We start from the raw sequence: 72,089 nt of genomic DNA on the forward strand, positions 1-72,089 counted from the left end.
AACACTCACCTCATGAGCCCTCTGTTTGGCATCTGCTTGTGGTTTTGAGCCCCAGTCTTCCTACATAGCCTAGGCTGGCTTGATTTCTTGACCTGCTTGCCTCTGCCTCCTAGAGATTATAGGTTTGTGATACCATGACTATTTCTAATGTACTTTTGAATTCTTAGTCCCATTGTGAACACTTTCCCACCCCTTTAAGATTTTTTTAAAAAGGGAATATTTTCCTTTTCTACAAATATTCATACTGCTGAATACAAAAAATACAAATCATTGCATAACTACACTCTTATAGCTACCACCTGACTCAGGAGGTTGAATTGCAATGATCACCCCAGAAACACCTAAAATTAAAAAAAAAATTGTGTGTGTGTGTGTGTGTGTGTGTGTGTGTGTGTGTGTGTGTATGTGAGGATATGCAATGTGAGAGCATGTGCCCCTGGAAGCCAGAAGAGAGTCGGGACCCTTGAAGCTCCAGTTACAGGTAGTGGTGAGCCGCCTGACTTAGGTACTAGGAACTGAATTTGGATGCTCTTCACTGCTGAGCTATCTCTCCAGCCTCCAGAAACCTTCTTTTAAAAATATAACCACCCACCTGCTGCTGAAATTGGCTGCCCTCATCACCAGGTTGCCCTGAGTCATTTCTGGGATTTTTCTTTGTGTTTTTGTCATCTATTGTTCGTTTAAAGACATTAGCCTGTGTTGCCTAAGAATGCTGCTAATTGATTTTATTATTTTAGCATATAAAGACGTAAACATACAAGTAAAGCTGATTGGGTTATTTACCGTCCTGCTCGGTAGTTCTTTTTAAATGCGGTCCTTTCAGTAGATGTCTGTGGATAACATTTTAGAGGTTGAAGAAAGAGTTAAGTGACATTGTTCCCACTCGTGTCCTGCAGTCACCCACCTGCCCATCTATGTGACCAGTCCCTAGGTCACAGGGACTTTTCTGAAAAGCAGCATATGAGTTACATGGAGTTTTTATAGCTTTAATGCCCTTGTCTCTTAAAATACAATTTTTTTAGAAAAGTATTAAGAGAGGTGATTTTGCTTTTATTTTAGGCTGGCATGATTTGTAGGGTAAGGTATATAGATTCAACCATAGAGTAATCGTCTGTAGCTTTGAACAGTTGTGTGAGCTGACAGTAGCTTCTCATAGGAGGGAGATTAGAATCCAGTTCACTATAAACCGTACTGCTGTGTCTTGCTCTGCTTTACTCTGGAGCAGAAACCTGAGTGGCCTTGTCTCTCATCTCATAGTCACAATGAAAAGCTCAAGAAATTTCTTGTTTTGCCCTCATATTAGTAAATAATCTCCTGACAGTGTCATATATTATGGGAAAACGCACAGGTCAGTTTTAACGAATGGAGGAATTAGTGATCCTCTAACCTGCTTGAGTAATGTATCATTAATGTGAATTATGTGGTTGTAAGAAACCAAAGTGTATTCTGCTTGACCTTAAAAGTAATGAGAAAGAGAGATGGCACAAGGGCTTAGGGAGTAGAGGCTCTTGCCCAGGAACCTGAAGCTCAGAAGGTATGAGTTTGAACCTCAGATTTCACAAAGTAGCATGTGAGAACTGACTCATGAGTGTTGGCCTCTGTCCTCTATCCTTGGACTGTGGCACTTGCCTGCCTGCCTGTGTGCATACACACACACACACACACACACACACACACACACACACACCCCACGTACAATTTTGAAAAATGTTGAAGAAGTCGGGGACATATTGTTGGGCAGAAAGCCTGGATATCCTGGCTTTGAAGTGAAAAGAGCTACCACATCTTAGGGAGACCAGGAACCAGGGGGAAATAGAAACATCTCATTCCCTAATCAGCTTTGGGTATTACTAGATTCTAATGTTTCTGATCATGGAACAGGAGACTATACAACTAGAGCCCTCCCCCCCCATCATGATGTCATCGGGTACCAAGAGCAGTAGTACATTGACTGGTGCTTCAGTGGACCAAGCCTGAACAAGCTCAGAAGGCAAAAATGAATTGCACGCCCTCCGGTCTCAAACCTATCTATCTGTTGCACCAATGTCTTCCCCCGACTCACAGTAGGGCCTCAGAAGGGGACAGAAGTGGGTGGTTTCCTACAATCAAGCGATAGAAGAAGAGATAATGATGTGCAGTTTGCACATGGATTCTCACAATGTACTACTTAAAATGAATTGTGACCACCTGATGGCCCCACCTAGAGCTGCAGGGACGGTCTTGGAAAGACCCCACTACCATCGGCAGTGTTATGAATAGTAGAAATAGTCATTCGCTTATTATGGAGTTCTCTGACTTGTGCTGTGGGCTGTACAGGAACAATGTTGGAAGATTATCTTTGCAGGGCGCTTTTACATCAACTGCTCCGTTTCCTTCTCGCTAGCTTCTTTTGTATTCCAGAGAAACTTATAAGGTAGAACAAGTGAATTGGTGCCTTGGGCTCTGCTTTGAGGAGATGCAACCACTCTGAGAAGTTCATTGAAATATTTCTGGGCAAACACGACTCCTAGATCAAATATGCATGCTGTGCCCAAGCCATGGCATATATCCAGCATTAGTTCAAACTATTTACCTGACTGTTTCCCTTATTTGAGAAAAAAATGAAGTGGGGCTTATCCAGATTATTTCTGATAACTTTCAATTATATCACTTCTCTGAAAATTCCTCTCCTAGTTTAGCCATCTGTAACATGACTGGGTTATCGATCAAAGACAGAAAACAGTCTGAATAGGCTGGATGAAAAAAAATTGTTTTATCAGCAAAGCCGGGAGAAGGAAGCTCATTTTCTTTGCTCCAAGAAAAGTCAATATGTAATCAAACCTTTATTTTTTTTTCCCCCTCAGAACCCTTCTAAAGCATTTATTTGACTTTCTCCTATGTCTGCTCTGTCAAATACCCCAGCAAAGACCATGGGCACCACTCACCTCTCCTCTGCTCCCTGATGAGTCTGAAGTTTAACACCTGCTAAGTGTCTCATTTGGGCTAGCCTTGGGTACCACTCCCATTAAGGGCTTTGAGCCACTCCATGTCTCACTTGGAAACAGAGGAAGGGACAGCTTCCTTTTTAAAGAGATACAATCTAGTGACACCATTCCTTGGCTCTGCTTTATAATGCTTGGAAGAGATGGGGAAAGATATCTTGATACAGTGGAAAAAACAGTTACCATCAGGGAAATTCAAAATGTGGGGAGAAGTAGAGCATGTATGATGCTCTCCTTCATTTTCTCATGTCTGTTGTGACTACCTGCCAGGAGGTGGAAATCTCTGTTAATTATCTTACAGATTTCTCTAAGCTTCCCACCCTCTGAATTCTCAGCTTAAGAAAAATCAATGATCCTTTCCACTACATTAGTTGTCCAAGTTATCAAACAATAAGACAGAATTTCCTGGGCTTATAGAATTTTATTTTTCATAGACTGATTTCACCCCATGCTGTGCTCTGCAAAGCTTCAGGTCTAACGAGGGTAACAAGGGAAAGAAAAATGACCAGACACACAAACGCTCGTACAGAGAAGCTGGGATGGTGTGGGATGTGCTCCATCCAATGGAGGGCAAAAACTGCAGCAACAGCAACCTGTAACTTTAGTCAGTTGTCTTATACCTTTAAACTGAGGGGGCAGGTTTTTGGTATAGCACTGAATGAGGAGGCAGGCTTAGCTAATCTCAGTGGGGGGATCTCTGTAGTGTCTCAGTCTGCAGACATCGAGGAGGAAGCTGCAGTTGATAGTTTGTGCACACACTAGTTGATCATTTATGAACACTTATATTTAGACCAGAGGAAGGCTTTGCCTTTCTCCTGAGCCTTACCTGGGGAAGGGCTTTGCCATTCCCATGGGTCGGAAGTATTGGGGTCCTTGACATGATCATGTCAACCATACATATTCACTCGGTACTTCATAGTCTCCCTGCAACCCCACAGCCCAGGTTGACAGAGAACTCACCGATCTCCTGCCTACTGTGTGGGACCTACAACACAGTCTTAAAGACTTTTCTACTTAGTTGTCCTGGTTAAGGCTTCCATTGCTATGACCAGACACCATGACGAGAGCAACTTAGGGAGAAAAGGCTTTATCTTATTTGATGATTCCGGAGATAGCCCATTGCTGAGTGGGGTCAGGAGAAGACTTCAAATAGGGCAAGCCTCTGCTGCTTGCCTCTGCTGCTTGCCTACTTCTTCCTCATGACTTGCTCAGTCTGCTTTCTCGTCAAATGCAAGACCACCAAGCCAAGGAGTGGCACTGTCCACAGTGAGCTGGACTGTCCACATCAATCATTAATGTAGGTAAGTGTAGCTAGAGTTTTCCTGCCTGGCCCACAGTCAGGACAAATCTTTGTCCCACAGCCGCTCAGACCCAACCAAGTGAACACAGAGACTTACATTGCATACAAACTGTATGGCCATGGCAGACTTTTTGCTAACTGTTCTTATAGCTTAAATTAATCCATTTCCATAAATCTATACCTTGCCACGTGGCTGGTGGCTTACCGGTGTCTTCACATGTTGTGGTCATGGTGGCAGCTGGCAGTGTCTCCCTCCCTCAGCCTTCCGCTTCCCAGAATTCTCCTCTCTCCTTGTCCCACCTACTTCCTGCCTGGCCACTGTCCAATCAGTGTTTTATTTAATGACCAATCAGAGCAATTTGACATACAGACCATCCCACAGCAGGTAAGACCTCACAGATATGCTTAGAGGACAGTCTGGTGGATGCACTTTCTCAATCAAGATTTCCTCCTCCCAGATATGTCTAGGTTTGTGTCAAGTTGATAAAGGCCAAGCAGGACAATTGTGAATTAATAGTAAGCAAGAACATTTATTAAAACAGTTAAGGATGGTATATTGGGGATTTGTAACGTGTGATGTCTCATTACTCATTTCCTTTTCCTAACAATACCACATTTCTTCTAAGGGAAATCATGATATTGTTATTTTAGACTCAGCCAGTGCTCAACACCTTTGCTAAAAGTTGAGCTGAAGTTAAGCAAATTAGAAGTTTCAATCTTTGGTAGAGAGTTAAAGAGAGAGGAAGTGGTACGAATCCACGTCTTCTGAGAATGAGGAGCTGGTTTTTGTTAGCATGAAGCTGTTGCTGTTGACTGTAGAGGCTGGGCCACTGAGAACCTTAGCTTGGTGCTTTCAACACCTGGTTCTCTAGCTTTACCTCCAAGTTAGGAGGTTTCCCATCTTTCAGTACATTTCTTTTGCATAAATTACCTCAACTATTTCAGTTATTTTCATCTATAGGACCCTGACTCATTCAAAAGATATTCCTAACCAATTAGATTAAATAAAAATTGACTCGATGTCATGTTAGGCAGGACTGTCCCCTGAGCCACTTTACCAGTGTATTAAGGAGTCCTGTTGGGCTTGCTCAGCAAAGATCATCACAGGGGGGCTTGGACTATTGATCATCCCTGGAAGGAGGGTCACGAGACCTCACCTCCTAACTAGTTTTCTGTAATTCATTACTTAAAAAGCACAGAACTTTTCTACTGAAGTGTGTAGTGTTGTATACAGAGGGGATGACAGTTCAAGACTTTGGAGCTTGATTGGACTTGACCTCTCCTGGAAGGGAAAATTGGATATGCACGCCTTTAATCCCAGCACTTGGGAGGCAGAGGCAGGCGGATTTCTGTGAGTTTGAGGCCAGCCTGGGCTACAGGGTGGGTTCCAGAACAGGCTCCAAAGCTACACAGAGAAACCCTGTCTCAAAAAACAAACAAACAAACAAACAAAAAACAAAACTAAAAAAAGAAAAAGAAATTTAATAGAATCCAGATTTCAGGTTCATTTCTTTCTCCTTTTGAAGATTCAACAATGTTGGTAAGTTTTGTTTGGGTTGAAAGAATCCTTGATATAACACGTTTTTAAAAAAGATTTATTTTAATTTGTGTGTGTGTGTGTGTGTGTGTGTGTGTGTGTGTGTGTGTGTGTGTGTGTGTACACATGCTTGTGAGTTTGAGTACCCTCTGAGTGCCAGAGGAAGATGTTGGATCTCTTGGAGCTGGACTTATAGGCAGCTGTGAGCTACCTGACATGGGTACTGGAAATTGAGCTCCACTCTTCTGGAAGAGCACAAATGAGCCATCTCCAGCTCCTAATATAGGATGGTCTTCAAAAGTCCCGATTGTTGATCACACTCCATTTGTATCATTATCTTGAAGGATGAATAGGAATAATCTTTTTTTTTTTTTAATCAATAATGAGCTTCAGATATAGGGATCTATATATAGGGATATATATATATAGGGGTCTCAACCGCCCCCCCCAAATAGAATTGATAAAATTTTATCAATTAATATTTTTTGCATTAATGTGAGATTGTGTTATATAATCCCTGTAAACCATTAAAGCAAAACCAGATTATTCTAAATACTTCTCTTCCATTGCCAAAATGAATAAGCCAGAAAGATAATGCCTCCCCAGCCTCCCGCTGCCCTTCTGAGATAGAATTTTCCACTTAACATGGAGTACTGCTTCTCCCCCTCCCCACCCCCAGTTCAGCTAGGCTTAGCTAGCTGGCAAGCTTCAAGTGTCCTCCTATCTGTCTCCCTTGTCTCAAGTTCTTTGAGAACAGGGAGTATATATAGAGAAGGATGTTTAGTGTACCAGCTTTAGTAGGAAGGATCTCAACTACTTGTTAAGTGGGATGGTGACATAGTTGTTCAGCTTCTCTGAGATGTAAATAGAAATAAAGTAGGTTGGGCGCCTGGGCCTTTAATCCCAGCACTCCAGAGGCAGAGGCAGGTGAATCTCTGTGAGTTCGAGGCCAGCCTGGTCTACAGAGTGAGTTCCAGGATAGGTACCAAAACTACACAGAGAAACCCTGTCTTGAAAAACCAAAAAAAAAAAAAAAAAAATAGAATTGATAAAATTTTATCAATTAATATTTTTTGCATTAATGTGAGATTGAGTTATATAATCCCTGTAAACCATTAAATCAAAGCCAGATTATTCTAAATATTTAATAAATATAAGCTATGATTATAACAATGGAAATAAACAGGATATGTACATGTATGAAATTATCAAAGAATTAAAAGATTAAGTTTAATTTGAAAATTCCTAAATCTACAGAATGTTAAAAGACATTGGATAGAAAAATAAAAATTTTGTTTATGAAATTTTTCCTTTAAAAGTGGAGCAGAGTGATTTTTAAATTTTCTGAATGCTATGTCTCTTGAGAAATTGGATCATAGGCCATTCAGTAATTGGTAGGATGCCAATTTTCACAGCCTTTAAAATATGATTATATAATTGCAATTAGAAATTCAATCCAAGAGTGACAGAGACAAATGTGCTAGACATGTGTCACCATTTCTTTTTATTTCTTTGCCACAGTAGCTCCTCGTTGCAAATATCTGTACCCGTATACATAGACATAAACGGAACTTACGTATTCTGCCTACCCTGGATGGAGAACTTACAGATTCCTGCTCTCTTCCTGTTCCAAGAGCACCTAAGTTGTAAAGACTCATTTCTATTGGAATTTAAATCTATCTTGGAGAAGCAATTTTCATTTTATAAAGTCATATGCTATAAAAACTTGAGAAATCATTCCCAGGGGCCACTTGGAAATGAGTCATCGAAAGGACTGAACTTGAATCTGAAGCCGTGATTATTTATGGGGCTCAGGCATGTCAGGCTAACAAGCCAGATTGCTCCACAAATGCAGAGGGTGGAAAGAAGTGAGAGCCCCAGAGCCAGTGTGGGCAAGGTCAAGAGGGGAGGTTCCCCTCTCCAGGCAGGAGTTGCTTTCCTCAATAAGGAAGACAGCCGATCCTGCGCACACCATGAATCAGTGTCAGGGATGACCTATGTGTTTATACCTAGATTAAATACTGAGACAAAACTGTTAGGCTGAACCCCCGTAGCCTGCGGCACTGTTAACTCCAAACAGCCAGGGTTGATAAGGGGTGATTCTCTCATCCAAACTGAAGAGTTATGGGAACAGGAAAAACAATGTCGCTTACAAACTTAGCCAGACTTCTGCATGTATTTTTTGAGATTTGGGTAAGAAATCTCTGTTTGTTGCAGGCCATGAGTCTACATTTCCAACAGTGAGTAGTTTTGTCCTCAGAGTACGTTTCCATTTTATTTTATTTTTTAAAGATGATTTTTTTAAAATGATGTATTTTTATTTTATGTGCATTGGTATTTTGCCTGCATGTGTGTCTGTGTGAGGGTGTTGGATCTCTGAATCTGAAGTTACAGACAGTTGTGAGCTGCCATGTGGGTGCTGGGAGTTGAACCTTGGTCCTCTGGAAGAGCAGTCAGTGCTCTTAACCACTGAGCCATCTCTCCAGCCCCTACCTTTCTGTTTTATTTTTAATCCACAGGTGTCCTTCTGACCTCTATTTCCTGACAGTCACTTCTGTCAAACTGACTAACCAAAGCAGACATTCAGGAAAAAAAATGAGAAAACAAATATACAAATTTCTTTATCAGACTAAAAAGGTTGATGAAGGGGCTTGGTAAGTGGAGCAGATTGCAAGACACTGGGCAAATGTTAAGAAAGATCACCAGGATTGTTTATTATCATGAACATAACCCAAAGTAGAGTATTCCATAATATGTGAAGTTCAAGGCCAAATTAATACTTCAGGTAAAAGTGACATTTCTTTCTTGGTTTTACAAGACCAAGTCCTGAAACTTATGAAGCTCCAAACATCCACACAGTGCAATAATTTCTCAGAAGCCCTTGGCCTGGAGTGTGGTTTAAGTTGTGTTTATATAGAAAACACAGGCCATTATATCTGAGTGTTTGCTGAACTTTATATAGGTGTGTATTTACTTGGCAACCACTGACACATTTTTCCCCCATGGGTACACACTGTTCTATGCCTGGAAAAGGTTTGTTACCTTCTATGTGTGGCTGCTTTAAATGTCAAGGTTGCTGCTGCCATGCCTTCTGGCTTGGCCAGAATTATGTGCAAAATCACTAGCCTTACACAAGAAATGTCTTAAGAAACAGAGTAAGAACAGAGCATAAAACCCTTCCAGAAGTGTTTGCCTGGGTGCTTAGGTCACACACAGCTTTAGACATGCATCAGCAACTCATGCAGTTGCTGGGAGATGCACCGTCACTGTGTAATTACTGCCCTTTTCAAAGGAATTAGCATGTAGTTACTATGAACAACATGTTTTAGTTTGTGGAAACAATGCAATTAACTTGTCCTAGGCTAATAAATTAGAGGTAACCCAGGCTCATCTAACAGCTGCGGAGATGAGGGGTTGGCTGGCACCGCATTTACTGTGAGCTCTTTGAACTTATTAGCCTCTGTACTCAACGGGTGAGTCCTGCTTTGGGAGGGTTTAGCACATGCCCACATTTACAAAAATGGGTATTAAAGGAAGTTTGAACATGCCTGGCTAGGAGAAAGATGTCAAAGTGAAGAGGGAAAATGTAGTATAAACGATAAGCCATGACACGCTCACTTGTAAATGAAATAGAATGGCAATAAGACTTATGTAGATGTATACTCTGGGTCCACACTAGCATATAAGCCTTGAGAAATCCATCGGGAACTCACATACTGCAATTAGGAAGACAGCCCTGTACCTGCCCAGTGACATCTTGATTTTTATGATGGGCCAAGATGTTTTTTAACTCCCATGTCTTCTCTTATTTATATTTAATAATAATGGTCCTAGAGTTGATTGGAAAAGGCTGTTTTATGTATTTGTTGAAATAGTCACATATTCCAGCGGACAGTTTGATTATGAAGACTTTTGTTTTTTGAGACAAGGTTTCACTGTGTAGCCTTGACTGTCCTGGAACTTGCTCTCTGGACCACACTAGTCTCAAACTCACAGAGATCCATGTGTCTCTGCTTCCTGAGTGCTGAGATTAAAGGCATGCACCACTACTGCTGAGCTTATGAAAGCTTTTCTTTGGGCCTCCACTAGCATTCTGCTTTGGAATGTTTTGAGAAAATGATCCATCATCTCACTGCTAAGTTAACAATTGCTAGAACTGGAGGGGAACTTTAGAGCACCAAGCTCTGACATGGATCTGGCAGGTCTGGCTGGGTCTTGGTGACATCTCAGCTTTTTGGCAGTGACACATCATCAGCATGTTTGCCCCGAGGTTAGCTCTGGGATGCCCCAACAGTTCATAAAACACCATTTCTGATCATGTCTGTGAGGGTGTTTCTAAAAGAGGTGATGGCTTGAATCAACAAAGCAAATAAAGAAGATCCAGTCTTACCAACGTGGACAGCAGGCATCCAGTCCTCTGAAAGCCCAAATCAAACAAAAGGCAGAAATAGCAAATTTACTCTCTCCACAAGCTAGACTTAGGCTTCTGCTAGAAGCTTCTGTGTTCTCAGGCATTCACACTTGGACTGGTCCTCAAGCTTTGGTCTTGGGTTGAAGCTACACCAGGGTCTTAGTGACTTTTCTATTGTTGTGACAAAACACCATGATGAAGGCAACTTCTAAAAAAGTGTTTATTCGGACTTAAGCTTTCAGACAGAGTCCATGATGGTGGAGCAAAGGCTTGGTGGCAGGAACAGCTGAGAGCTCATATTTTGATAGGTAAGTAGGAGGCAGGGAGACACACTAGGGATGGTGTGAATCTTTGAAACCTTAAAGCACACCCCTAGTGACATAGCTCCTCTAACAAGACAATCCTAATCCTCAAACAGTCCTACCAACAGGAAGCCAAGTATTCAAAGATATGAGCCTGTGAGGGCTATCCTCATGAAAGCCACCACAATGAGCTTCCTTGAGCCTCTATCTTGCAGAAAAAAAAAATCATGAGACTTCTTAGTCTGTATAAGCATTGGACCAAGTCTTTTATCATAAGATGATCTATCTATCTTGATATCTATTCTCAATATCTATCTATCTATCTATCTATCTATCTATCTATCTATCTATCTATCTATCTATCTATCTATCTATCATCTATCTATATATCTGTCTATCATCTGCTTTTTTTATCTACCCCTCTATCTGTCAATCTTGTGGGCTATGTTTCTCTAGAGAATTCTGACCACTCTACCTCCTGACATATGCAAACCTTTCTCATTGGTTGGGATAATTAAAATTAAATTTAGGTTTTTTTTTTTTTTTGGTTTTTTGAGACAGGGTTTCTCTGTGTAGCTTTGCGTCTTCCTTGGAACTCATTCTGTAGCCCGGGCTGGCCTTGAACTCACAGAGATCCACCTGCCTCTAGGGATAATTAAATTTAGTTTTAATGACTAGAAAGAATTGTCTTTCCTCTATCTTCTGCTTGATTGGTAATCATAAGACTGGGTACTTTATCTTGACATCTGTTACCAATCTATCTAAGGGACAAGCCATTCAGTTATGAAGGCAGGCATCATATATTCTTGTTTAGCCACCGGTTCTCTTCTTGTCTTCCCACTGTGGTCCATCTACTCTCAAGTTCCTGTAGATTGCCAATGAGAAGATGGTAAAGCGACACCGTTGTCTGACTGGATGCGAGTGAGATGCTCTTTTTTTCTGGCATTAGAGAGCTAAGGACTCTGTGCAGCTATGTCAAAACTTCAAATATGCTTTTCAATTTTTTTCTTTAAAAGATTTCATTATTTACTTATTTAAATTTTGGAGGGCATGTGTAGAGATCAGAGGACAACTTTCAGGAGTCAGTTCTCTCCTTTGACCAGTCAGGTTACAGGGATAGAAATCAGGTCTTTACTATCTTGTTGGGCCAAAATATTTTACTGTTTTGAAAGAACGTTTTGGAGGCAGTCTCACTCGGTAACCCTGGCTGGCCTGGAACTTATTCTTAGACTAGGCTAGCCTTGAACTCACAGTGTTCTGCCTGCCTCTGCCTCCCAAATGCTGGAATTAAAGGCATATACCACAGCTGGCTAAATATTTTACTTTTGATAGAGTCTTTTACACATATGTTTGGGCATTTTCTTTCCCTATGTTATAGTAAATTCAATAATTTCATTGTGTTTTCTGCCCAAAGCAAGACCCAAATGGTCAATCTAACATTAAAAAAGGACTTTAAAGTAGATGCCATTTTAAATTATATTTATGTTTTAAAGATAATACACAGTTAGCTTTTGGAGTAAAGGTAGATCTTATTCTAGACTATTTAGAAATAATTCTAGCAGAATCTTAAGTTGACTAAACACGATATTCATATCTTCTAGCAGAGTTTATTGTTGATATATTACTTGAAAATTAATTTTGTAGAGCAAAAATATTCTTTGTTAGTTAAGATGAAAGATGAATTGATTTTGTAATAGTTTCATTTAAAAATAATAAAGTTAATATAAAAATGATGTTTTATATATCTATATATGAGTATATGCATGTTTGTAATGTGTGCAAGTTTGTGGTACATGTCTACATGTGTGTGCTTGCACGTAGAAGCCGGAAGATAACTTCTGGTGTCATTCCTCAGGCTCCATCCACCTGTTTTGAGATGGAGTCTTTCATTTCCCTGCAGTTCACCGAGTAGGCTAGGCTGGCTGGCCAGTGGTATTGCAGAGATCTGGCCGTCTCCTCTCCCCCAAGAATGTGTCACCATGCATGGCTTTATTTTATTATTATTTGTTCCTCACTGGAACTTATTTTCACGCAATATATTCTGATCACACCGTTTTCCTCCCCTCGCTCCTCTCATACCCTTCCTGCTTCCCCACTCACCCAACTCCATACCTATTCTCTCTCTCTTAAAAAAAAAACAAGACACACACACACACACACACACACACACACACACACACACACACACACACACACACACAAAGCAAAAGACAAATAAGACAAAAAATGTCCAAACAAAGCAATATGAGACCCCCTTTCTCCAAAATCTCCAAAAATACCATTGAGTTCACTTTCATTTGGCGAACATCTGGGCATGGGACCTACCCTGAAGTGTGGTTAATATACCCACATTTGTATATTGTAGATAGCTTCTTGGTCAGGGGGAGCCATGTGTACTTCCTCTTCAGTGTTAGGATCTTGTCTGGCTTGAACCTGTGCAAACCCTGGGGGTGCGACCACAGCTACTGTGAGTTCATAGGTGCGTCAGTTCTGTTGTGTCTGGGAGATGCTGTTTTCTTAGAGTCTTCCGCTGCCTCTGGTTCTCTGTTAGTTCCCATCTACCTCCCTGATGATGGATGAGCAAGGCACTGATCTAAGGGTATAACAGAATGTTCTTATGAGTCATTTTATAATGGGTGAGTTTTTTTCAAACTTGGACTCTGGGATCAAACTCAGTTTCTTTTGTTTTCAAGGCAAACACTTTATACACTGAATCATCTTTCCTGTACCCAAATGTTAAAGAATAACAATGTTTATGGGCTGGAAAGATAGTTCATTTGTTAAGAGGGCATACTAGTCTAGCAGATGATCTGAGTATAGTTCTCAGCACCTGTGCAGCTCACAGCTACCTGTAACCCTACCTGCAGGGGATTGGATGTTTCTAGCCGCTGTGGGATCATTCACTCATATGAACATACCCACACATAGACACATACACATAATTAAAATAATAAAATACATTAAAGTGTATTTTATTACATTTATTTATTGATGTATTACAAATAATACATCAATATTATTTTAGTAATCTTTAGTCAATACCCATTCTGCTATTTACTATACTTGCTTTGATTGTCAGTTCAAAATTAGAAGATAAAATTTATTTTTAAATGTCTTTTCAAAAAGTTTGGTATACATGCAAGGTATGTCAAAAAGTTTTGTCAAGATTCAACACTGGAATTTTCTTTACACACACACACACACACACACACACACACACACACACACACACGATGTTTGTATGTACATTTGCATGTATGTGCTGCCCATGCAGTCTGGTTGTGTATATATTTATCCGTGTGTGTGTGTGTGTGTGTGTGTGTGTGTGTGTGTGTGTGTGTGTGTGTATGTGTATGTGTAAGCTAGCACTTGATGGCAGATGTATTTCTCCATTACTTTCCACTATGGGTCTCCAGCTTTTTTTTTTCTTTTTTCTTTTTTAAAGATTTATTTATTTATTATGTATACAGTGTTTTGCCTACATGCATGCTTGCATGCCAGAAGAAGGCACCAGATCTCATTACAGATGGTTGTGAGCCACTATGTGGTTGCTGGGAATTGAACTCAGGACCTCTGGAAAAACAGCCAGTGCTCTTAACCGCTGAGCCATCTCTCCAGCCCCCTGGGTCTCCAGCTTTACCTGGTGCTCTCCGGTTTGGCTAGTCTAGCTAATTTGTATGCTATTCCTGTCTGCACCTTTCCAAGGCACGCTGACAACCCAGTCTGGCTTTCATGTGGTGCTGGGAGTTGAACTCTGGTTCTCACACTTATGTGACAAGCATTTATCACTGAGGCATCTCCCTTGACCCCAACAGTCTTAATTTTTCAATTAGTTTATCTTTGTTCCATAAGATTCTCTTTTTGTACGACAACAATGAAAGTCTATAAGCCTTAACTGAAATATATTTTCTTATTTCCTTAGACATTCTTTTTGAAAAGAAAGCTCATATAGGGCTTACTTGTTAAATAAATGAAAGAGAAGAGGTTGCATTTATGATAAAAGCTAAAAGAAAGGCTGGACAAAGAGGTGCTCGCAATGGCTTCCTGCTCATGAAGGCATGGAGCAGAGCCTTGGGTTGTCCATGAATGCGAGTGGCTACACTGAGCTCCATTTTTTGCTGCCTGAATCTTGCTGGGTAAATTAGCTAGCAACACTACCTTTGCCTCTTCTCACTTACAGAAAGGCTTAGCTCCCACGGCGTTAGGAAAATCGAACTGAAGGATATATTTAGAGCATGAAACATTGTAGTAGGCATTATCATTGTGACAAAAGATTTATATTCTCAACATCAAACTTCAAGACACTTCTCTTAGAAGCAATTAATCTCTGCACAGGTTACTTGTCGTTATGAGTTTATCTCGTCAGAAAAGCAGCTGGATATTATTAGCAAGAGAAAGCTTTCCTGGTGTGCAGTTTGGGTTCACTGATTACATGGTTTTAGCATTATAGCAGTAGATAAGAATTTTAGAAACTGAATGCCATCAAAACCAGTAGATTAAAGGAAAGTGTCCCTGACACCCATCTGTCTTCTCTAAGAGGAATGCTGCCTATGGTCTTGGTGACTGTCTCAGGCAGAACAAGTCAGCAGAGGAAAATGACAGAAACATTAGGGCATGTTTTATATCATTTTGTATTGTAATATTTACTTCTGTATTTTTTCCCATTCCTTATTGGACTATATATATATATATATACATACACACACACACACACACACACACACACACACACACACACACACACACACACACACATATATATATATATATATATATATATATATATATATATATATATATATCAGGGTCTCGTGTAGCCTAGGGTGGCCTTGAACTTGCTATGGAGATGAGGATGACCTTGAAATACTCCTGACTCTCTGTCCTAAATGCTAATATTACAGGCATGTGCCACCATGCCAGAGCCTTATTGTAATAATATCTTAAAGTTTGCATACTAACAAGATGTCTGATATTTAGTAGCATCTGTCTATGTATGTATGTATGTATGTATGTATGTATGTATGTATGTATGTATCTATCTATCTATCTATCTATCTATCATCTACCTGTCTATCTATTCCCACCACAGAGTCTTGCTAGACAGTTTAGGGTGACCTTGAACTCATACTCTTCTCAATCTTGCCTCTCCAGTGCTAGGATTATAGCATGCCCCACCACACCCTGCTAGTATCAGTGTCTTGCTGAATGAAATACACTAGTGAATCAGTAAGTGAACGGGTACAGAGATGAGAACTATTTCTCAAGGTCACCTTTGGACATGTTTCTTATTAATAGGCACTAAACTACGTGTGTCAGTGATGAGTGTCTAATTAAAACCACCAGCACTTTCCTGTGCCCGAGCTGATCTCAGAACTGTTTTTAAATTATCTGTGTCCCCTGTCTTAGTGCTTGACAGCCTACCAGTCTGCTGAGGAGGCCTCGTGACCATAACTCAACAACTATCCTTTCAGTACAACCACAGCTTTTAACTGGGTTTTGGGATTTGGCGAATGCTCCAAACCTGGGGCAGAATCTAGCTTTGAACAACATGGGAACCCACTGTGAAGTCCAGCTCACAATGAAATCACAGCCATCTCCTTGAAGAATAGTTCTGCTTTCATTTGCTTTTATATTTCTGGGGCTCCTTGCAAGATTGTGCTTGGGAAATCATCCATCATTGAAAAAGCTTGAGGTTTCTGGTTTTGTTGCTAAGAAGTATTAGATAGAAAGGTCTGTTCTTTGGAGTCTGTGGAAAAAAGACAAGTTTGAGTCCCTTTGTACTCAGGTTAACTTTTGAGTCACCAAAGCAAAACACACTAAAATGTAGTCTTGCTTTCTTGGGTGATTTTGGGTGAAGAAGATTGACAGCTTTGTTTAAGGGCACTTGCAAAGCTGCTGTAGGGCAGGGAGCAGACTTACTTCTCCTCTAAGTTAATACAGTTCTTTCCCTTCCCTATTTGGAGATAGTCCAGGATTATAAAGATAGTATCTCTCTCTGAGTCAGAGGCAGACAGGCTTTCCAATTAGGATAGTAAAGGCAATGTTTCTATAGGACTGAGTGGGGAAGTTTACCAGTAGCCCCTTTAAAAGAGTGGGAGTTTTCTAAGTTTGGGGTTCTTTAGTTGTCAATCAACCCAGACCCTCGTTTAGGAGTCTTTTGAAAATAATATTGTTACTATTTCTTTCCCTATTACCTTAGTGATAATCCCATCTCCCCCATCTATCCAGCAAAGCAAGTATTTTGATTATGAGATCCTCATCAACTTCTAAAAGGACTGTCCAAATTTCATTGCACAAAAGGATCACCTCGGGGCTTGATGGAAGCAGGTTGCTATGTCCTGCCCTCCAGGGACTTATTCAGTGAGTCTGGGTACCAGACTGAATTAGCTTTTGAAAGGAACATACTACTAACATGCATGCTTTAAGTTTGAAAAGATCAAAGATCCGAGCCGGGCGGTGGTGGCGCACGCCTTTAATCCCAGCACTCGGGAGGCAGAGCCAGGTGGATCTCTGTGAGTTCGAGGCCAGCCTGGACTACCAAGTGAGTCCCAGGAAAGGCGCAAAGCTACACAGAGAAACCCTGTCTCGAAAAACCAAAAAAAAAAAAAAAAAAAAAAAAAAAAAAAAGAAAAGATCAAAGATCCAATGTTTTCTTTAAGCAAAACTGTAAGTAGGTGAGAGGCACAAAATTAATCTGTGCCTTTCCTTTGCAGTATGCAGGTGTGACTGGAGAGGCACATGGGGATATTCATTGTGTACCCATTTAGAATCAATAGCTTGGAAGTCAGTTCCTTAGCACCAAGATCTTCCTTGCTAAGGACCTGGCTGTGACACAACTTGGCCTGAGATTATTCATCATGGGACATATGTAGTGTTTTAGAAATATTTTTCAGTGTAATGGGTTGCATTATCATCTTTCTAATCATCTTTCTAATATGTGTATTGCAAGATTGAGGTGATAGTTTGAAGCCAGAACAAGCCCAACCACTACTCAAAAATCAAACATTCCTGCAAAACTCTCTAGTTCCTTATCTCATAGGTTTTCACTTGTATGTTTTCAGTTTTCTAGTAAGATATGTTAATTCATTTTAATATGGGCTTGTGGTGTGTGGATTATCCTTAACATTTATTGTTAACACTGAAACTTGGTTGTGTCCTATGGGTTGAGTTGAATTTCTCAAAAATTTTAAAGTGCTCCTCGTTCATACCTAAAGATGTGATTGCATTGGAGATAAATCATTATTATTTTATTATTTAAAAATGATTAAAAATTTATTGTTTGAATATTTAATACAGTATACAGTATATTTTGATCATATATACCTCTCATTCCCTGATTTTATCTTCTTCCAATTTTCTCTAGGACCCTTCTTCCAACCACGTCCTTTCCTATTTTCACAACCTTAAAAAAGTAATCCAACTGAGTTGCTTGTATTAGCATGAGTGGAAATACTTGATCACAGACAACATGAAGAAAAATGAATGCCAGAAGCTCCTCAGCTCGGTGTGGAGCCTCATGTGTCCCTCTCTTATCCACGCTGGAGTGTTGATTGGCTCCATCTTGTTTAGGCCTTATGCAGGTAACCACAGCTGCTGTGAGATCTTGATTGCAAGGACTATGTCCTGTTCAGAAGACATGACCAACAACCCATAAAGAGGAATCCCATGCCTGGTCCTGGGATTTTTGTTTAATAACCCATAGCTTTTGGGACCAGTATTATTCACGCATTCAGGGTACTTTTGTTATAATACCGTTTTAAAATTATATTTGGAAAAACTAGTTTAGGAAGTAGTGGGTTTTCATCAGTCTTAGCTTTGGTTAGTCTTTCCACATCTTTCCATCTTCTCCATCACATACATCCTTATCCCTACTTAAACCCTATAAAGCTCAGTATTCCCCTTTAACTTTCATATCACCTGTATTCTACCAATCCCTTCCCACTTAAAGCGTCTTCTCCTCACCTCTCTTGTGGTTCTTTTCTGGCTTTCTTACCTCTACAGACACTCCAAGTTAAATACAAATTAATTTGTGAAACACAAAAATAAATTTGGAACTAGAATCTGCAAGTAAGAGAGAAAGGGCATATGTCTTTTTGGGTCTGAGTTATCTCATTTAGAATAGTATTTTCCAGTTTCATTTTTCTGAAGATTTCATGAAGTTCAACATTTTGGTGCTGAGTAAAATTCCATTGTATATATGTAATGAATATGATCAATTTCATTACTCATTTGATAGACAGCTGGATTGATTCTGTTTCCCAGCTACTGTCAATAGAGTAGCAGTGAACATGGATGTGCAGGTATCTCTGCGGTAGACTGTTGAGTCCTTTGGGTATGCCTGAGAGTGGTATAGTTTGCTTATATTCTGTGTTAATTTTAGCTTTTTGAGGTGTGTCCACTTACTCCCATAGTGGCTGCACCATCTTACACTCTTATGAGTTGTGAATATGGGTACTTTTCTCCAGATCTTCACTGTCATCCGTTTTCATTCCCCTGATGGCTAAGGATGTTGCACATTTAAAAAAATCCTCATTAGTCATTTGTGTTTCTTTCCTTTTTTTTTTTTGAGAACTCTCTATTTGTTTTACAGTCTATTTTTTGAGTGAGTCATTTGTTTATTATTTTTTTATATTTACTTTATTTGCTTGTATTCATCTGTCAGATATGTATCTGGCCAAGATTTCCTCCCATTCTGTAGTTTGCTGCTTCATTCAGTTGACAATTTCCCTTGCTGTCCACATACTTTTTAGTTTCATTAGGTCTCATTGTGGGTTAAGGACCTTACTTCTTAAGTAGTTGGAAATATCCAGGAAGTCTTTACCTATGCCTGTATTTTGAAGTGTGCTACCTACCCTTTTCTCTAGAAGTTTTGTGCTTTGTGTTGAGGTCCTTGATTCAGTGGGTATTTATTTCTATGCTGGGTGAAGGAGGAATTTAGTTTCATTCCTCTACACACAGATACCAGTTTCCCAACACTACTTATTGTCAGTCCTACCTCTTTTGCAATGAATTTCTGCATCTTTGTAAAAATTGGGTTGCCTTAGTTGTGTGGGCTTTTATTTGGGATTTTTTTTTCCTCCTCCATTGATCACTGTATCTGTTTCTGTGCCAGCACCCACCTGCTGTTTTATTAGTATGGTTGAGGAGTGTAACTTAACATCAGAAATTTCCATCTTTTACTGATCTCTTCAGTTTCTTTCTTTGGTGTTTGAAAGTTTATAATGCAGAGGACTACGACTTCCTTGATTAGGCTTATCCTATAATTATTTTTAAGTGTTGTAAATGAGATTGCTTTCCTGAATTTTTTTCCTTAGTTTGTTTGTCTTTGGTATACAGGGACGATACTGATGGTTTCTATGTAAATTTTGTATGCTGCCATTTTGTTGAAAGAATTAATTCAAAGAGTCTTCTGATGGAGTCCTTAAGGTCTCTTATATATAGAAGCATATACTCTGCAAATAATGACTTTGAACTTTCCCCCATTTAACATAATGTTGGCTATATGTTTGGCATTATGTTGAGACTTGTTTCTTCTGCTAAGTTTCTATAGGAGTTTTAGCTTGAAGGTTGTTGGATTTTATCAAAGTTATTTCTGCATCTATTGAGATGATCACTTCATTTATGTCATTTATAACAAGTATTTGTGTACAACAAACCACCCCTCCATGTTCAAGGTAAAGCCAGCTTTACCATGGTGAGTGATCTTTTTGATGTGTTCAAAATATCTTGAGAATTTTTACATCTATTGTCATCAGGGAGCTTGGTCTGCAATTTCCTTTTCTTTTGGATCTTTATTTGATTTTGGTATCAGAATTATACTAGCTTTGTACACAGAGTTTGGTTATGTTCTTTGCCTGTTTTACGGAATAGTTTCAGAAGTATTGGTGGTAGCTCTCCTTTGAATCTTTTTTAAAATTCACCTGTGAATCCATCTGGGCCTGGATTGTTTTTAGTCAGGAGAGCTTTAAGTACTGCTTCAATTTCATGGCTTGTTATAGATTTGTTTAAATTGCTTATCTCATTTTGATTCAATTTTGTAGGCCACATGCAACTAGAAATTAACCATTACTTTTATATTTTCCAATTTAGTGTTATATGTTTTTTATTTCAACTTTAAGAAAGTTTAAATGCATTTTAATTTAAATATAATTATATCTGGCTGTCCAACTCTCTCATGTCCTCCTCTAACCCCTTTCATGGCATACATGTTTTTAAGGTAGAATCTACTTGTATCAGTCATAATAACTCCATTTTCATCTCTAATTTCACTAATGCGGGTCTTCCCTTTATTTTGGCTGAGTTTCTTAGTCTTGTTTATCTTTTCATAGAATCACTGATTCTTTGTACTTCTGTTTTTCTCATTAATTCCTAATCTGATCTTAATGATTTCTTTTCATCCTTTGCTTTGGGATTTGGCATCATCTTCTTTCAGAGCCTCAATGTTTATTATTAAGTTATTAAGTTATTTATTTGAGGTCCTAAGGTCTTAAACATCTGTCCTAGGATCATTTTCATTGTATCCCATAGTTTTTTTAAAATTATTTTTTATTTATTTCTAGGCATATTTATATTTTCTTCCTTATTTTTTCAAGGATCCATTTGTCATTCAATACTGTGGTCAATCACCGTGAGTCTATTTGGTTTGTACTCTTTTTTTTTTTTTCTTTGAGACAGGGTTTCTCTGTGTAGTTTTGGTACCTGTCCTGGATCTCGCCCTGTAGACCAGGCTGGCCTCAAACTTACAAAGATCTGCCTGGCTCTGCCTCCCGAGTGCTGGGATTAAAGGTGTGTGCCACCACCAGCTGGCTCTTGGTTTGTACTCTTATTCCATTGTAATCAGATAGAAGTTATATAATTATTTCAATTTTCCTTTATTATTTGAGACTTGCTTTATGTCCTGATATAGCATCTTTTAAAGTGAAATTTCTACAGGCTGCTGAGAAAAATGTGTATTTTTCTGTGTTTAGATGGAATGTTCTGTAGATGTTTGTTAAGTCCATTTTCATGTAGGATGTCTTTCTTAGTTAGGTTATTTATTGCTGTGAAGAGACACCATGACCATTATAAATTTTATAAAGGAAAATATTTAATTGAGGCTGGCATACAGTTTCAGAGGTTTAGTCCATTATCGTCAAGGCAAGCAGCATGGCAGCATGTAGGCAGAACTGTTTACCACCCTGGGTGTAGCTTAAGCATATATGAGACCTCATAGCCTACTATAACAGTGACACACTTCTTCCAACTAGTCCACACCTACTCCAACAAGGCCATACCTCCTCATAGTACCCTTCCCTACAGACCAAGTATTCAAACACAAGAGTCCATGGTGGGGGGGGGCATACCTATTTAAACCACCACAGTGTCATTTAACTAATATATTTCTCTGTATTTTGTCAGAATGACATGTCAATTGATGAAAGTAGGATGATGAGGTCATCCATTACTGTTGTTTTGGGGTCACTCTGTAACTTGTAGTAATATTTATTTTATAAAATGGAGTGTGTTAGTGTTTAGGGCTAATGTGTGATTGGTATGTCTTTATGATTGATAGTCTTCCTAATCAGTGCAAGATGACTGTATTTGCCTTTTCTCATTAGTTTTGGTTTGAATTCCACCCCCCCACCCCCGCAGATATTAGAACAGTGTCATGTGCTTGTTTTTAGGTGCATTTGCTTGGAATACTATTTTCTATTCTTCTACCCCAAGATAATGTGTCTTTTTGTAGTGAAGTGGATATCTTAAAGGCAACAAATAGATGGTCCCTGATTTTTTTTTTACCTGTCTACTCTTCTATTTTTTGGAGGTAGAGGGACTGAGGCAATTAATATTCGGCATCATTATTGAAAAATGTGTGTTGATTCTTGCCATTTTGTTGATTTTGTTTTGTTTTGTTTTTCACGACAGGGTTTCTCTGTGTAGCTTTGCGCCTTTCCTGGAACTCACTTGGTAGTCCAGGCTGGCCTCGAATTCACAGAGATCCACCTAGCTCTGCCTCCCGAGTGTTGGGATTAAAGGCATGTGCCACCACCGCCCAGCATTTTGTTGATTTTTATACTGTTTGATTTTTTTTCCCTCTTCCTCTCTTGCTTAACTATTATCTAGTATGTTTTTTTTTTCTTTCCTGTGGCTTGGTGGAAATATTTATTTTCTTCATTTCAAAGGATTCTTTTAATTATCTCCAGTAGTGGTTATTAATTCCTTTAGCCTGGTTTTAGTGTAGAACATTTATTTATCCTTTCCTTATAACAGATAGATTTGGTGGGTATAGTATTCTGAGTTGGCACATTGTCTTTTAGAACTTGAAATACATCCTTTCATGCCCCATCCCCTTCCCCCCGGGCTCTTAAAGTTTTAGTTGACAAATCTAGTGTTATTCTGATGGTTTTCCCTGTATATGTGACTCAGAATTTCTCTTTGTTCTTTATATTTAGTGTTTCAGTTACAATAAGATGAGGAAAGGCTCTTTTCTCGTTTGTTAGGATTCTTTCAAAAATATTTTCTATGCCTTTACAGCAACAGTCTTCTTCTATCCCTATGACTCATAGATTTGGTCTTTTTACTGGACTGTATGTCTTAGAATTCCCAGTTCTAGCTTCTTATTATTTTATTTTTGTTCTTGTTGGATTGTTCCAATTCCTCCAAATTTTCTTCAAGTTTTGATATTCTATGAATGCTCCTTGATTAATTCAGTCTGTTTTTTTTTATTAGTATTTTCATCTGGTTGTTGAATTCCTCCTTCATATTTTGCACTAGTACTTTTATTTCATTCAGCTGTCTGTGTTGTTGATCAACAGCTTATTTGTTTCCTTGATTTCTTTGAAAATGTTTATAATTATTCTTTGGAGTTCTATATCTCAGATTTCATCCAACTCATATTCATTGAATGCCATTAAGGTAAGATTAGTAATTTTTAGAGGAATTTTGTTGCATTGCTTTTCCATGTCTCTTACGTTACTGCTATGGGATTTATGATTCTGGGGTATTTGGTTGTCCCACAATATTAGCTATACTTTTTTTCAGTTGAAGTATCTGTAATGTTCAAGTGGGATTTGGTTCTAGTGGAGTTGAACTTAGTAGATCAGAAAATATTTCCTCAGTTCAGGAGCGTTAGGGTTCATGGTGTAAACTCTGTATTATTTCTTGAGTAAGGTATTGGCTGTGAGAATAACCATAGCTGCTAGATAGTATAGCTTTGCAAATGTAATACTAAACAATCAACAAGGGCCCCCTTCACTTCAGTAACTGATAGTGGATAACAACCAAGGATAGTATAGTATATACTCAGATTTATTCAAAACGATTAGGAGTGGGAAGGAAGTGGGTGGGTGAGGATAGGGAAAAGTATGAGGTTTTATTAGTCAGGGTCTTCTAGAGGAACAGAACTGATAGAATGAATCATCTTTCTTCCATGTCCTTTCTATAGGCTGCCACCAGGAGGTGTGGCCCAGATTCAGGTTGGATCTTCCTACCTCAAATGATTCAATCACAAAAAATTCCTCCCAGATGTGCCCAGCTACTGAGGTTTTTAGTCATTTCCAGATATAGGCAAGGTGACAACTGAGAAAAAGACACCACAGAAGTCAACTTAGAAAAGAAAAAAATTAAGGTGGGTATAATAGGAGGGAGGGAGGCTGTGAGAGTCCACAGATTTTAGAGATTGTGAAAGCTATGGAGGTTATAAGTAAAGGGGACGGAGATGAGAGAAAATGAAAAAAAATGTAGGAATAAGAGGGATCTCTATGAGATGTGCATAAAAAATATAGTAGAGAATGTCCTATAGTAGACTAGATGGAGAAATGTACACATTGACCCTAAGCCTAACTGAACAATAAACAAACAAATGTCAAAAATACATATATTTTATATGTTTATTGTGAATATAACATAACTATAAATAATGTACATACAATTTAAATTTAAATATTTACATATATTTGTAGAGATTAAATAATAGAAAATAAGAATTAAAAAAAAAAAAACCCCAGCCACTTACGGAGTGAATTTCCAGCACAGCAGCACTGAGTGGAAAGGGTGAAATTATTCCTGGGCTTCTAGCAGGAAACACTTGGTGCTGGGTACGGGAGCTGTGAGTGCAAGCCTTTGGTATCTTCAGCCTCCAAGTTCCCTGAGGATTTGGCATGTCAGAGAGTGGAGGGGGTAAGTTCTCTCTTGGTAGTACTCTTAGACCCCGGCACTCCAGCTTGACTCCTTTGGGTCCTGCAGGTCAAATGTATATGACTAGAAGCACTTCTCTTGGGCAGCTCAGTTCCATGGTTTGGATTTGAGAGTAGTTGAATATGGGCTCCAGTTCTGATTATTCTTGCCCACTTTCCTGCAGAGAGCTCCGAGATAACTCTTTAAAGTGGTAATTAAGTTAAAATGAGGTATTCAGAGTGTCCCTAATCCAATATGACCGATGTCCTTGTAAGAAGAGGGACATAGATCAGTGGCACACAGAGGTAAAAAGGTGCAGGGAGAAGACAGCCAAGTAGATACATACCAAGTACATACCAAGTAGAGAGACTCCAGGAGAGACCAGCCCTGCGGACACCTTGATCATGGGCTGTCTCCCAGTTTAACTCACCCATCCGGTGGCATTTTTTTTTTTTAAATGATGGGCTTGCAGACAAATGGAGAAAAGAGTGCAAAAGGTGTGGTGGTATTGTGTTCCCCAAAATATTGTGTACCCTAATAAACTTATCTGGGGTCAGAGAACAGACAGCCACTAGATACAGAGGCTAGAAAACGGTGGCACTCACACCTTTAATCCTAGCATTCCAGAGGCAAAAATCCCTCTGGATCTCTGTGAGTTCAAGGCCACATTGGAAACAGCCAAGCATGGTGATTCACGACTTTAATCCCAGAAAGTGAGCCTTTAATCCCAGGAAGTGATGGCAGATAGCAAAAAGGTATATAAGGCGTGAAGACCAGGAACTAGAAGCATTTGGCTGGTTAAGCATTTGGCTGGTTAAGCTTTTAGGTTTTGAGCAGCACAGTTCAGCTGAGAGCCATTCAGATATAAGGACACAGAGGCTTCCAGTCTGAGGAAACAAGATCAGCTGAGAAGTTGGCCAGGTGAGGTTAGCTGTGGCTTGCTCTGTCTCTCTGATCTTCCAGAGTTCGCCCGGGTGGGTGGGACCCGACATGGACATGGCGGCGCTCTACGCCTGCACCAAGTGCCACCAGCGCTTCCCCTTCGAGGCGTTGTCTCAGGGGCAGCAGCTGTGCAAGGAATGCCGGATTGCTCACCCTGTTGTGAAGTGTACCTACTGCAGGACTGAGTACCAGCAGGAGAGTAAAACCAATACAATATGCAAGAAGTGTGCTCAGAACGTGCAGCTGTATGGAACGCCTAAGCATTGTCAGTATTGCAACATAATTGCAGCATTTATTGGCAATAAATGCCAGCGCTGCACAAATTCAGAGAAGAAGTATGGACCCCCATATTCTTGTGAACAGTGCAAGCAGCAGTGTGCGTTTGACAGGAAAGACGATCGAAAGAAGGTAGATGGGAAGCTCCTGTGCTGGCCGTGCACGCTGTCCTACAAGCGTGTCCTTCAGAAGACCAAAGAGCAGAGGAGACACCTGAGCAGCTTTTCTCGAGCCGGCCATCAGGAGAAGGGGCAGTACAACCGCCTGGGTGGTGACGGCCATTACAACAGCCAGAAAACACTTTCTACATCTTCAATTCAAAATGAAATCCCAAAGAAAAAATCCAAGCTTGAGTCAATCACAACTAATGGAGAAAGCTTTTCCCCAAACCTGGCTCTGGATTCCCCTGGCACTGACCACTTTGTCATCATTGCCCAGCTGAAAGAAGAGGTAGCCACTCTGAAGAAGATGCTGCATCAGAAGGACCAGATGATCTTAGAGAAAGAGAAGAAGATTACGGAGCTGAAGGCTGATTTTCAGTATCGGGAGTCTCAAACTTGGGCCAAAATGAACCAAATGGAGAAAACCCACAAAAAAGTCACAGAGCAATTGCAGGCCAAACACCGAGAGCTTCTCAAACAGGCAGCTGCTTTGTCCAAGAGCAAGCAGTCCAAGAAGTCAGGCACCATAACGTCTCCGTGAGGACCACAAGAAGGCTCCCAGCAACAACAGCCGGTGCTCCTGGGTCAGGGTTGGCCACCTGGCTGTTCTCTGGGAATTGTGCTTTCTTATAAAAATCTCTATTTTCTTACCATTACCCTTTGTGCGAATGTAGTGGGTTGAATGGACACACCTGGTTTGTGCCATGTTACGAGTGCATGCTGAGCATTTGGGGTTTCAGACCCACTCCTCCTCCTCTCCCTCCTCCTCTCCCTCCTCCGCTCCCTCCTCCACTCCCTCCTCCGCTCCCGGGTGCTCCTCCCTCCCTCCCTCTATTTTAGTACTCGATGTTTTCACTGCCGTCCTCTGAACCTTGAGGACTGCCACCTTGAGACTTCGTGCGCCGAGAGAGGCTTTCTCTCGCCAATAAACTTTTTGCTTCAGGGTATACTCTTGGGTTTTTCCAGGTATATTATGTATGACCTTTGTACTATGTATAGACAGAGTTTTATTTCTTTTTCAAAAAGGAAACCTTTTCTTGATAAAGAAATGATGGTAGCCTGGCTAGTTCTTGTAAAAAGCAATGCCTCTTCAAAAAAAAAAAAGAGAGAGAGAAAAGAAAAGAAAAAATAATCCAGACCTGTTTGCTAGCTTTTAGTAAAAGAATCCAATCATTTTTTTTCTTGTTACCTTAGAGTCTTGAGGCTAAGGTAAATGCTGGAGGTGTAAGTGTGGAGCTAAGTGCCTTTGGAGGACTCTGTGGAAGAGCATTTGAGGAGATGCTTAGGGTGCAGAGCATTGACCAGTCTGTCTTTAAGTAAGGGCAGAAAGAACGGTTGTCCAGGTTGTCCTGGACACTTCCCTCCCTCTCCCTCTTCTTTCACATAATGTTAAATTCCCACACTGCCACTTCTTTTTTAAAAACATCCGCTCGTGTCAGCTGTCATGCCAGGCTGTCAACAGAGCACTTTTTTTTTTTTTTAAACATGAGCAAATCAAGTGGGATGAGATTTGAACTCTTGTGTGTTTCCCGGGGTTGGCATGGGCTGTGTGATGGGGAGGAGTCTCACTGCACTTCCTCCCTCTGTCCACCCCATCCTGTGAGCTCCCTGTTCTGACTGAGAATGTCTAGAGAGCAAGGGTTCCTGGCAGCAGCGGGGTCTCCCCCAGCGTGCCCTTCTCCCATCGTGACCCAGTAGGCAGGTGGGAAGGGAGAGGTTCGGATGTGGAGCCTCACTCTTGGATTTTTGTGAAAGAAACTAGAAATGGGTTGTATGTGCCCTGACCCAACACAGACCTTGGGATCAGTGCAGGTGCTGCTGGCGTTAGAGCAGATCATGGGGACAGGTGACATTTGTACCACAGTCCACCAGCGTCAGAGCAGTCACGGTCACTTGTCCACAGTGCTCTCTAGTTTGTGGTGGCATTCTCAGACAAATGGACAGAGGTACGGCCATGAGGGCTCTTTCTGACAGGAGGCTCGAAGGACATGTTCATATAGTACTGTGGTAGGGAATGCAGCTTTCCCTTCTAAGCAGGGAAAACTGCCTTGTTGAATCGTTTTGTAACTTTTTGAATGAGAAACTTTTAGGTAAAGATAAATTACCATACGATATATTTCAGGTCATTTGTGTTGGTCCTGGTCTCTTAAACAAAAGGTAAAACTGAGAACTCATGCATGGAAATGTGACAGTACACAGACGCTCATTTAGTTTTATACTAAATCTTTTTTTTAAGGTCTTAGCATTTAATATTCAGCAAACCTATACATTTTCTAAATTACCATGAGCTCCTGAACAGTAAAGAAGAAACCTCAGTCTTGAAATGTTGATTTTTTTAAAAAAATCATGACAGCATTTTACCATGAAATTGAGTAACTTTTGGTAACACCTTCTGATTCTTTGTATGTTTGTAATAATGGACATTTTAAAACATAGGAACGTTTTGGTTTGTACAGACTTTGACAGATGTGTGTTAATAAAATTCATTTTGACTCAGATGAAAAAAAAAGAAAGAATATAGATGCTTATTGGTGAAATTATTAAGGCCATTCCACGTAGTTAAAAGGAAGATTTATTTAGTGGGTGACTTACAAATGAAGGAATAGGTAGATTGCGGGGGTCTGGGGAAGGTGTATCGCAATCCAGCGGTGTTCTCTGGAGCTCTGCTCAGTCAACCTCCACCATCTAGGGTCCAGGAACAAAAGAGAGCGCTTGCCCATCCAGGTCTCGGGTCTCCAGACGCCTCCCTTGGCCCCGCCTCGTAGGCGTGACAGTTGTCAGAGTCTCTATGGGGGTTGGAACTTCCAGATCCAAGCTGGAATGGCTACCCACTACATCTCCCCCTTTTTGCCTAAATAAGAATGTTCTAAACTAGTACAAGACCATATACAAAGGAATGGTTATCAAATATTGTCCAGGAATAATGAGGGATAATGACCTAGATAAGATGGAACTACAACCAATGCAAACAATATCAAGCAAGAAACACATACTAAAATCCAGAGAAGTATAGAGCATAGGTAAATGGCATGTTATAAAGATCATTCCAAAAGGTGTCCTATCCTAAAGAACCTGAATCTAATACTTAATATGTTCTATCTAAGATGGTGCTTTCTTTAGCAGCCCTAGAAAGAGGGCTTAGCAGCTCAGGTTACATACATTAGAGTGAGCTTGCTTGTGTCCTTTCCTTCAAGCTGTAGGGTATTGGTAGTGGATCATACCTTAGATGCTACCGACATATATTAAGATTATTTTATTTAATAAACTATTTTGGATAACACCTTGGAGTTCCCAGCCTTAGAAAGCTGAATTACCAGCTTATTTTAATAGATGTTTTCCTCTAATGAATGGTCCTACTAACACACAGCCTTGATCTATTTAGTAAGTCCCTTTTGGCTGTCTATTGTATGCTGAGGATTTTTCCATGGCATAGATGTTGGTGAAATAGCAATTTGAATGAAAACTTCAGAGCCATGTGCTGTTTACATTTAGTGTGTGTTGGTGTATGCAGACTTAAAAAATATACACTTAAGCAAATCATTATTTAGCATATCAAGTGAAAATAAGGGGAAGGGAGAAAGAAGACAGATTATATTCAGGGCAGAGGAAACTGGACAGTAATTTTACAAAAGGTGTCAGAAGGCCTCTTTGTAGCGCTAACTTGATGCAGAGCCTGAATTAGTGTGGGGTGTGTTGATGCAGACATGCGCTGTCCAGATGGAAAGATTTTTTCTGCAGTAGATGCTGGAGAGCGGCCACCAGACTGTCAGAACCTTCACAGATTGGCTCAGCAACAAAGAGCCTGCCACGGATATGCCAAACCTACAGACTCTTCCTTGTGGGACGTTAAACTTGGAGGTAGGAGGTAGTCAAAAAGGGAGACAGAAATGGAAGTAGTTTTGATTTGAGTTAAAATGTAACTCTAAGAAGCCAGTTTGGGATTTCTAGGGCTCTAAAGCCTGTGGATTTCCCCACTGAGGAATTGTCAGGATGCTGCTCAGACCGAGAAGAAAGTTTTTAAAGCTGCATCCCAGCTGTCTGTTCTGGTGCTCACCAAACTCCTCTATTTTCTCTTTTGATCACAGTCATCTTACATTTTTTTTTACATGGTTGCATTTTCACATTCATGGTTCTAACAGGGAAAAAAGACAGCTTTTGACAGCCATGGATCTATTAGGGCTCTAAATATGTACCGGCTACAAGAGATCGTGGAGACCAATGATCGATAATAAGCAATATTCCATTAACCACATCCCACAAAGTAACAAAGGGAAATGTAACGCCTCGAAACAGGTCAAGAAGAAGATAGTTATTACTCCACAGAGGGAAATGGGTGCTAAGGTCAAGTTTTCCTTTTCCTTTTCTAGGCCACAGTAGTGAAGATGTGTGGAAGAATTTGATACAACTTGCCTTTGTTGACGAAAAGACCCCACATTGTGTACTCTGATTTTCAGACCATTATTTCTCTCCTTTCTGCCACATCTGTATCCAGGTATGGGAATCAGAGCATTAGTTTTAGATGTGAGGACTGTTTGCATTGAAGAGCTGACTTATAGCCAAGCAGTTACTAAGACACTGTGTATGAACTGTATATTTTAGTAAGGAAGTGATTATCCTGAGAGTAAAGGATACTGAACCCAAGGGTTATGGTTAAAACATTACATTTTATAATTCTTGAATTATTGATATTAAAAGATGGTAAAAATACAGATATTATAGCTAATCAGAAATGTGTTATAATGAAACGTCATTTCAGTGTTACCCGGTGTCATTTTAAGGAGTATGAAAGTAATAATGTTAAGGAAAAGGTCCCACTAAACTATGGTCCTCACAAGGACATACTTTTGTACCCTCCTACATCTACAATGACAAGAGAGGTATTTGGCACACAATAGGTACTCAGTAAGTAATTACTGATGAATGATTGAAATGTTAGAAAATGGATGATCTGGAAATATGTCCAACCTGTGGTCTATAGGCTGCATGCATAGATAACTGTGAATTCAGCCCAGCACAAACTTAAAATATGATGAGGTGTATGCGATCATTTTCTGTAATTAGATTTTGATTGTTTTATAAATTATTTGATTTTTTATTAGTTTCATGCATGTACATAATGTATTTTGATCATATTTACTTGCACTGCCCTCTCTTGTTCATTTTTCCACTCACCTTGAATTACTCCTATATTGAAAAAGTCCTTTATATTAAAAAAAATTCCACTGAGTTTAATTAGGGTTTTGAGAGTGACGTAGTATTTACTGGAGCATGGGCAAGTTGCCAGTGGGTATACTCCTGAAGAAAATGAGCCCTCCCTCCCTTAGCAACCAGGAACTTCCAGGAAGGGGTGGTAGAATGTTGATGGGCCCTTTTGTACAGATCCTGAATAGATAACCACAGATACTACAAATCCATAAAGACACTGGCCATGGTGTGTCCAGAAGATAGTATTTCACAGTGCTCCCCACCCCCACCCTCTGGCTCTTACATTCTTTTGGCCTCCTCTTTCTTGATGTGTTTGGCTCTTGGAGGGGATGATACAGATGCCTCATTTTGGGCTGAACAGTCCACAGTCACTGACTCTCAGCACTTGACCAGCTATTGGTCTCTGCATTAAGTGTTACCCACTGTCAAAGCAGACTTTTCTGGCCAAGGCTTAGAGGTCCTACTACTCTATGGCTACAAACAAAAATGTTTAGAAGGTAGTTTGTCCATTCAACAAAACAACAGTAGTAGGTTCCCTGCTAGGGCCTAGGACTTCTACAGCCATGGGCTTTTGACCAGATTTATAGGCTCAGACATGACCACTGTCCTGTGGAGCAGGCCTCGTTGCCATCATAAGGCAGTTGGTCTCCCCATAGCAGTCATCCCAGCCCAGAAGAAGCATCTACGCCAGTTCCAGCTCAGTTTCTCTATGTCTTGCAAGCGAAGTGTGTGGTGTCTTCAGCAACTTACCCTCTACTCTGGTGGAGAGTGCATGATTTTTGAAGATGAACTTGAAGATGAAGTGTGCACATGCTTGATACACTTCGTAAATTAAATTGACCCTTGAAGATTCCATTTACTTCTGACATTCTACTGCTTAGGGGAAAGAACGGACTTGTCACCATACCTCTTGCCTTGTCTACTTTTTTGGTCTTTTTTGTTATTTTGTCTTTTTTTTTTTTTTAAACAGAGCTGAGGACTGAACCCAGGGCCTCACTCTTGCTAGGCAAGTGTTCTACCACTGAGCTAAATCCCCAACCCCTTGCCTTATCTACTTTACTAGCCATATATCATCTAGCCCTTTATGTTCTTGGGTTCTACATCCATGTAGTCAACTAGCCATGGATCAAATGTTTGGAAAACAATTATATTTTTACTCAGCAAGTCATTTTCATTATTCCTTAAATAATGTGATATCACAACTATGTATATAGCATTTCTATTATATTTGGGCTTACGATATAATTGTGATTATAGAAGCAATTTAAGGTATACAAGAGGATATTGTATAGGTTATATGCAGAGAGTGTGTCATTTTACATAAGACATTGAGATTTGAGCATACACAGATTTTGGTATCTGAAGGAGGTAGGTGTTCTGGGACTAATGCCCCATGGAGGAGAGGGAATTCTGTTGAGGAAAGAATGGCAACATGAATAATACTAGGCACTGATGATCTTCTAGGCATCTGTTACCTCCTTTCCCTGCTTAAGAGTCCTTTTTTTTTTCTGTACCTGAGTCCTGCAGCTGTACTTTGAGAACAGTTGTGGTGATTTGAATGAAAATGGGCCCAATAAGCTCAGAAGGAATTGCATTATTAGGAGGTGTGGCCTTATTGGAGAAAGTGTCACGGGGGTGTGGGGGGGTGAGCTTTAAGGTTTCAGATGCTCAAACCAAGCCCAGTGTCACTCTGTTTTCCTGCTGCCTTTGGATCCGAATGCAGATTTCTCAGCTACTTCTCCAGCACCATGTCTGCCACCATGTTGCCGTACCTCCCATCATGATGACCTCTGAACAGTAATCCAGCCCCCATTTAAATGTTTTTCTTTATAAGAGTTGCTGTGGTCATGGTGTCTCTTCACAGCAATAATAACCCTAACTAAGACCACAGTGGAAGCACCATGATGGACCATAAATAATTTAAAGTAGTCCTTGCAAACCCATTTCTCTTGAGGCAGTGATTGGATGAGATTAGCATTTTCCTGACCCGCAAGGACTGGCCAGGAGTACACCCCAGTCCTGAGAGGCACAAGGAGACAGGTGCCATGAATTTGGGGGAAATGTATTTCTTAGGGTTTTGAGTGCTACTGGAAGGCACCTTCTTGTCATAATTGTTTTAGAGGTGTCTAGAAGCCTCATGCCACAGCTGCTGTGCTTTCACAAAGGCTGTCAGCTAAGCTCATGAAAGGTAAAGCTAACAACAACAACAGCAGCAAAAATAAATGAGGTCTTTGAAAAACTACGTCTTCGCTGTTCATTAAAGATTTGTTTAACCTTTGTAGCTTCATTTGAGGGGTCACATGAAATTCTTGCCTATTTTCAACAGAATGACGAGCAGTGTAGAGATGAGCGATCATCTACCTGATTACAGTGAGCCACATATGGTGGTAGGGAAGCTGAGAGTAGAGTAGAGGTGAATGACTGTCTACATAGCAGTTCTCAACCTGTGGGTCCTGACCCCTCTACAGGTTGAGTGATACTTTCATTGGGGTCACCTAAGATCACCAGAAAGCAGATATTTACATTACAATTCATAAAGCAGCAAAATTACAGATATGAACTAGCTACAAAATTAATTTTATGGTCAGGGGTCACCACAATATGAGGAGCTGTATTAAAGGGTTACAGTATTAGGAAGGTTGAAAATCACTGGTCTACATGGTTACAGTGAGCTATATATGGTGCAGAAGAAAAGGCTCTTTGTTCCACAAAAACAATTCCTTCCTTCTTACAACCCCACTATGATAGTATAACTCAACTGAATAGGATTGGCAATGGAAACTTATCATTAGAATAAAAACAAGTAAGCATCCTAATAAGTATATTAGGGAAAACAATATCTTAATTTCATTACCCCCTCAAAGAAACCATGGCCTATTAACATTCCCTACTCTGCCTCCCTGAGTCTCTAGCAATCATGAAGCATCCTTCTGTCACACTGAGCTTGCCCATTATCTGACATATATTATAAAATCAAGTTTACCTTGATTACTAGCCTTTTAAGTTCCTTTCTCCTCTCTAAATAGTCCTCTTAGTTTAATTTAAATGACAAATAGCTTCTAATTTAGGTGGGCTCAGTTCCATGAGTCCCTATAGTAAATGATGCATAAAGCTTCATGTTTAGTTTTCCCTTTCTTTTTTCTTTGATATCCATTCAGGTCAGTGATACAATGATACAGAATCGTAAGGAGGGATAAAGAATACAAGGAGTAGGACAAGGAGGTAGAAGAAGAGGAAGAAAAAAGGAGAAGGGATAGGGGAGGAAGAGAATATGGTAGTGTTACAGAGGAAGGACCAAAGAAGCAGCCACTGAATGATTCTGCAAAGATCAGCACTCCACTTCTGCAAACACAAAGGGATGAAAAGACAGAACTAGCTACTACATGACGCAAAACATTTCTCAGGCTTCATAGAGTAGGACAGGAACCATTATGGTATATTTCAAAGAAACCCTCTGTTTCCACGTTAACCTATTTCTCTAACAGAGCATCTAGCTTGGGTTAACGCCTTACTAGCCACAAGAAAAGAAAATACAGCGAGCGATTTGATCATTTTTGGGAACACAAGAACATCTCTGCAAAGTGTAAGAGATCAGAAACACCTTTTAAAATAAGAACAAAGGAAGAATTTGACTATGAGTTTCTATTAAACAGAGGCAATTCGAGATCGGCCAGGAACAGTAACCTAAAACCAACTATGCTAGCACAGCATGTCTTGAGAGAGCCTGCTGCCTGTCCTGATTTTCAAGTTTAGGAAACATTGCTTTGTATTCGTCATGAAAGATTAGCTGACATTCTATATACTAAATTTAACTGAAAAATAATGTTCCTATTACAAATTGTGGTTGAGAAATCCTCTTCTACCCGGTAAAGTTGCACATAGATAAGACATATGCAAATGAAGAGATGAATAACTAAAACTTGTTTTCTCATACCCATAGGCTTGACTACTAGGAAAGATTCACTTAAAAGCCTTATCTTCACACTAAGGGATATCAATTTCAGAACTTCTATGAGAACCCGTAACATAAGGAAGGCTCTGGTGTGATTATACAGGATTTGCAAGGCCCATGGAAGGTTTCATCTGTGGTGCAATCAATCAGCTGGGAAGTTCTCTGACATCTTTTACAGACGCAGTGAGAGTCCATTTTTTTTTTTTCTTCCACTGAAGCTGGCCTGGTTTGGACAGATAACTTTCACGAGTAAAGGCTAGCATGAGGGGCACTCAAAGCCTTTCGTGGGTAGTCAGAAGCCTCGAAGCTTCTTCCTCAGTCTTCTCGGAATGGTTGCACGCAGTGAGACCAGGCAGTGTGCAGGCATGCGGGTCTCACAGTCCCACTCATGTATCACCCTCCAGGGTCCTCCAATACCAGTCCAGCGGAGTCTACAGCAGTGTGAGGGGCTTTCTGAGCTGCCCAAATAAACCCTTAGCACCTCGCCTGGTAAGCAGAATAGAACGGCTGTGTCAACACTAAATTTGATTAGACTGCTCTCACAGCCCAGTCACAGCAGGCTTTGCATGATGAAGTTGTGGATCTGCAAGGACTGGAGAGGCCCATCTGAGGACTTGCAATAAACAAGTGCTGTAATTATGGGTAGCCCTATGACATCAAGGTGAACTGTTAATGATTTTGTTGCTTAGTGACGAATCTCCTTAAGCTTCTGTTTTATGTCTTCATCACATCTAACAGAGGAAAAAAAAAATTACATAACGTTCCTTTATCTGCACTCTGTACTTGATCTGAGTTCTGCCAGACGGAAAGGGCTGGCACTCTACCTACTTGCACTTTGCTACCCACACCCTGCCCTTTCCCCGCTTCCCGGGAAAGGCTGCGTTGATTACAACATTCCCCAGATTTCAGAAGCCTCTGCTCTTGGTTCGTTCTGGGGCACTCGGTTCTGAGCATGACTTGCTGGCATGGAAACTTGTGTGTGTGTGTGTGTGTGTGTGTGTGTGTGTGTGTGTGAAAATCCTGTTGTTTTAAAGTTAGTTTCACGTATTTAATTTTAATTTATCATTAACAAAAAAAAACCAAAAACTGCTTATTGAATTCTGTTCTGCTTAAAACATTTCTGACTTTCCATTGTTGTTTGAGGGGGCTTTTAACTACCATTAGCCCAAATGTTAGGAATGTGTTTCTGCCCTATAATTTAACTTTCACACTAACATATTAATATACACTCACACAAATTATAATAAGTAAAAATAGATATCCACAGCAGAGAAACAACTTTTAAGATTTTTTTCTGTTTTTAATTAATTGTTAAATTAAAAAAATGTTTCTTTTATTTTTGAGATTACAATATCATTATATCATTCCTAGCCCCTTTCCTTCCTCTAGACTCTTCCATTATCTATATTTCATTAATTGTTGCTACACATATGTATATATGTGTAAACATATATGTCCTTAAATATAGCCTTACTTGGTCTATGTAATATTATTTGTATGTATATTTCAGGGCTGACCACTAGGTATTGGACAACCAACTGATGTGCTCTTCCCTGCGGAAGACTATTTCCCTCACTCTCAGCCTTCCTCAGTTCTTTGTCGAGGCCTCTTGGGCTTTCCCTGTTCACTTTGGCATGTCTGTTGTTATTCTTATTCATCTCACGTTTGGGCAGTCACACTGTGTCGTTTCTGACATTGCTAGGAGACACAGCCTCACAGCAAACTTCCTGATTCCTGGCTCTTACAATCTTTCTGCTCCCTCTTCTACAATGATCCCTGAGCATTAGGTGCAAGGGTTGTTTTGTTGATGGACCAGTTGGGACTGCTCGGCAAAACTTATACATTTGCTGATAAAAATGACAGAGGTGCTAATATTTAGGAGTCAGAAGATTTCTTTCTTTCTTTCTTTCTTTTCTTTTCTTTCTTTCTTTCTTTCTTTCTTTCTTTCTTTCTTTCTTTCTTTCTTTCTTTCTTCCTTCCTTCCTTCCTTCCTTCCTTCCTTCCTTCCTTCCTTCCTTCCTTCCTTCCTTCCTTCCTTCCTTCCTTCCTCTCTCTCTCTCTCTCTCTCTCTCTCTCTCTCTCTCTCTCTCTCTCTCTTTCTTTTTTTTTTTTTTCAGGGCAGAGGACCAAACCCAGGGCCTTGTGCTTGCTAGGCTCTACCACTGAGCTAAATCCCCAACCCGGAGTCAGAAGATTTTTATTCAAAATCCGACTTTTGTGGAAAATCACACAATGTGACAACATTTGGCTCATTTGTACATTGTCCCATGACACCTAGTTGCAGCTAAATTATAAAATCTTCTTTCAATGCTACTTATGCTTTCCAGTTTGGCCCAGTAATGACTACTTTCTGCTTTCTCCCCAAAGGGCAAACCATGTATGGATGTCATTTATCATTTTATTTTCACCTGCTGATTTTCTTAACATATATAAATGTTTCATTTTTTTTCTCGACTATACCAAAAGTGAACATGAAGGATTTCTCCATTGCTTTTCTTCTTCTTTTTTTATTAATGATACAGATCTGGAGAGATGTCTCAGTGGTTAAGAGCACTTGCTGCTCTTGCAGGGGACAGGGGTTCAGTTCCCAGCTCCTGCACTGCAGCTCACAGCCATCTGTAACTTCAATTCCAGACATCCAGTGCTGTTTTCTGGTTCCTAGAGGCACTGTGTGCACATGGTGCATGTATATACATGCAAGAAAGCACTCATACACAAAAAATCAAATATATAAATAAAATTTAAAAACTATGAAAGATAAAGAGTCTTTGAGCAATTAAAAAATATTCTTACCACAACCAATCAAAATGCAGAGTTGTGGAACCCAGTTCCAATGGCTATATTCCCTTGGAGGCCAGAAATGGGCATGGGATCCATTGGAGCTTGAGTTACAGGCAGTTGTTTGCTGCCTGATGTGAGTTTTGAGAACCAAACTTGGGTCCCCTGGAAGAATAGTATGTGCTCTTAATGACCAAGGCATCTTCCCAACCCCTTCTCCCATGCCACTACATTCTTTTTTTTTTTTTTTTTTGGTTTTTCGAGACAGGGTTTCTCTGTGTAGCTTTGCACCTTTCCTGGAACTCACTTGGTAGCCCAGGCTGGCCTGGAACTCACAAGAGATCCGCCTGGCTCTGCCTCCCGAGTGCTGGGATTAAAGGCATGCACCACCACCGCCTGGTGACACTACATTCTAATGGGCAGAAAATCTCAAATCTTTAAAAGCTAACTTGGAATTGCATATAATTTATTGGGGGAAGAAGAGACTTATCCAGAAGAAGTGAGGAAGACATGTCTCTACAGTTTAGTCCTTTGCCAGAATTTGCACTTTCTGAGGGACTCACAACAGAGTCTGTGGAAACATGAAGGTGGCTTTGCCTGCCTCACCTCAGCACCGGGAGCTGTAGCCTGTCAAGCATCATTTAAACACAATCCACTTTGTGTTTTGGAAACTTGGGATCTGATAACATTTTCCTCACCCCATGTATGACTCCTGCTTTCAGACAAACTCTGAACTAACTTAAACCCAGGCCTGTTTCAGTCAAGTACAGGTTGAAGGCATCAGAGTTAAGATGGAGATGCCATGGACAGAGAAGGAAAATAAGGCTTATTCATGGAACACTAGGATTGACATGTGTGTGCACTGTCAAAAGTTGCAAAGGAGCATACAGACTCAAATACAAGGACCTGAATCAGAAAGGTTGCTGAATCTGTGGCTGCAGAGACAAGAAGCCTGAAGATTGAAAAGTCCTCCCCTGAGTTAGAGTTTGAGAGAAAGAAACAGAATGCAATCCTAGAAGCAGCTGGAGTGCTGGATATGGTGAGGGTTCTTCTCCCAGTGGGCACACAGCCATTTCCTCTCTTCGTCTTCTCATGGCAGACAAAGAACCCACCTTTGCTGGTGCTCTCCTTTACAAGGGCACTAACCTCACTGTGAAGTCTTCTGCTCTCATGAATTCAGTGAAGCCTAACTACCTCCCTCAAGTCTCCCTTTCAAGCAGTACCACAGAGGGGATTAGAGCTTTGGCATGGGAGTTTGATGGCTCAGTTCAGTGGATAACAGGTAGTAGAGTGAGTGTGCTGTTTTAGTGATACTAAAGTGAGTACTGCTCCACCCATGGTGAGTCCTTTCCAGCATCTCCAAGGTGTGTTCCTTGTTGTTCATTTTGTTCGCTGGGTATGACTACAATGTGAGCATAGTTCACAGTGATGCTGACACTCCTGCTGGTTCCCCTCCCAAGAAATAAACAAGCCCTTTAAGGTTTACAATTTTTTTTTTCTGATCAAAGTGAGGAAATAGATGTGGATAAACATGTCCAGTAAACTATGGAAATTCATGCTTCTAGAACTTTCTACGCTTATTTTGTCAGGTTAAAATGAGAGTATTTACTGTGTATCTCCCAGAGAGCATAACTGAGTCTTGGCTCTGGATGGATCTCAGTGGTAGAGCACTTGGGTACCATACATGAGGCCCAATACTGCACAAAGGAATCATATTTTCAGTAGTTTACTAGAGAAAAACATCTTGTGGCTCACTGTGCCTTGAATATTGGTAGTCTTGTTCTATTAATGTTATTCTGGACATTTGATCTGGTAAGGATTATTTAGAACTTTTCCTACCTTTTGATGCTTATTACCAAAGCCCTAGCATGGAGTCAATGCAGAGCAATAACAGCCTTTCCTTCCTACAGAACACATTTAGACTTCTCAGTGCAGCAGCCAAGGTCATCCTAGTTCCAGCCTCTATGATCAGCTCAGGAACATTCTCTCTAAACTCATTTTTATATTAACACTACTGGTGAAGATAACAGGCCTCATTTAAAAAAGGACTGATGTGACCTTTCTAATACACAAGCCCACTTGAGAATAGATTTTAGAATGTTTTTAAAAGTAAAACCTGATCCACTAACTTTTAGAGACTGAATAGTATCCCCTCAAATATACATTTGGAACCACCAAGTTCTAATGTGAGTTTATTTGTAGACAGAACTTTTAAAGGTAAATTAAATATAAAAAAGATCATAAAGATGGGGCCCAACTTCAGGAGGACTGATGTCTTCAGAAGAAGAAAAATCAGGGATATGTGTACAGAGACAAGGTTATCTGAGGATAGAGGGAGAATGATCATCTGTCAGCTGAGAGTGGCCTCAGGAGAACCCAAACGTAGGGCACCTTGATGCTGAATTTCCAGCCTTCAGAACTCTGAAACAACACATTTCTGTTGTCTTAATGACCAACTACATGATATTTTATCATGGCAATCCTGTAAACTAGGACGTGAGTTATATCTTCTTTCTGCTGTGAGCTCTATGAAACTCAGAACCAAGTGTGAAGTCTACACTAATCCCACATGTTTGCAATATTTCCATAATTCCTGTATTTTGATCTTTCTTTTGTGACTCACTTCTTTCTATTTCAATTTTATAAGGTTATTATTTGTTTTTATTGTTTACTGCTTCAAAGCCCTTTTAGAAATAAATAACAACCTAAAGGAATGTTTTATAGTTACAGGTTCTCTTATTTCAGGTACACCTTTCCAGTTTGCTGTAATGGTTCTTTTCATTTCTCAGACTCTTTAATGTTGGAGTGCTGCAGGGCTCAGCCCTCATACATTAACTTTTTCTTATGTCAGCTCAATTCTTGTTTGATCTCAGCCAGACTTATGGCTTTATACTTTAGCTGTGGGGGTGTGTGCATGGTGTATGTGAATATACTAGAATATCTGTCTGTCTCTCTATCTATCATGTATGTATGTATGTATGTATGTATGTATGTATGTATGTATGTATGTATTAGCTGTACATCCATCCATCCATCCCCCATCCATCTATCCATCCACCTACCCATCTATCCATCCTCCATCCATCCATCCATCCATCCATCCATCCATCCATCCATCCCCCATCCATCCATCCATCCATCCATCATCCATCCATCCATCCATCCATCCATCTATCCATCCATCCATCACTATCAATTGTAAGCTTTCTTCCCAGTCTCCTTACTTGTGATAGTTAGGCACTTCATATTTAGCATGTCTGAAAGGCAACCCAAAATCCAAACTCTTTCTTCTCTTTTTTGATCTTCCCAGCCTTGATCAACACAAACAGTCTTGGACTTCTCAACTCAGTAGACATCAATTCTATATTTGAGGGTACTTGGGCTTGACATGTTGGAGTTATTTTTGAACTTCTTTAATTTCCAATTTGTCAGAGGCTTCATTGCCTTTTCCATCAAAGTGTTTCTAAGAGTTGACCGAGTTGACCCTTTTTTAGACATCTTCTTGCCACAGCACTGGAGACTACCCTCACTTATCCCTTGGTTACTGTCTACCAAGTAACCCTTCTGCTCCCATGTTCCCTCCTGTGGACCATTCTCCACAGCAGCCAGAACATGCCACAAAAGGCAAGTCAGATCAGGTTACCTCTCTGCCCAACCTGTGGGGGTTTCCCTTACATTAAAAGGCAGTCCGTATGATGGCCTGTGAGGCAATCCAATCCAATTGTGTTTCCTCCTTTGACCCCACAAAGTTTTCTTTGGCTCACTTCCTTCCAGATGCAATGACTTCTGTTTCCTGCTTCTTCTGCTTATGACAGAACACACAGTCTCCTCCAGGGTATCAGCAAGGCTCATTCTTATCTTCAAGTCTCTTTTAGTTTATTCATCATGATATCCTTATTAGAGAAATTTACCTTGTCGTGTTTGGCACAACTCCAACAACTGGCTCTCTTTAAAAACATAAATATTATACTTGAATGTCTATTACAACAAAATCTTAAACTCAACCTAATTCTTGATATTTTGCTCATTACTTTAGGAAGTCAATCGCTTAATAATAAACTAGGTCATAATTTGTTGCACTTGATGAATTTCCTGGTACAAATGCTCTTTCCATGGCCAGTCCAAGCACACTAAAATGTCATCGAAAGAGAAACGAATAGGCATGCGGTGGCAGAACACCAGTCTGCAGCCTTTCCACCATGTAGACACGAATTATGTGAAACCGTAAGAGTACAGGCATAGTGTACCATGTAGTGAGACAACTAAAACTTTATTTAAAAAATTGCATTGATTTATTTTGTCTGTGCAAGTCTACATGCCACAGTAAACATGTGGAGATTAGAAACCAACTTGTGGGAGTCCCTTTTCTCCTTTCATCACATGTATTGAGGGACTGAACACATATTGTCAGGCTTGGTGGCAAGTCTCTTTGCCAGCTGAGCTATCTTACTGGCCCCAGTTAAGAAGTTCATCATCATCATCATCATCATCATCATCATCATCATTATTTACTTTTAGTTGAATCAAAATTGCTATAGTTTGGGTCTGGTATATCTACGAAAGATATCTATCTACATTGAACATGTGGGTCCCAGCCTGTGGGAGGAACTTTTAGGATTGTAGCCTTGTAGAAGTATATATGTCTTAGAAGAGTGTATTGTGACCTTATCCCCTGTTTCTCTTTTCTTCATGTTTTGGCCACCATTAGGTGAGAAACCTTGCCCTGCTGCCTACTCACTACATGACGTTCTGCTTTGTCACAAGCCTGAAGCAATAGGGTCAACCGGCCATAAACTGAAACCTCTGACACCAACCTTTCCTCCATGAAGACATGAGCTACGTGAAACCACAGAATACACAATGCAATGTGTGCAATGTAGAAAGACAATTAAAATTTTATTTTAAAAACTACATTTATTTTAATTGTTTATTTTAAACAAATCTCTCTCTCTCTCTCTCTCTCTCTCTCTCTCTCTCTCTCTCTCTCTCTCTCTCTCTCTCTCTCCTCTCCCTCTCTCCTCCCCGCCCCCTTTTTTTCTAAGACAGGGTTTTCAGTATAACCCTGGCTGTCCTGGATCTTGCTCTGTAGACCAGGCTGGCCTCAAATTCACAGAGCTCCACCTGCCTCTGCCTCCTGAGTGATGGGATTGAAGTCATGTGCCACTACCATTATAACTCAATTATTTTAGGTATCTTGTTATAGAAAGCTTACTAACATGAAGTGGAACATTTATATAATTCATGATTCAGAAGAATGAGGTCAATGGTTAAGATTAAGAGCACTTGCTGCTCTTTTAGAGGACCCAAGTTTGGTTCCTAGCATTTGCACCAGATGGTTCATGATCACCTTTAACCCTAGGGTATATGACACCCTCTTCTGGCCTCTGTGGCACTGCATGGCTTTAAAACTCCATCCCCCACTCCCCCGACACCCTCCCCACCCAACACGTATGCAAAGATAAAATATATTTTTCAAAATTTGTGTAATTCAATTTTTAGTGATAACCATGTACAACATTGCCCACTTCTTTGATCGTTCGGTGTAAAATAGATCATTGTTTATTGCATTTATCTTGCTATATTTACTCTACTAGTATCTAATACTATAAATAAACATTATATATATTGCAAGCCAAGTTCTAAGCACTGCTGATTTAGAGGCAAACAAAATAACCAAATGACCTCGCTTCACTGAGTGTGCAAACATACACATCTATGCATGTGTATATAGCATTTTTTCACTATAATTTAAGCTTAGTGAGGCTAGGCCTTTGCTATCTTGCTGGCTGTCAAATCACCTGGCCTAAGAATGTGGCTTGTGCATCATTTAAATGTTTATTTATTGAAGAAATAAATGAGTTTATTAACCCTTTGTACACCATGGTATGAACTTGTTTTATAGAGGAGGAGTATACACGCTAGGAGTCAGGACAGCAGCTCTGTCAGAAAGACTTACGTGCACCAGACTAGCTTATCTCAGTGTCATCACTTGCGTTTACGTAAAGGAGGGACAATTTACATTTGTTCCCATTTTACATACCGGAAATAGAGCACAGGCCTTCCCAGTGACACACAGGACAGGGAGCAAGGCCAGGGTTCATATCACCTTTGGTTCTAGAAATCTCCTTTAATAAAACAACTCAGCTTTAAAAAAATCATTGAAAATTTCCAAATGGTGTAAAATTGACACAGAGAAAAAATGAAATCCTGAATATCCATTATCACCCTTCAGTGATTATCAGCTCCTGGATGGTTTGTTTTCATCTATACTCACTCTTCTAGTTAGGTTATTTTGTAGCAAATGTAAACCTCTGTCTATCTCCAAAGATAAAAATGAAAGCACATATTTCAGTCTTATTTTTTTTCTAATATTTCTGGCTCACCGTTGGTTAGCTAACTTTGATCCTTTTGAAACAAATATCAAATCAAATGTTTCCTAATCTACAAAGCAGTTATAACATTTTTTAATTAAACAAGACATATTTGAAACACTTTGTCAAAGCCATCTATAAAGTTTGGATATTCAAGTCCTATGTCAGTATCTGCATCCTATGATTGACAAGATTAAAGGTCTCTATATCAATGTCTACTTTGGTTGGATACACGCAAGCATGGCTGTTTTCACCACAACATGCTTCATGAATATGTCAGAATTCTTACAGTCAGCCGTCACATGGGATGTCTAAGCTTCTGCAAGACTGTCAAGTCTAAAGAGCAAACAAACTATTACAAATTTAAAAAACTTATTTTTTAGTTGTAAGGAAGGAATATTAGCTGGGCATGGTCCAATACACCCAGTATTCGGGAGGCAGAATTATTTTCTGACATTAGGTGCACACCCTGCATAAGATGAGATCTTTGTTTTTAAGTACCTCAAAGCTTACTGGACAATATAGATTCATAGATACTCTCAAAGAGGAGATGATGAGCATCATGAACACTTACCTATGAAAATTCACCAAAATTTGTCTGATCCTAATGAGTAGGAGCATTCTAGGTATATGGAGCCTTATAAAAACAAGAGTTTGAATTAGATGAAGGAATTAGACACAAGTTAGTGGAGACCTCTACTATGATATTCTTTAAGTATGGAACATTCTTCCAAACAACCATGGCAGGTCTATCAGCATATACTTATATGCTATTTAATATATGTCAGGCATCGAGACTGATGATTAAGACGTATTAGTACATTTGATCTTCTCAACAATTACAAATAGACAGCATGACTGTGATGTCTTACCTGGAAGATGGGTAAACAGAAATACCAAGATACCTAAAAAGTTTGTCAACATTACCCAATTAGAAATGAGAATCTATGATGTAAACCTGGATGCCTAGTTTCAGTGTCTGGCTTCTGCAACCAGGGTGTCTCTGCTGCTAGAAAGAAAATAGTCATTGTATCAGCTGTTCTCCAAAGTATTCTGTCATAATTCCTACTTTTGGAAAAATATCCATGAAATCAATGATTCAGTTAGCTGTCTGTATTTTTTTCCTAAGATATACCTGAACATTTGGTAAATCTATATTTACCAAAGTTAGAAATGTATTTATGTGGATTCTGTGCCATCTATTATATCCTTGTACATGTGGAATTATGGTCCAGATTGGAGAAACAGAAATACACGATTAAGATATGAAAATTTGCAGAGTTAAGTATCGAGGTGAAAGGCTGAGCCAGATCTAGAGCAGGAAATGGGTCAGGAACAGGAAATGTCGGGTCAGGTCTAGACAGGTAAACAGGTGGACAGTCAGACAGTCATAGAGGCTGTGTGAACAGCAATATACTGAGTCAAGTCTGAGAGTTCACAATCTTGACTGCACACATTAGGTCTCAGGTAATAAGCTGGTGTGGGGCTCCACAATCACAGTGTTAGGTGTCCATCACTTTATGAGATCTAGGTGAGTGCGCTGGCTAGTTTTATGTCATCTTGACTCAAGCTAGTGTTATCTGAAAGGAACCTCAATTGAGAAAATGCTTCTATTAGATTTGGCTGTAAGGCATTTTCTTAATTAGTGATGATGGAGGAAGGCCCAGTCCATTGTGGGTGGTACCATCCCTGGGCTGGTGGTCCTGGCTTCTATAATAAAGCAGGCTGAGCAAGCCATGGAGCAAGGCAGTCAGCAGCACTCCGCCATGGTTTCTGTGTCAGCCCCTGCCACCAGGTTCCAGCTCTGCTTGAGTTTCTCTCCTGACTTCCTTCAGATGGGCTACAATATGGAAGTGTAAGCCAAATAAACCCTTTCCTCCTGAACTTGCTTCTGATCATGGCATTTCATCACAGCAATAGTAACCCTAACTAGGACAGTGAGGGAGTTACACCATTTCCTCAGTTTGGCCTGTAGGATATGTCCTTGGGCCTGGCTTCCCTGATTTGATTTAGATATGCTCATCATATGTCCCTGAAGTTTCAATTCTCCCCAATAAACCTATAGTGTGTCTCCCTTTATAATCCAAAGGATTTGTCAGTCTGGATGAATGGCACTTAACAGATGGTACAGTGTCTGGGTCTACCTAGGGGCTACAGTAATCCTTCTCTCCCAAAATGGAGACAAAGCTGCTTATAAAATGGGATCTCCTAGGGCAATGTACAATGTGGGAAAAAAAAAAACTCCTTTATACACTATGGCATAACTTAGTTCAGAACATAGCCTCATCTCCTCATTGTAGAGATGTGTAGGAGAGAAGTTTGAAGCGAACTGTTTAGTAAATAAGGCTTTGAAAACAAAAACAAAATCTAGGGTTATGTATCTGTAAATGGTATTAGTCATGGACTTTTCCAGGAGTTATTTTCCAACACTAGGTGCACCGCCTGAGTAAGATGAGATCCTTGTTTTTAAGTACCTGGTGGCTCACTGGGCAATATGAATACATAGATACTCTAAATCAAAGCCAAGGGATAGTGAGGTTTACAAGGTGTTATATTAGCAGAGTAAGAGAATTCTCTGCCTCAGAGTTTCAAAGCAGGTTTGTCTAATTTGAAAAGATCTGATAAAGAAGGGAGGGAGAGAAGGTAGAGAAGAAGGAGAAGAAAAGGGAGGAGGAGAGGAAGGAGAGATACATTACAAAGGAAAGAAAAAGAAATACCTAATAGTAGTCACCTGTATAGAGGAGAAAAAGATTTTTGAATTTATTAATATCATATGCATAAATTATATATGTAGATTTTCTGCCTCCATAAGTAGAGCTTCCTTGAGTACATCCTGACCTTCTTGCACAAAAGAACTGACCTTAGGGCCAGAACTGTGTTTACTCTTGGATTCAAACAGGTCTGGACATGTCTTGTGAAGTGGCTTGTGTTCACTGAGATTCTATTCTCCTGATGCTGAGGAGGGCAATGTGATGTTTAAAAAGCAGCTTGTTTGGGATATAAATCACAGTACAGAAGTCAAATCTTCAAGACTGGGGCTCTGGAGACCAGATTTCATTAGTCATTTGTGCTTTTTTTGTGCAAGCATGTTTTCAGTAGTGAGGTGTGTGTGTGTGTGTGTGTGTGTGTGTGTGTGTGTGTGTGTGTGTGTGCTCTAAGTTACTCCATACTGTGTGAAAAGTGGCTTTTCAGACTCTGCCTTGCCTGGACAGACTATTTTACAAGCAGCCATTGACTTCATTTTGTGGGAGAAGGATGACTGGGCTCCTGGATGGGCATGTGAATAGCATCATATGTATGCCACCAACCACGCAACACAGACTAATAAAACATTTCTTCCTGGGAATATAAAGAGGGCCATCTATAAATTTGTATGGCCCATATTAAAATCGCATCAGGGAAATTAGGTTCAAGGACTCAGAGGACATGACAGACTGGGGAAAGGTATAGTTCCCTCACCTGTACCACATGAAGTGATGGAGCCCTCCCACTGCAATGGCACAACCCCACACCAGTCTATCATCTGATGGTTGGTGTGTCATCAAGGACTGCAGGGCTATGTCATAAAGAAACAGAGAACTCTCAGCCATTCCTGGGGCCTCAGCTCATTTTGATGCCCTGCTGTTGATGTGACCAGCTTAACTTGCTGTCTGTGTGTTTATCTGTTCATCCATCTGGACCTGAACCTATCGTTTCCTACTCCAATCAGGTTCTGTCTTCTCATTTCTCCAGTTGACTACGTCTTTGCTCTGAAACACAACTCTTCCACTGCCTGGGCTTTATAGCAGCAGCTTCTCTGCTGGTCTGGGTTTGTTCTTAATACAGACTCTCCTTAACTTCTCTTAGCCTAGTTTGGAAATCTTTCAAACCCTGTGGTATTCATTCTGCAAACCACTCATTCGTACACAGATATATGTACTGTGTGTTACACAATACGATAGTTAATATTAGTAATTAAGATGGGACTGGAAGAACCTGCATTTGTCTTAGCCAGCTTACCTGGGTAGAAAGGATTGTCTGGCAAATTGCTGCTGTTGAAACTGCAATACCTTGTGAATTATTGTTAGTCAATACACTCTGACATTATGGAAAGACACAAACATGTTTGTCTATATTCTTGGCAAAGCATATTCAGGATAGCACGTGTGAATGTATGTGTGGATACCAGAGGTACACTCAGTGTTTGTCTCAGTCATTTTTCACTTTAGTTTTGAAATAGCATCTCTCGCTGAACCCAGAGAATCAGCTGGCTGGACAGTTTACCAGCGAGCACCTGGCATCCAATTCCCTGATGCCCCAGTGCAGGGATCACAGGCACGTGCCGCCATGCCAGACTTTTTATGTGGGCTCTGGGGCTCTGAACTAAGGTCGGCATGTTTACACGGCAAGGTATTCACCTACTGAGTCTTCTTCCTAACCCTGGTAGCAAGGATTTCTGAAAATCACATATTTAATTTAAGAATAAAGTATTGACTTCCCAGTTTTCAGAAAAAAAATGAAAAACACAATTTCCACAAAATATTTAAAACAATTTAGCATTTTCCATGGAGACTACATGAGTATACCTAATTTTATGCAAATCTAAATCCATGTTAGCAATATGGATGGAACTGGAGCACAAGATGGTAAATTAAATGAGGCAGACACAGAAAGACAAATATCACACATTTCTTACTCTTGGGTGGAAGCTAAAAGGTTGATGTTCCAGAACAGAATAGAATAGTGATCCCTCGAGCTGAGGAAGGGTGAGCAAGGAGCAAACAGGATGAGGTGGGATAAAGAGTACTTTCTTAATTACTTTTCCCCTTGCTGTCCTAAAACACCCTGGCCAAAGCAAGGTAAGGGAGGAAAGGCTTATTGTTGCTCACTGTTCACAGGTGCTGTCCTTCATGGTGGCTATACAATAGCAGTAGGAACTAAGGCAGCTGGTTACATTTCATCCACAATCAAGAAGCAGAGCGATATGAATGCTTACTTTTTCCTTTTTCTACAGTTCAGGATCCTATCCCAGGGAATGGTGACATCCATAGGGGGAAGATCTTCCCATCTTAATTAACCTAATAAGGTAATCTACAACAGGCATGAGCAGAAACCTATCTCCCAGGTACACAACCCTACTGAAAACATTCTAACACTTTTCTTTTGAAAAACTAATAATACAATAAAGAAAAGTATGCCCAAAGATAATGTCTCATCAGACCCAGCAGCATATGAAGTGTTGATGTATCATTTTTTAATCATAACTCTTTATTTATATTAAATGAGAATTCTTCTAAATCAACGTGGAACATTTTTGTCACATTTCAATATTTTTAGACTGGTGCAAGATAATTGGATATACTTATGGGATATGGTGTGACAAGTTGATATGCATACAAGGTACAGTGATCAAAATGGAACTTTGGACTCCCCTCTCCTAGTTCTTTCTAAAGGGTGTAATAAATTATAATAATTATCACACTACTGTGGTTTGAGGCATCAGATTTTTTCCCATTATCTAACCATCCCACTGTCCCTTTCATTCTTCTGGTACTTGTGTGCGTTAATGTCAGTTGATGACTTGGTGCTATTTGGAAGCACAGGTTCTGATGGGAGCGCTCGCCAGGGATGAACCTGGACAGAACAGGGAAAGCGGCTGGAGTTCTGGGAAAGGCAGTTTCTACTTTAACAGTAAAGGGGATGGAGTAAAAGCCCCTCCCCCAACAGGAAGGAACGAAGCCATGACAGACACTATACAGCATGGAGAAGTGTAACAGTTGGCACGTGACAACAAAGTTTCATTTAAAGGTTCTGTGAGGCATTAATTTAGAACTCAAGGATACCGACTTTCATTAATTTCTCAGTGTATCATTTTAGCAGCAATACATGTGGAATAATGGCAAAGGAGGAAAAAAAAGCATGGTTCCTTTCAGTCAAGAAGCCATGGTGTGTTTTTTTTGGTGACACTCGAGAAAGACAATAGACCTAAATATAAATATAAATATAAATAAATTAATCTCAGCAGTTGAAGGATTAAATAAAATGTAGCGAATGGTAACTTTCCATTTAAAAGCCGAAGCAAAGAGAGGATTCCGATGTGGAAAAGGCCCAGAAGGAGATAGGATCAAAGTTTATTGTACAATGAAGGGTGTGGACTCAGAGAATGTGGACTTGGTCATCGACTCCCTGAATTCCAGCATGATTAGATAATTACTAAAGCTTTCCCAAATTATTTTAAAACAAAGAAAGAGGAGGCCTACTTTATAAAACAAGGTAGCCTGTCATGATGGCATATGCCTGTGATACCGGAAGTCAGCAGCAGGAGGGTCAGGAGTTTAAGGTCATCCTCACAGGTAGAGGTCAACATGAGACCTTGTCTATAAAGGGGAGGGGGGACAGAAATATATTGAATTCATCCCGAGCGAACAAGTTGTAAATCTAGTGTAAAATCCAAAGCACAGGATTGTGATTGTCAATTTATAATGTACTTTGCTAAACATTTGGGCAGCTAGAAGTGCAGCTACTTCCAAAGTTTTCCATATTAACACTCACAGAACAACAAACATGGTCACTCCCGGTGGCAGGAAGGTATGTTTTTCATCTTTTGAGAGAATGGAAATGCTTTGACATTTTTACTGTCTTGTGGGAAGGCAGTGGCTGGATCTTAGAACATGAACCCCGGATTTCTGACTTCCATTTTAGGTCAGCTTCAAGGAGTGGTCTGGATGATTGACAGCAACACTGTTGACGTTTTGAATTGTAATCGATAACACCTGGGACCAGAGCCTGAGCTCTTAGACGACACCAGCTCCTGAGGACCAGCTAGGAGCATCACCAGCCTTGCTGTCTGAGAGGAGCCTTTTTTACTAACTCTCGAAGCGTTATTTCACACTGTGAATAAACAGAAGCCCTCACAAAACATGAATGTCCTGGTCTGAGCTTTACAGAAGAGTAACAAGAAAGTGAGCCTAATTAGTCTCTTCCAGTAAAAGTATTTGAAAAATTTTCCATTGCTCAATACCGTCCCACAATGGAAAATACACTGCATGGGAAGTATGTGTAAATATTTGAGTCGAGTTAAACTGATTTCGGTGTCACGACCTATCAATCATTAACACTTTAAAAACATATACCTGGCTTGATGTTGCCAAGGTACACGCTCTCTCTGAAGACTTTTCAGACTCTCCTCAGAACTAGACAGGTCCCTGGTGAACACTTTGTCTAATCTTTTATTGTCACAGGTGGCAAAACAGAGACTAGGAATGTCTAGGGGACTTTGAGTCCCATAACCTCAGCTGGTTCCCAACACTGAGACCTTCAGGTTCCGAGGTTCAGCTTCCTGCTAAGGAAGGCATTATGCTGGGTTACTGCTCACCTCTTGTCCTGCAGGGTGTGTGTCAGAGTACAATGACGTTGTCAGAGTTGTAAATAGTCTAGAAAGCCATAGGCATAGACATTCACTTCTTAGGCTACTTTAAGTGGTCCTTTCACAACATAAAATTATAGTTTCTACTGTGAAGTAGAGGCAGAGCGACTATGACTTAGTTCTAGGCTAATCTCTGCTATAGGTAGACATCTTGTCTCAAAAACTAAAGCCAGTGCTTGGTTTGGTGGCTCATGCCTACAATCCAAGCACTTGGGAAGCTGAGGTGTGAGGATTACTTTGAGTTGTAGGGCAGCCTGGGATACACAGTGAATTCCAGGTCAGACTTGACTGAATAGCCAGACTTTGTATCCAGAGAGAGAGATTGAAAGTGGAAAAACTCCCAACTTAATCTAACAAGGACCAAACCAAGCCAAATACCCCAATCTTTTTAGTCTCTAGGGAAAGAACTGTGGAAACATTAGCTTGCTGTTACAATACTATGACATTGAATAAGGTTCCCACACTAGTGGGTGGCCTGTGGCATATGGAAAGAATCAGTACAAGTGCTAGTGGGATTTAGAAATCCTTAAAACTTTAGATAGCAAACAGCCTGGCTTATTCAATTTCTAGCTTATACATATTTTTTCTTTAGAAAACAGATACACATGTAATAGATGATGAATGTGGTCTAAAAGGAACCCAGTCAACTCAAGTCTTTGACCGTGTGTGGTCAAAGCCATAACTAACCTCCAGGCATTTGTAATATCCCATGATATCACAAATATGCCAGCTGACAGGTTGAGAGAGAAGAGGGCCAAGGTGTGAGCAGCATTCATTTGTGGAGGGAGTCTCTGCCTTTGGAATAAATACTTACAGTGAAGGATGCTTTACCCTTGTTCAGGTAGAACAGCTGTAGAGGAACCTGGGTAGCAATTCAGGATCTCCATGTGCTTCTATTAGAAACTTCGGCTTAGGGTAAGACCCACAGAGGCTTTCGCCAGCCACTTCAGAGATACTCACTCCAGTATGCTGGAGTGTGGGACTGTAGTTACTTGTCTCCCTCTTTCTTTCATCCATAGTTCCAATTCTTTGCTTTTTTGGCCAGTGCTACGGCTGAGGGCTCACCACGTTTGCCGTCTCTGAGGGTCAGAGGCAGTGTGGGGTGATTGTCCACAGCCCACACACACAGCAGGGATCTGCAAATGGATGGGAGGTTGTACTAAATCAGTGAGCATGCTCTGAGGGTGCTGTTCCCAGGCTCATCCTCCTCTATGACACAAGCTAACCCCTGAGCTTGGCTCATGCTATTGGCGGACATGTTGTTGTTGCTTTCTCCCTTAAAATGTAAAAATGCTTCTAGCTCACAGCTTGGCTTGATGCTTTTTATCTGCTACATCTAAATTACTAACTGAGTTAAATAGAAATGGATAGGTAGACAACAGAAATACAAGAGTGAGTCAAGAGAGTTATCTATAGAAAAGTGGTAAGGGGTCTTTCATCCTTTCCCTTCCCTTCCCTTAACCAATTCATTGAAATTAAAAATATTTCAATCAATATTTCAATTTTCCTCATGCAACATTTTAAAGCCTTGGGCTACGGATATGGTTTAATTGTAAAAGCACTGCTGTGCAGGCATGAGTATATGAATTTGAATTCTCATAATCCATGTAAAAAGCCAGCACACAGTACAGGCATCTACGATCCCAGAGTCACTACTGGGATGTGAAGACAGAAGGACCCATAGAAACCCTCAGGCCAGCTAGCTTGGTCTGTGAAGCAGAAAACTAACAGAAAGGCCTTGTCTCAAACAAGGTGAAAGGTGACACCTCACGTGCAAAGTTTTCCTCTGACCTCTACACAAGCACTGTGGCATAGACACACACACACACACACACACACACACACACACACACATGCACACACGCACGATCTTTTTGTAAAGTCTTATTGGGTTGTACGGTGGTAATAGTAGGAAATACAACCTAATTTTTGGCACTTTACATGGTAAATAACAAAAATCAGCATTGGCAAATATGAAAATCGCCAGCTCTTGAGGAGGCAGCAGCACCAGGCAGGGAAAATGTGCTGTTTTCTCACATGGTAATTGAGACTAATAATAGGACCTAGTTCAGAGAGATGCCTTGAGAATGAAACACAATGACATATGCTGGTAATAACAGAAATCAGTTGTGATGCTAATGTTTTAAGACTTTGACACAGTTATATTAACACCAGAGAGATCGATTGCCAAGGAGCAAGAAAGGCTTCATACATCTACAAAGTTTTCAATTCATATGGAAGACCAAACAACTCAAAACATATATGTACTTAAAGACAGAGCTTCCAAATCCTCAGAAACCACCAAAAGGAGAAGTAGGCAGATCTCTAGCCTGCTTTTTTTTTTTTTTAAGTAATGAACAGGTAGGTGGCAAGTCAGCAAGAATTCAGCATAGCACCACAATAACAGTATTTTTTTTTGAATTTTATTTTTTTATTTTTATTTACTTTTCCTTTTATTTTATTTTACAATACCATTCAGTTCTACATAACAGCCACAGATTCCCTTGTTCTCCTCCCTCCTGCCCCCTCCCCTTCCCCTCAGCCCACCCCCCATTCCTACCTCCTCCAGGGCAAAGCATCCCCTGAGGACTGAGATCGACTTGGTAGACTCAGTCCAGGCAGGTCCAGTCCCCTCCTCCCAGATTGAGCCAAGCGTTCCTGCCTAAGTCCCAGGTTTCAAACAGCCAACTCATGCAATGAGCCCAGGACCTGGTACCACTGCCTAGATGCCTCCCAAACAGATCAAGCCAATCAACTATCTCACCTATTTAGAGGGCCTGTTCCAGTTGGGTTCCCCTCAGCCTTTGGTTCCTAGTTCATGTGTTTCCATTTGTTCCACAGGCTATTTGTCCCTGTGCTTTATCCAACCGTGGTTTCAACAGTTCTCGCTCATATAAACCCTCCTCTTTCTCGCTAATTTGACTCCCGGCGCTCCACCCTGGGCCTAGCCATGGATCTCTGCATCCAGATTCCTCAGTCCTTGGATGGGGTTTCTGGCACAACTATTAGGGTGTTTGGCCATCCCATCACCAGAGTAGGTCAGTTCCGGCTGTCTCTCGACCATTCGCCTGTAGTCCCAGCTACTTGGGAGGCTGAGACAGGAGGATCGCTTGAGTCCAGGAGTTCTGGGCTGTAGTGCGCTATGCCGATCGGGTGTCCACACTAAGTTCGGCATCAATATGGTGACCTCCCGGGAGCGGGGGACCACCAGGTTGCCTAAGGAGGGGTGAACTGGCCCAGGTCGGAAACAGAGCAGGTCAAAACTCCTGTGCTGATCACAATAACAGTATTAAAGTAACTTAACCACTGACTGGAGCCATAGTTCAGTGCTTCTCACCTGGTATGCAGAGGACCACGACAACAATAATAAATACCCAACCTGACAAAATATTTTGCATCAGTTGAAGTAGAAGGAACTCCTGTCATGGGTACAGCTATGTTACTAGTGGAAAATTTACAGCGCCACATGCTTGTGTTAGGAAAGAAGAGCGCCCATATTAACGATTCAAGGCTCGATATTTAAAAACTAGAGCACAACAGCTCAAAGTAAGCATACAGAAGGAAATGATAAAAATAAGAGAAGAAATCGATGAAGTAGAAAGCAGAAAAATATATTCCCGGATTGTGCCATTATTTCTTTGCAAAGATCAATAAATTTGATAAGCTTGAAGATTAAAAGACGGGTGGGGGTGGAGTTGGGGTGGGGGGGAAAGCTTATTGCAATATTAGCGATGAAATAAAGGATGCCACTTCAATTGATAGTTTTTAAAAATGATTTAAAAAAAGGGGGGGGGCAGAGCATGGCTCTGTATGTAAAGTCTGCTGTGTAGCATGAAGACCGTTTGGATTCCCGGTGCTCACATAAAAGCGAGGCACAGCAGTATGTGACTGTAGTTCCAGCACTGGGGTGAGGAGGCAAGGACAGATCCCAGGGGCTCACTGTCAAGTCAGTCTAGCTGAAACAGTGAGCTCCAGCTTCAGTGAGATACCCTGTCTCAAACAGACAAATATATAAAAAACGCAGAATGATACCAGTGACTACAGGAGACATCTGATGTTTATCTTTGGTACACACACACACACACACACACACACACACACACACACACACACACACACACACCACTCATGCATGCTCACACTAAAGAAAGGCTATGTATAATTTTATTCTAATAAATTGAAAAGTTAGATGAGCTATTAAAATACCTTTGAAGTCACAAACTACAAACGTTTGCCCGAGAAGAGACAGGCAACTCGACTAGCCTATTAACACCCGTGAGAGTCAGTGAAGCATCTTCCCATAAAGACAACCTGGACAGCTTCCCCAGTGAGGCCACCATAAGGCATGTGATCTGAGGAGACTGGCCACTTCCACACAGACTTTCAGACAATCAAAGAAGGAACGTGTCTGAACACATTTGGACATTAGAAGCAAAACAGAACCAAGCAAAAAGCCGGAACTCCAATAGTTCTTCTGAACATTTATACAAAAATTCTTAACAAAACACTAGAAAGCAAACATATCACAAGCCACAAGTTTATCCCCTGAATGCAAGTTTAGTAAAAATTTTGAATCTATCAAAATTATCCATCAAATTGATCTATGGCTGTCTCAGCTGATGTATTAGATATACATGTATATATCTTTGAATGTTACTTTTCATTTGTCCTTTCTTCTCCTTCTTCTTCTTCTTCTTCTTCTTCTTCTTCTTCTTCTTCTTCTTCTTCTTCTTCTTCTTCTTCTTCTTCTTCTTCTCCTCCTCCTCCTCCTCCTCCTCCTCCTCCTCCTCCTCCTCCTCCTCCTCCTCCTCCTTCTTCTTCTTCTTCTTCTTCTTCTTCACATTTTACCTTTATTTTTGTTTTGAAGGAATGTATTTCTGTGGACCACTTGTGTGTCTGATTCTTACAGAGGCCAGAAGAGCATGTTGGATCTCCTGGAACTGGAGTTACAGATGGTTGTGATCTGCCGTGTGGGTGCTGAGAATCATCAGACCCGGTTCTTCTGCAAGAGCAAAAATGCTCTAAAGCACTGAGCCATTTCTCCAGCCCCCGACTTAGTTTTTGAAAAAATTATTTTTTTCCGAATATGGTGGCATATGCCTTTAATCTCAGTGCTTGGGAGGAAGTGGAAGGCAGATCTCTGTGAGTCTGAGTTCTACATAGAGAGTTCCAGGCCAGCCAGGATTACATAGTAAGATCTTGTCTAAACAAAATGAAACAATCACAAATAAAAACAAAACAAAAAGTAAATTTATTTTAATTATGAATTTATTTCAAGCAACGTTATTAGACTCACACCAAAAGGCAGTAACCTATTCCTTTTGATTTTTCTTACACCTAGTTCTTGTTTTCCTAAGAGCAAGCAATTCTGCTGGCTGCTTCTGTTAGTTACCTTCATGTATGGGGACACTTGCTAAGGTTTTACAACAGAAGTCGTTTTCAAGTTGCATTATCAGTTTCTTAAGGGGGACTGCACTCTCTTCACACTGTCTCGAATGCCCATTCAGAGAACGTGTTTCTGCGTACCTCACATTCTTTGAAAAGGGTAATGTCACTTTCAGTTCTGTCTGCAGTGTGTTTATGTCAGGGCTGGTAACAGGGCTTCACGCTGCACACACTCTCTCTGCTCAGAGTTAGCGCTTTGTTCTTGTGGCTTTCCGTGATCCAACTGCTAATTCCTTTTCAAACATTTCATATATAAACTGAAAATTTCAGGCATGACTATGCTCAGATGTCAGAGTTTTGCCTTTTTGATTCAGTTTGGATAGTTGGTTTCCAGGAATTCTGAGCAACTGACATCTTGAATTTCTAAGATGATAACTCCAGATGTTTCCTTCTATTTTCTTTTTTTTGATTTTGTGTGTTTCTTCTTTTCCTCTTAGATTGGCTCACCTATTCTTTGTTGTTCTTGTGGGTTTTTCCACTTTAAATTTCATAGTTGTTGGTTTAAGGCTATCGGGGGTTCAAGGCAATGTAAAATAAGAATTTTACTTGCATGCACTAGAGTCTAGTAACTAGACTAATATACCAAATTTGACAACCGAGTTCACTAGATTTACACCAATTGCACACAAGCTAGAGTCATTTGGGAAGAGACAATTGAGAAAATGTCTCCATAAGATTTTGCTATAGGGCATTTTCTTAATTAGTGATTGTTGTAGATGGGTCCAGACCATAGTGGGTGGTGCTGTCCCTGGGCTGGTGGTCCTGGGTTGTATAAGAAAGCAGGCTGAACAAGCCAGTAAGCTGCACTCCTCCTTGGTCTCTGCAACAGCTCCTGCCCCCAGGTTCCCACCCTGAATGAGTTCCTGTTTTAGCTTTTCTCAATGAACTGTATGTGACCCAGGATATATAAGTCTCCCACAATTGCTTTTCGTAATGAGTCTCCCTTTGTCCTGCCAGCCAGCTCCCAAATAATGACATGAAGACCTCCCATCAGCCATGAATCCTCAGCCTATAGCTTAGACCTCTTCCCAACCAGCACCCACAACTGAAATTAACCTATTTACATTAATCTATGCTCTTTCCCATGGCACTACCTCTCCTCCATCTTGTAACTCCTGTCTCCTGTCTGTGTCTCCTGGTGTTTGATTCCTCTTCTTCCTTTAGCTCCCTGGAAGTCCTGCCTATACCTCTGTTTGGCTATTGGCTGTTCAGCTTTTTATTTTTATTTTTTTTAAAGATTAATTTATTTTTATGTGCATTTGTGTTTTTCCTGCATGTATGTCTATCTCTGTGAGGGTGCCAGATCTTCAGATCTGTGAAGTTGCAGATAGTTGTGAGATGCCATGTGGGTCTTGGGAATTGAACTCAGGTCCTCTGGAAGAGCAATCAGTGCTCTTAACTACTGAACCATCTCTCCAACCCTCAGCTTTTTATTATACCAATCACAGCAAATCCATCTTCACATGGTGTACAAATATCCCACCACAGCTTTTGGTCATGTTTTTTTTTTTTTTTTCTTTTTATCACAGCAATGGAAACCTATCTAAAATAATAGTAGTCTAGAAAGTTGCCCCTGTGATTCATGCTTGAAATATCTTAAAATACTTTAACTCCTCCATGGTACTTTCAGTAAGTTAGGAGGAAAGCCAGGGAGATTTAGATATAAGCTAAATGCTAGTTTTTCAAAAAGTCTGCAGCCCTCATTCTCTGATACAGGATTTTAAGACGTCTAGTCTTTCTCTTTGTACACAGTGAGTCTTTTAAGTTTTCTTTTTCTCAGTACAGCATAATTATTTAGGACATTGTGAAATAACAGTGAGATAGTAATCATCTATATTGGCACAGTGTCTTCTATGTAGAAAGTCTACCAAGTGCCTTGCAACTTGAAGGGACTTTTGTTTGTCATTGAAAAGTGTCTTTCTGAAATGTAACTTTACCATCTGAGGTAATATTTTCATGCAAGAGTCTCTTCTTAGTGAACTGTGAAAATCCAAGGACTGTGGCTCACTAGCATCTTTCTTGCAGAATGACATCTAAATTCTACTGGACAGCTGAGATGGATTTCCTGTGTTGCCTTATGGATACAAGCCATCACTGAATTATATATAGCCAAAGTATTCACGCACTTGGAATCAGCATTTGTAATGTGATTCTAGGAGGGAGTTCCTTGAAGACTTCTCAAAGGTTAAAGGTATAAATAAATAAAAGAATTTGACATAAAATTAATTTAAGTGTTTGCAGTTTCTAAATGGGCTAAAAATATGCTGAAAAATGAATAAGATACCAAGAACTGTTTGACTCTTTAAGGCCATTAATACAAATGAACAGGGAAATAGACTTAAGAACAATATAAATATTGCACTTAACTGGATGGTAAATTGTACTAGATGTAACTTCTCATCTCTACAAAGGCATTCAAGATAATTATTTCACACACATTTCTGACTTTTAGAAATTATAAAACAACCCCAGAACATTAAGCCAGGTAAGGCTGCAGCAGCAAATACCCTATTTTGTAGGCTAGCGTTTAAATTCTAAACACAGTGGCACTTTTTACTTGGCAGTCGGGGTTCTGGCCACTCAGTCCCAATCTGCCGCTGAGAACCAGAACATAAACAGAGAGCCTCCTTTGAGTGTTCATGGTCCACGTGAGAAAGCCAGAGCTTTGTTGGGGGTAACTGGCCTTCATGCTTAACAGATACTCCACTGAACAACTGTTTATCAAACAGAAAGGCTGCTTTATTGGGCAAAGTCTGCTTGCTGCTATTCAATGGAAAAATAAAACCTACTGAACTTCATTTTCTTCAGTATACTGAATTTTTCTGGGGTCAAATAAAACCTATCACATCATTTTAAAATTCAGCATTAATTGGGAAGCCCCAACGTATTTTAGAAGTGGGTCAGGACTAGTAATGTAGGTAGCAAGTTTCATAACAGAAGGCAATTCATTCATTGAGCAAACATTTTCTCAGGTCCATGCCATGCACTCCAAGCTTTCTAAGAGGATGGAGCAGCGGACAAAATCCTTGTCTTTGTGAAAATTGTGCTGTGCCAAGCAGAAAGAGGCGGGAATAGACATAGTAAGTGAATTGGTGTAATGTCAGAAACCATGGCATAGTAGGAGTGGAGAAAATAGGGTAGAGAGGCACAGGAGCAGCTGTGGGGGGAGTGTAGTTCTTGCTTGTTGTTCTGGAGACACCAGAAGCCGTTGCTGGCCAGAGTGAGAGGGAGCCACAGTGGCCAAGTGCTGATTGTGTGCATTTCAGGGACCATTGCCAGGACCCATGCTTTTGCTTGGAGTGTGATGAGGAGGCTGTGGCAGGTTTTAAGATGACCCACTAGAGAAACTTCAGTGTGGATGCTGTGTGAACAAAAGACAGGCAGGCTAGGGTGGAAAAAGACCACTTTCAGCAGGACACTGTTGCTCGAATCCTAATTGGTCTTAATAAAAACCCAGACCAGATGTCAGGGTGAAAGCCGAAAGATCAGAGAAGCAGAACAAGCCACAACCACCACCTCTTACCTCACCAACTCCTCCGCCTGAAAGAGCCAGACAGAGTTCCTGTCTCCTCCTGCCTTATATTTCTTTCTCTGTTTCAACCTTCCTAGTGCTAGGATTAAAGGTGTATGCCACCACTGCCTGACCTCTATGCCTAACTCTGTGGCTGGCTCTGTCCTTTGATCTTCAGGTAAGCTTTCTTTCCTAGATTAGAAGCAACATATCACCACAGGACACCACAGTAGTGCATATGAAAATTTAGAAAGCTCCCAAATACAATGAATATCGTATTAAAATATCGTTAGCTACATCTATTCTGCTTTCAGTACATGAGTGTGGTGTATGTGTGTGTGCAGGTGTGCATGCCTATACATACACATACATACAGAGGTCAGAGGACACTGGGTGCCTTTTTCTAGCATGCTCTGACTTACTCCTTTGAGGCAAGGTCTCTTCCTGAACCTGGAGCTCACAGTTTTTTGCTGGGCTGGCAGCCAGTGATCTGCAAAGATCCTTCTAGCTCCACCCCACAGTACTGATGTTACAGGTGTATCCAAGACCTGTAACAAGCCAGGCAAGGTGTGTTATGTGGGTTCTGGGACCAGAACTCAGGTCCTCATAGTTATGATGCAAATATTCATAATTGTAGAGCCTTTTCTCTAGCCCCACATCTCTTCTTATATAAAATATAATGCTATTGGTTGGCTGTGTAAAATTCCCCATGGAAAAGCTGTTAGGAGTTAGGGTCTACTGTGAGGCAGGCCACCAGGAGCATGCCTTTAAAGGTATGTTTTTGTCTCTGGACTTTCTTCTCTTCCCTATCCTTGTCTTCCTATTCCTCCTCCTTCTTTTCTCCTCACTCCCAAAGCAATGAAGGTGGCCAGTCTTGAATAGCTACTCTGAAACCCTGAGATGAAACACTCCTTTTCCCTTTGAGTTGAACTCGCTCGGGGTATTTTGTCATAGGGATGGACAGCAGGCTAATACAGATAATCACTGCATATTCTGAATTCTTGCATAAAGCGTGAGATTGTCAGCATTACATGAGACACCTTTCCAGGGAAGCTACTCATGACCAGACCTTGAATCAGCTCAGCTAGTTTGGACAAAGGGATGGTGTTCTGTCCCTCTCTCCACTCTCCCTATGTTAACTAGAGAGGAAATTGGACTCAGGGCAGTTACTGATAGCCTATTGGTCCTTCAGGAGAGGGTCTGGGACAAAAAGCTCCATCCAAATAGTTTTGAGGTAGTTCAACATGATTTCTTTCCAGAATGGAGCTGAGGAAGAATATAGTCAGCGACAGAAGGGAGAGAGGACACAAAGGATAGCGGAATGCTGAGTAAAGGTTCAGGAACTTTTGTGTCTCCCCCGAGCCCCCAGGTTCAGGGAAGCTTTGGATAGAGATGAACTAGTTTCTTACACTACTTTAAGAAAACTGATAAATCTCTTACTGCCTTGGCCAGTGTTCTAGTGCTATGAAGAGACACCATGACCATGCAACTCATAAAAGAAATCATTTCATTGGGATTTGCTAATAGTTTCAGAGTTTTAGTTTATCATGCTAATGACAGGCAACACAGCAGCACAGGCAGACATGGTGCTGGAGAAGTGGCTGAGAGTTCTACCTCCAGATAGGCAGACAGCAGGAAGCTAAAGCCACTGGACCGAGTTTGAGCTTTTGAAACCCCAGAACCCACCCTCAGTGACCCACTTCCTCCAACAAAGCCACACCCACTCCAACAAGGTCACGCCTCCTAATCTCTCTCAGGTAGTGCTACTCTCTGATGACCCAGCATTCAAATATATGAGCCTGTTGGGGGGGGCATTCCTATTCAAACCACCACACTTTCTGAAACATTATACACACCAGGGCAAGAGAGCTCATGCTTTCATTAATATTTGTCAATGTCTTTAGACGCAACACTTTGAAGAGAGATGCATTGTCTCATAACTATGTAAGGAACATGAGCACAGGCTTCTGAGCTGGTCTGTCAGACCAGGGGATCCCCTACAAGTCATCTGCTTGCCTTTCAGTTTCCACAACTGCAAAAAGGAAGCAGCTGCACTGCGTAGAGTTGTTGAGAGAACAGAGGATGGATGCAGTTCTCAGACAGAGCTGCACCTGGTGCCATAGGCCTGCAACCCAAGCGACACAGGAGACGACAGAAGGAGGGTTGCAAGATTAATGCCAGCTTGGGCTGCAGCATGAGTTCAGGACCAGCCTGGGAAACATAGGAAGACCATGTCTCCAAATAAATTGTAAAAAGAGGGCTGGGGTTATATCTCAGTGCTTGTCAAACATGCATGAAGCTCTAGATTCCAATTTCACTACTGAAATAAAAGAAAGAAAAAGGAAACAAAGGAGGAGAGAAAGTAAGCTCTCTCCCAGAACACTTGCTAGAAACTCTGTAGGCATTGTTGATTAAAGAAATGTCAATATTTCACAGAGATAAAAACTTCCATATGGGACTCTTACCAGTTAACCGCTATTTGTTAAAATGGTGGTATTTAATATCTACTTAGTAAGAGTCCTTTTTAAATAGAACATTTCTAAAACTTGTTGACAGATTATAGAAAGGCCTGGGCAGTGCCTGGAAGAGCATCTATGGAAAACACACACACACACACACACACACACACACACACACAGGAAAAAAAAAAAACTCCTGTAAAAAAACCCTCCTGCTCCACATTTTGCACTCTATCCTACAGGCATTAAATTAAAAATGAAGCACTTCCCATCATTGAAGAGTTGAGTAACTTTTGCTAAAAGTATCACTCTACTCCTCTATTCCCCTCCTCTCCTCCATTCCCCTCCTCCATTCCCCTCCTCTATCCCTCTCCTCTATCCCCATCCTCTGTTCCTCTCCTTTCCTTTGCCTCCCTTCCCTCCTCTCTCCTCTTCCTCCTTCTCTTCCCTCTCCCTCTTCTTCTCACTCCTTTCCCCTCTCTCCTTCTTTTTTCTCTATCAGCAGGTTCTTACTTTCCAGCTGAATTTGAACTTTTAATCCCTTTTGCCTCAGCCTTCCAAGTGGTGGGATTATAGGCATGTATCAACACACCCAGCTGAAATCAGCTATTTTTCTTTCCTCTTCTTTAGTAAGAATAAAACCATATATCCTTTCCCAAAACTTGGGGTGAATAATGTTCTACTTTTAAAAGAGGAATTTTAAGAATTGATATATTATAATTGTATACATTGATGTGTACAATATAATGATTTGGTAAGTGTATACAGCATTGTAATGATCAAACTATGACAATCGGCATTTATGTATCCTCAAACACTTATTTCTTTGTATTGGGAAATTTCTGACATTTCTCTCCTAGTTATTTGAAATATGTAGCAAATTGTTGCAACCCGTGGTCATTCCACTATGCTATCAGCACCAGAAACTCTGCCTAACTTTATTCTGATACCCCTCATCAAGCCTACTTTTGTCCCACTTACTCTACCCTCTGGAGCGTCTAATTACCAGTACTTTTCTACAAAATCAATTTCTTGTTTCCAAATATAAAAGAGGACATGCAGTACAAGTGTTTCTGGGGCTGAAATTTCTTTCCATGTTGTCTTTAGTTTTACCAATGTCTCCACAACCCCCCTCCCAAATAAAAAACCCAAACCCAAAACAACAACAACAAAACCACCCAGGATTTCATTATTTGTAAAGGCTGAATAATGTTCCATGGTGTAGACACCACATTTTCTAGATGCATTCATCTGCTGGTAGGACATCTTGGCCAGTGTAACGAGTGCTGCACAACCATAAAAGGATACAAGTTCAGACACACTCCTATCATTTGCTTTGACTCTATAACCCCGCAGAGGGTTGCTGGGTCAAAGCCTTGACGAACATCCGGCCCCTGTTGACCTGAGTTCATCTTCCTCTGTATCTTCTCCAATAATTAAAAAAAAAAATCATTTTAATGGCAGGAATCTGTGTAAGCTAGACCTTGTCACTATGACAGGTACCGAGCATAAACAGGTTAAAGGGGAAAGGTTCATTTTGGTTTAAGGCTTCAGTTGAGAGTTGGCTGGATCCATTGTGCCCAGCTGGAAGCCATACCTTTAACACAGGAGCCTTTGCGGATATTCAAACCAGAGCAGTATCCTATGGGTCAGATGACGTCATTTGGTTTTGGTTTTTATTTCTCTTGCTTGACCTTTTGACCATCTCAGTATCTTCATTTTTGAAAACGTCTATTCAGATGATCTACCTATTTTCAATCATTTTTGTTGTTGAACATTTTATGTAAGTTTAGATACTGGTCCTTTATTGGATGAATCTTTTCTGAATCTTTTCTTCTGGTGTGCAGACAATCTCTTTACTCTGTTTCCTTTGCTGTGTGGGAGCTTATTATTGGACATAGACCTGCTAATTTTGCTTTTGTGTTTTACTTAAGGAAAGACCTCCTCATACCAATGTCTTGAAGTGCTTTTTATGTATTCTCTCCTAAAGGTTTTTTATTTTAGGTCTCAGATATATTTTGGGTTGACTTGTATGTGTGTGTGTGTGTGTGTGTGTGTGTGTGTGTGTGACAGAGAGAGAGAGAGCGAGAGAGCGAGAGCGAGAGCGAGAGCGAGAGCGAGAGCGAGAGCGAGAGAGAGAGAGAGAGAGAGAGAGAGAGAGAGAGAGAGAGAGAGAGATCTAGTTTCATTAATTTGCGTCTTAGCTACCCAGTTGACATAGAAGTATTTGTTGAAGAGACTGTAATTTTCCTCAAAATGTTTGATTTCTTTGGTAATTGATGAAAGTTAATTGTCTATATGTATTTATTTCTTGGTTCTCCATTCTGTTCAGTTCATCAATGTGTTGGGTTTAGGAAAGGTATGGTTTTTTTTTTTTTGTTACTGTGATTGCAGTATGTTTTGATTATAGGTTTTATGATATCTTCAACTTTGCTTTTGTGCTCAGGTTTATACAAAATGGGTCTTTTATGGCTCCATAGAAATGATACTGCAGTTTCTCATTGTCTGATCTTCAATAGGACATCTGTATCACACCCTACCTCAGGGTCCATGGATCATTGTGGAAGAGGGCACAGAAATAATGTAAGAGTCAGAGAGAGTAGATGTTTGCAGTAAAACAGTATTTGCTGGGCATGACAGGGCTGTTGCACACATGAACTCACAATGGATGTGACTGTGTGCAGAAGACCTGTACAAGATCGAGTCAGATGGAGCAGGGAAGGTCTCATGAGGTCCACCCCTTTCAGGGGAGCTATGAGCAGTTGATGGCAGGTGGGGGAGATGGCAGTTGAGGCTGTCCATACTTCAGCTGTCCACACCTACGTACAAACAGGGAGCACTAAGTGGACTCAGTGAATATCGGAGGGAGGGAGAATTGAGGGAGGTAGGGAGGAAGGCGAGGGAGAGAAAGAGCACATGAAGTTGGAAGGAAAAGTGATCGGGGTATAGGGAAAGAATTGGAGGGGAGTTAATAGGGAGTAGATTTGATCAAAACATATTCATGTATGAATATTAAATAAAATATTTCAAAAGAAATGTTTGGATGGTCATTTCTAGTTCTGTGAAGAATGCCATTTATATTTTGATGGAGTTTGTACCAAAGGAGTGGATTGCCTTAGTTACTATGGATATACTAACAGCATCAAATCTTCCACCCCATGAGAAGCCTAGCTCTTTACCTATGTTAAATATTCTAGATGCACTTGATACAACTATTGAGAAACACCATGTAGCATTATCTCTCATTTTATTTATGTACTATGCATATTGATTTGTATGTTTTGAGCATTTCTTGAATTTCTGGGGTAAGTCCCATTGCATCAGAGAGGACATTCCTTTTGATGTACTATTGGATTTGGCTTGCAGATATTTTTTAGAAATTTCACATTCATATACTTCAGAGATACTGGTCTGTAGCTCCCACTTTCTTCCCTCCCTCTCTCTTGTGCTGTGTGTCTGGGGTTGGGTATTGGAACAATTAGTTCTACCAAGTGGTGATGATGATGATGATGATGATGATGATGATGATGAACACCAAAGATACTCTTTTCTCAGAATTATTTCAGCAATAGACTTGTTCTTACAATTCTAGAAACACTTATTTGAGTCTAATACATATTTTTTATTTTTTAAATATATTCTACCATCGATCTATCTATCCTATCTATCTATCTATCTATCTATCTATCTATCTATCTATCTATCTATCTATCTATCTATCTATCCTATCCATCTATCTATCTATCTATCATCTATCTATCTATCTATCTATCTATCTATCTATCTATCTATCTATCTATCTATCTATCTATCTATCGATGTGTGTGTGTGTGTGTGTGTGTGTGTGTGTGTGTGTGTGTGTGTGCTTGTGCTTGTGCTTGAGGACATGCACATACATATGTGTGTCTGTGTATGAGGTGAGACCAGAAGAGGTTGTCAGATCCCTTGGAGCTGGAGTTGTAAGTGTTTACAGTCAAGAATGCCTGGCTTGCAGCTTGTTGCATACATTCTGTAACCCTAACACCAGGCCTCATGATTGTGCAGCAAGGACTTTAACCACAGCGTCATCTCTCCATCCTCCTGAATCTAATACATATTTTATCTGGAACCTACTAGGTCTCTGTCCTCACTTCCTTCAACTCTTCTCCCTGCTCACTCTTTTCTGGCCATCCTGGCATTTCTTTATCTCAAACACTACATGTGTTTTTCTACCTCAGAGTCTTTCTGTTCTTGTTTCTGGGAAATGTCTTGTAGAGATTTTTGCATAGTCGGTTCCTTTTCATCACTTGAGCATGTAATTACTATTCAGAGAGGTCCTGCAGGAGCCCTTTACTTAGTCAACTCCAGTCCTACCCACTCACATTCCCAGATGCTCCTTCACTTCCTAAGACTTTATGACATTTGATTTTTTGCATGAGCCCATTAATCTCTAATAAGATCTCTCATAATTAGCTGATTTGCATGTTGATATATTTGTAGTTCTTATACTTCTACAACAATATGTTGTCTATCCTCAGCATTTTATCCTAGTGTTAAGAGTTGTGACTAACATAAAATATACCACTAATGTTTTACATATGCATATTTATCAAATAAATGAATAAATAAACCCTTGTATTCTCTAATGCCTTCCTATGCTTTAAGTCTCTGGAATTGCTGGTGAATGTGCTTTGGGTCTGGGCCAGTCTTCTCTTTCACTCTCTGCTAATCCTGAGCCTTGCTATTTGGGGAATGGTTGCTATTGCTTTCTTTCTTTTAAAAACAGGGCCCTGGGAGAGTTAATCCTGGGAAAGTGGGATGGAAAACCTGAGCCAGCACACTTATAATTGAAGTGGGCCTTTTTTTTTTGTTTTGAAAACAATTGGCTTTGATGCTCTGTTTTGCTAATAAACCAATGTAAAGGGGGCTACCTTGAAAAATAAAAACATTTTTTTTCTCTCTTAAAATTTGAAGTGAATTGCATATATTATAAAATTAGCTATATTCTGGATGAAATTATTTAAAAATTGCCATATGTTTAATCAAAACACTTAACTAGATTTCTAAAGTAAAAAGTGTTGGAAATAAGATTGGATTTGTGGGTAAAGGAGACTTTAATACAGTTGGATAATTCTTTTGAAAGGGGCTCTGATAAATCCCACACTGGTCTTGAAACCAATGTTTGGCCAAAGAAGTACAACCTTGAACTCCTGACCCTTCTGTCTCTATTTCTTAAGGGCTAGAATTCTAGGCATGAGCCACCATGTCTTGATGAGTGTAAGAATAATTAAGGCACAGAACCTTAAACATCTAAAGGTTCATGTAGATTATAGGGAAGGCTTCGCCAACAATAGCTTTTAAAGTGGAACTTTATGGTGGACAGTCTTGCCTCAGGAATCCTTCAAACTTTCATCAGGGCAAGGCAAGGCGAGCACACATGAACTGCCCCTGAACTTTTCTCTGTATAATGAACCACCCGGCTGAAGCCTCACCTGGGTGAAAACATCTTCTGATGCTATCAGTAGTCAGAGTCCAGGCAGTGATCATGCTGGAGGGGTGTGTGTGTGTGTGTGTGTTTACAGTTAAAAGTCAGCTGTATCCTAGGGACTTAGGGTGAAATCAAATTGTACTGGTCTAAAAAGAGAAAAAAGTGTAGTGATAAAATGACTCGTAATGATATTCTGCTATACTCATAAATTAGTGACTTGTTCAGCCGTCATCAGAGAAGCTTCCTCTTGCAGTAGGTGGGAACAAATGCAGAGACCTACAGCCAGACAATATGTAGAGAGTGAGAAGCCTTGCAACACTCAGCCCTAAATGGGATATGTCCATCAAATCCTTCCCCTCAGGGCTCATGGAACCGTGAGGAAGAGGAGACAGAAAGAGTGGAAGAGTCAGATGGAATGGAGGACACCAAGAAAACAAGGCCTGCTAAACCAACATAGCAAAGCTCATATGAACTCCGAGACTGAAGCAGCAACACAGGGCCTTCCTGGGTCTGCACCAGGTCCTCTGCACATATATCATGGTTTCTAGTTCAGTGATTGTATGGGACTCCTGAGTGTGAGAACCGGTGGGCCTCTGATTCTTGTGCCTTCTCTTGGACTCTTTTCCTTCTGTTAGTCTTATCCCACTTTTGTGTGATAGTTTTTTGTTTTATCTTATTATATTTGATTTTGTTAGATTTAAAAAAAATGAATGAATAAAAACCTAGGCACTATGGTAAAGGTTAACAACTGAACTGTCATTTATACCTGCCGGGAGAAGGAAGATCCGTTTTTCTCTAACAGAGTGACACTTGTTATACCAAGCACTCTGTTGAGGAACAGTTGACCAACATATAATGGACTGCCCAAATTTTTGTGTATATGCTTTTACTTGGTTACGGTTTGGTGTTTTGTTTCATTTTATTTATTCTTTTTTTTTTGTGGTAGTGTGGTGTTTTATTTTGTTTTCTTGGTTTGGGGGAGGTTTTGTTACATTAGGCTTTTGTTTGTCGAGAAAGATTTAAAGCTGAGTGAGTAGGGAGGGGAGAAGAGCTAGAAGGACTTGGGGGGAGGAAGAATATGATCAAATATTTTAAAGTTAAAAATTGCTTTAAAATGTACTTAAAAAGAGAAAAGAGGAGAAAAAGAAGGAGAGGAGGAGGAGGAAAAGAAGAACAAGAAGAAGAACAAGAAGAAGAACAAGAGGAATAAGAATAAAAGGGAGCTGTATGTAGAGCAGAGGGAAGATTCCAGGCTGACCTTGAACTCAAAATAATCCTGCTTTCTCCTCCCAAATATTGAGATTTCAGGCCGGAGCCACTGTGCTCCACTCCAGGATTTGTTAAGAATCTTACTTAAGCATACTATTTCCTAAAGGCCATTGTACTACTCTAGCCTCCTGTCCATTCATCTTCCATTTACCCATCTGCCCACCAAAGGCAGCAGTGTTTCTAGCCCCAAGCACAGGTTAAGCACTGTTCTCGGCCTGGAGATGTAGCAGTCAGTTCAATGAAGCATAAGTTCCCACTGAATTTACATTCTAACAGGGAGGCAGGGAAACAGCAAATAAACATATGACATTTAATTTGATAGAAAGCTTTGAAGAAAAGTGATGTAGGGTGAAGGTCACGAGAGTGACGATGGCATCTCCTGTGCTGCACAGCCAGGGACATCCTGTCTGGACTGTGACATGTGAACCTGAGGGAATTGATATGTGACCATTTTTAGACATCTAGGGGTAGATTTTGTGTGGATTTCTGGGGGAAATGTCACTTGTCTGGGTACAAGGACACAAGGTTAGCAGCTGGCTGGAGCTTAGCCACCCAAAGGACAGGGTGAGTGTGAAATCAGGAAAGAGGGTGGAGGTCACAGAGAATGTGAAAAATGTTTTGAACAAAGACTCAATATAAGAACTCAATGTTCTTCAAATTATAAACACATGAACATATTTAAATGGAAAACATGGAGCATGTATTATTTTCATTTGCTATATACTTAAAATAGTTGCTATTTTAAGTGACTCTGTATTAAACATCAGCTATAATTTAATTATAAGGAGATAATGAATGTGATACACTGAACATATTTTATAATAAACAAGTGAGCTATGGTGTCCAGTTGGAGAAAATCCTATAGGGCTTTGTTACATTTCTAAGTCCTGGATTTCGTTGTAAATGAAGTAGGAAATCAATAGAGAATTATAAGCAGAAATAATTGGGGAAAACAACCAAACCAAAACCAAACAACAACAACAACAACAAAAAACTGTCATCTGACTTACATTCTGAAATAGTGCCATTGGTTCCTTTCTGGACAAAAGATTTGATGTGTGTGTGTGAGGTACAAAGATGGAAGGCGTTCTTTACTGTGATATACAATCTCGTATCACCTTTAGTGTTTATAAACTTCTGTTGTCATACAGGCTAATGATGGGTAGAGAGCAGCCAGGGTTAGAGTAGATGTCTCATAGTCAGCATCTTCAAATGTAAAATATGACAGCAATGGTGTACTGCAAACTCCAATTTTCTCTATCCTTAAGTGTGCTCTAGCTAATCAGGTCTTATCTGGAACCCTGTCCAGTACTCTGTGAACCTAGTTGGCCTTGGGCTGTGTTCCTCCCATGTATCTCTATCTTCCATGATCTCTTCCAGCACTACCAGTATCCTCCTGGCCTGGCTTCCGTAGGTAGATCAGGGACTTTGGTCACACACCAATGGCTCCAGGTCTATGATAACTTTGTTGCTGCTGATAGCAGAGTAAACGTGACTTGAGTACATCTTATTCCTCAAAACATGTAGCTTATAGACGAGGAAGCTTCTTTTTTTAGAGAGAAAGTTTCCTTTGGCAAAGAACAGTTACCAGAGACCATTTGCAAGTGACTTGAAATCCTCCCCTTGAAGATTAGCTTTCATGGTACCAGAAGGTGCCATGTAAGCTTCCAAAGGGATGGAGGGGTGGAGCAAATAGTAGTCCTACCCAGCTGTGATGCCTATGAACTACAAAGACCACCATGGCGCAATAACTCTAAGGGTGCCTTAGTGGCATACATATGTTGGTGGCAACCAACAGCTTTCTAAATGGACTCAACAAGAACAAAATCATGCCTGGTACTAGAAACCTCGCTAATTACCTGAAGCTAGTGAAATCATAGATCTTGGTTGTTAACTTGCAACTACCACTTTACTAACTCAACATAGTTCCTAATTAAACTCTAAACATTTGTCCTTATACCTACAGGTAAGTACGGTTCTCACCCCTCATCAAGAAAATTTCTACTTGCAACAGATGGTGACCTTTATAGAAAACCACAACTGATACATCTATAACTCAACTTTTGCATCTAACTCTCAGGGACCACTGCAGAGGAGGCAGCAGAAAGTTTGTAAGAGCTAGAGGAGCAGGTGGTTCATGGTGAGATTGTGTTTCTTAGAAAT

The 72,089-nt window shown here is 40.4% G+C and overlaps 1 long non-coding RNA gene and 1 pseudogene across 1 annotated transcript; both read left to right on the forward strand.

The window, feature by feature from the left end:
• The first annotated feature begins 9,981 nt into the window (after positions 1 to 9,981).
• On the forward strand, positions 9,982 to 36,061 carry LOC143269982 (uncharacterized). The gene is made up of 3 exons (XR_013046797.1): positions 9,982 to 10,088; positions 10,472 to 10,537; positions 35,210 to 36,061. It is a non-coding gene; the product is annotated as an uncharacterized LOC143269982 (long non-coding RNA).
• LOC102914081 (protein FAM76A pseudogene) lies at positions 25,676 to 26,792 on the forward strand (annotated as a pseudogene).
• Positions 36,062 to 72,089: the final 36,028 nt, after the last annotated feature.

Source organism: Peromyscus maniculatus, chromosome 21 (assembly GCF_049852395.1).
Source record: "Peromyscus maniculatus bairdii isolate BWxNUB_F1_BW_parent chromosome 21, HU_Pman_BW_mat_3.1, whole genome shotgun sequence".
Lineage (NCBI taxonomy): Eukaryota > Metazoa > Chordata > Mammalia > Rodentia > Cricetidae > Peromyscus > Peromyscus maniculatus.